At 49.4% G+C, this 70,837-nt stretch overlaps 1 protein-coding gene across 2 annotated transcripts; it reads right to left on the bottom strand.

Moving 5' to 3' along the window:
- Positions 1-12,377: 12,377 nt before the first annotated feature.
- LOC132584251 (uncharacterized) lies at positions 12,378-33,606 on the bottom strand. Of its 2 annotated transcripts, XM_060256080.1 has the most exons (7): positions 33,599-33,606; positions 30,194-30,387; positions 24,553-24,752; positions 22,385-22,634; positions 19,374-19,666; positions 15,773-15,822; positions 12,378-12,565 (listed from the first exon to the last, which is right to left on the bottom strand). In XM_060256080.1, exons 2-7 carry the CDS (start codon positions 30,374-30,376, stop codon positions 12,453-12,455), a joined length of 1,089 nt encoding a protein of 362 aa, XP_060112063.1. In that variant the 5' UTR covers positions 30,377-30,387; positions 33,599-33,606; the 3' UTR covers positions 12,378-12,452. The 2 variants fall into 2 exon arrangements, with proteins under 2 accessions (XP_060112063.1, XP_060112064.1); XM_060256081.1 differs by lacking the exons at positions 30,194-30,387; positions 33,599-33,606 and adding an exon at positions 25,351-25,567.
- Between the last annotated feature and the right edge of the window lie 37,231 nt (positions 33,607-70,837).

The raw sequence follows: 70,837 nt of genomic DNA, 5'->3' as shown, positions 1-70,837 counted from the left end.
TCACGGGGGAAAGAGTGTGCTTCACCAGGGCATGAAGGGTCGGAGGGGTTTGCTACAATTGCCAACTCCGGATTGGGAAATTCCTTGAGATTGGAGGTGGAGCGGGGTTTGGAGAAGGTGGCAGAAAGCACTCAGTGGGGCATAATGCCATAGAATCCACATTCCAAAGCAGCCATTTTCTCTGGGGGAGCTGAGCTCTGAAGGCCAGTAGTAATTCCAGATCTCTAGGCCCCAGATTGTGGTGATGGTGACCCTAGACTTGGCCCAGGCTGCAGTTTCCATTATCATGAGGGGGAAATATTGAGGGCAAACTGTTACCCCTGTGAATATAGGAGCTTGGATGTACTCGGCTCTTGTCCAGCTGCCTTGTGAGATCTGCTGGAGCCAATGGGGAAGCAGTGTTAGAGCAGCCATCTCTCAGTATTCTGACCTGCTCAGCCTCTTGAGTCTATCATATGAAGAACCTCCGCTCTCAGAGTTCCTTTCTGAGGGTTCTCCCTCCTCCTCCCCACCTACTTTGTCCATAGGTGCAGCTGCATAACAATCCCTGGATTAGGAGAGCAGCCAGCCACCACTGGCTTTGCCACACACCAGCAGCCCTCATTAATCCCTGGAGAAGCCCATGCCACCCTTTCTTCACGTCTTATGCGATTTTGGGCAGCAGGTGACTTGCAGGCCTCACTTGCCCGGGACTCTCCTTTCTTGCATCGGGTTGCTTTTGGCTGGGGGGGGGAGGCATATGCTAATGAGTTATGCTTCTGAGCTCGACCACCTATTTTTCTACACCCCTGTGTGAGGCCCATTTTCTGTGTGTGTGTTTTTAAAGACTGCATCCCAAAGAGAGGGAATTTCTCTGGGGAGTTGCATTGACTCAATTTACCCACTAGATGGCAGCAAAGAATGTGCCCCAGGAGAGAATATACAGCTTCTGGGTTTACCCAGCAGGCGGCGACAGAACATTTTATATGGGCAGCCAGTGTCTTTAGGAAACCCAGAAAAAAAAACATAAGGTGCAATTGCAGAGTTTGTCCACTAGATGGCTGCCATAAATCACTGTATTGACTGGGGATTTGTCGCTCCTAAAGTAAGTTGATCGATTCAGGCAGGTAGCCATTCTGGTTTGAAGCAGCGATAGAACCAAGTTCGAGTCCAGCAGCGCCAGAAGTTTAATTCTGGGTATAAGTTTTAATGTGCATGCAGGTGCACAAAAACCTATGCCCAAAATTAAACTTCGTTGGTGTTATGTACTGAATGCATTGCTTCACAGGCTTACACTGGACAGCGGGAAACCGTGGATCACCTGGACGGATTTGAACTCTGCAAATGAGCCAATGAGTGGTCGGGGCGCGAAACTCCACCGCAGTGATTTGGTATGGAACTTAGGGGGCTGTTCTGGGGTGCATGCACAGACTGGAGCTGCAGGCGCCTCCAGGTCCAGGACAGCTGAATGCAGAGTTGCGGAACGCGGCTTTAAAGACTAAAGGGAAGTGTTTGCTCTGCCCTGCCTGGGTTCTGCGGTTATAGCTGTAGAGAAGACAGCAAGGTCTCTGCTGCGCATGTGGACTCGATAGAGGACTGAACGGGGTGTTCCTGCCTGGCTCATCGGAGCCATACGAACGGAGCTCGGGGACTTGGGAACAACGGGCAGTAGATCCGAATCCCTACTGCCCTACACCAATCACAAGCCCCCACCAGTTTGAATGACCCAATAACGTGCTGGCGCGGTGTAATGTACTGGGAGACGAGACGTGGTGAAGGCATAGGTCTTTATTGGCTAGTACATCACACGCAACTGAGAACACGCGGCCGGTTCCGCTAATATATACATGCCTCCCGGAACATCCCCTTCGCTGGCCAGCCCAATCCTGGCCAGTCAAACTTCCCGCCCTTGGTCAGGATTGGTAGTGGCTTTTCCCGCGCTGCGCACGGCGACCCGAGGGTGGCTCGGGTCGCGCGGCGCTTGCGCTGAGTCCGATACACTACACTCCTCCCCTCCTAGTTTAAACTACATAGTCCTGTAGGTACGCTGGCGTCCTGCGTTCCCGTGTTGATCTCCTCGGGGTTGCCGTTGGTGTGGGGCCCGATCCCAACGTGGGTGGCGCCGTTTCTGGCTGTTGCCGGCCCGGGTCGGGTGCTGGCTCCGGTTCTGGTCCCGCGGCTGCCGGGGCCTCGTACGTGGGTAGCTCCTGTATTGGCGGGGCCCCTTCTGGCGGTTCCGTTGCTGGCGGTTCCCTACTCTCTGCCTCTTCTGCCTCCTCGGGTAGGGTGCGGCGGCGCAGCTGGTCGATGTGCCGCCTCAGCACCTGGCCTCCGGCGGTGGTTACCTCGTATGACCGGGAGCCTGTTACCCTCAGAACCCTTCCCGCCAACCACTCGGGGCCGCTTGCGAAGTTTTTCGCATACACTGGGTCGCCCGGAAAGAATCCTCTCACTGCTTCCCGGACCTCGGGGGACCCGCGGACATCCGGCGCCCGGTCCGGGTGTAGCCTATCAAGACGAGTGGTCAGTTTCCTCCCCATGAGCAGTTCTGCGGGGCTGAAACCGGTTACAGGGTTTGGGGTGATCCTGTTGTGGAACAGGAATGCTGAGAGGCGGTGGTCCCAATCCCCATGTACTATACGGCCAAGGGCCTCTTTGGTGGTCCGCACCATGCGCTCCGCCTGGCCGTTGGTGGCTGGATGGAATGGGGCGGACCTTATGTGCCTTATGAGGTACCGGTCGGTGAACTCCCGGAATTCCCGGGAGGTGAATGCCGTGCCGTTGTCCGTCACCAGGGTGTCAGGGATCCCGTGTGTGCAGAGGACCCTTCTGAGCGCCCTGACTGCTGCTGCGGTGGAGGTCGAGGCCACCGGGATTACCTCTAGCCATTTTGTATATGCGTCCACAAGTATAAAGAAGATCTGGCCCTGATACGGCCCCGCGAAATCCACATGGAGGCGGGACCACGGCCGCCCGTTCGACTCCCACCTGTGGACCGGGGCGGACGGCGGATTGGGTCTGGACTCCTGGCATGGTTGGCACCTTCTTACCCACCCCTCTATTTCCTCATCCATGCCCGGCCACCACACGTAGCTCCGGGCCAGGGCTTTCATTCTCACGATGCCCGGGTGGGTCTCGTGGAGATCCTCCAATACCTGTCTGCGCAGGGGGGGGGGCACCACCACCCGGCTCCCCCAGAGTATGCACCCCTTGTGTGTCGATAGCTCGTCCTTCCTGGACGCGAACGGCCGAAATGCTTCTTCCACCTTGCCCGAGGGCCACCCCCTTCCCACCCAGTCCCTGACCCGTGCGAGGATGCGGTCTCTCCCAGTCGCCCGAGCCACCTCGTCCGCGTGCAGTGGGCGCTCGGGGAGCGACTCAATGAGCATCACCCCGTGTGCCGGGGCGGGATCTGGGTCCGTTGTGGGTAGCGGCAGGCGGCTGAGGGCATCTGCGTGACCCATTGCTTTACCGGGGCGGTGTATCAGAGCGTAAGTGTATGAATTCAGGAACTGGTTCCACCTTAAAACCCTCTGAGACAGAATCTGGGGGGTCTGACGATCGGGGGCTAGGAGGCCGAGGAGCGGCTTGTGGTCAGTGGCGATGGTGAAACGCCTACCGTAGAGGTAGTCATTGAACTTTTGCACCCCCGCCACGATCGCCAGGGCCTCCTTATCGATCTGGGCGTAGTTCCGCTCGGCAGGGGACAGAGTCCGGGAGTAGTAAGCGATCGGCGCCTCTCTCCCGTCCGGGAGTTGGTGCCCTAAGACCGCTCCTACTCCGTAGGGGGAGGCGTCGCAAGCCAGGATCAGGGGTAGGTTTTCATCGTAGTGATGAAGTACCGCGTTAGAGACCAAGAGGTCTTTCACTGCCTGGAACGCCGCGGCTTGGCGTTTACCCCAGACCCACGGGGCCTGTTTATCTAACAAGCGGTGCAACGGTTCCGCCACGGCGGCTTTGTGTGGCAGGAATGCATGATAAAAGTTCAATAATCCTAAAAAACTCTGTAGTTCTGCCTTGCATTTGGGGGCAGGGGCCTGGACTATGGCCCTGGTCTTGTCCGCCGTCGGGTGAATTCCAGCCGCGTCCACGGCGAACCCCAGGAACTCCACTCGCGGAACACCCAACAAACATTGCTCCTTTTTGACTCGCAACCCCGCCGCTTGGAACCGTCTGAGGACCTCTCGCAGGCGGCAGCTGAACTCTCCTTCGGTGGGGGCGGCGATTAAAACGTCGTCAAAGAAGGGTTGAACTCCGGGGATCCCTTTCAAGAGAGAGTCCATTATGCTCTGGAATATCCCCGGAGCTACACTGACCCCGAACTGCAGCCGTTTAACCCTGAACGCGCCCCTGTGGGTCACGATCGTCTGCGCCTCCGCTGTCTTAGCGTCGACCGGCAGTTGCTGGTATGCTTGTGCTAAGTCCAGCTTTCCAAAAACCCTCGCCCCGGCTAGTGCTGCTAGGACGTGGCTAACCACCGGGACTGGGTAGGGGTTGTCTTGCAGCGCCTTATTGATCGTGCACTTGTAGTCGGCGCAGATCCTAACCTCCCCGTTGGGTTTGACTGGCGTTACTATGGGGGTCTCCCATTCCGCATACGTTACAGGTTCTAGGACGCCCTGGGCTGTTAGGCGGTCCAGTTCTGCCTCTATTTTAGGCTTAAGGGCGAACGGGACGCGCCTCGCTTTAAGCCTTATGGGCCTGACCATTGGGTCTATCGGTAAGGTGATGGGCGGACCCTTGTAGCTCCCCAAGGACCCGTCGAAGACCTCGGGGAACTCCCGGCAGACCCCGTCGAAATTGCTGGCCTGCAATTGGTCCACCCCCACCAGCTGGATCCCCAGTGGATTGAACCACGCTAACCCGAGAAGTGTGGTCAGTTGGCGCTTGACCACTAGGATGTCTAGGGGCCCCCTAAAACCCCCTCTTTCTACATGCACCCGGGCCCACCCCACGATGTGTACTGGGTTCTTCTGAAAGTCCCTCAGTACGAAGTCCGCTGGCCTCGTTTGGATGCGGCGGCGGGGACATAGTTTCTTGAGGGTTTCCTCCGAAATGATAGAGATGGAGGAACCCGAGTCTACTTCCATGATGCAGGGGGCACCCTCGATTAGGACCGACATTTTGACCTTGTCTGGGGCCGAGAGGGGCAAGTTCAATACCTGCAGACTGGTGGATGCCGTCGTGTGTGTGTCCAGGGAGTCGTGATGCGCTGACGGTTGGCGGCGGCTGTTCTTGGCCCGGCAAGCCCGGGCGATGTGGCCTGTCTTTCCGCAGCTGCGGCAGTCCAGGTTGCGGTACGGGCAGTCCCGTCGCTCGTGGGGGTCGCCGCAGCTGGCGCACCTGGAACCGGTGGTGGCGGTGGCCCTCTCCGTCGCTCGTTGTCTCGCGGGGGCCGGTGTGTCCGTTCTCTGAGGCCTCCGGAGCTGAAACGCTTCTTCCTCTGCTCGGTCTTCCAGCTCTGTTTCCCCTTGGTGGACTGCTTCGCCGCGTGGCTGGCCGAACGCCTTGGTGGCCCTCTCGAACGCCGTCGCCTCGTTGAAGGCTTGTTGTAGCGTGAGCTCCTCCTTAGCGAAGAGCTTCTGCTGCAGTCGTTCGTCTCGGAGGCCCCAGACGAAACGGTCCCTCAGGGCTTCGTCCCTTTTGTCAAAATTGCAGTTCCCGGCGATCTGTCGCAGGGCCGCCAGGTAGACCGCCGCTGTCTCCCCCGACTTTTGGTCCCTCTTGTGGAAGAGGAATCGGCGGGCGACGATGGACGGTTGGGGCGAAAAGTGGCCCGTGAGGAGTCTCACGACTTCCCGGTAGGTCCTCTCGGTCAGCTTAGCTGGAGCGGAGAGGCCTCTTGCGATCTCGAAAGTTTCTTCTCCACAGACGCTCAGCAGGACGTCTCTCTTCCTGTCGTCATCTTCGATCAGGTTCGCCCGCAGGTAGCACTCGACCCTTTCTGTGTAGGTCTCCCATCTCTCGGGGTGCTCCGGGTTGAATTCTGCAAGATGGCCCGTCGTTACTGTAGAGTTCGCCATGGTGGCGGCGGGCTGTGCGATCCTGCGGTCTCACGCCTTCCTCGTCTCCGGCCCGGTCAGGTTCCCCTCGGGGCGGCCGGACCTATCTAGATCCCACCTTCGTCGCCAGTGTAATGTACTGGGAGACGAGACGTGGTGAAGGCATAGGTCTTTATTGGCTAGTACATCACACGCAACTGAGAACACGCGGCCGGTTCCGCTAATATATACATGCCTCCCGGAACATCCCCTTCGCTGGCCAGCCCAATCCTGGCCAGTCAAACTTCCCGCCCTTGGTCAGGATTGGTAGTGGCTTTTCCCGCGCTGCGCACGGCGACCCGAGGGTGGCTCGGGTCGCGCGGCGCTTGCGCTGAGTCCGATACACTACACGCGGGAACCCTGAGTTGTATATAGTTGGCCCTGTAGGGCAGTAGGGATTTGGATCTACTGCCCATTCCCCAGTGAAGCCACTAACAATGCCGTACCCAATAAAGAGCTGTTCTTCACTACCACCTCGCCTCTTCAATGCTTTAAAAAAAGAGTAGTCCCCTGTGCAAGCATCAGTAATTTCCGACTCTGGGGTGACGTCGTATCACGATGTTTTTACGGCAGACTTTTTACGGGGTGGTTTGCCATGGCCTTCCCCAGTCATCTACTTCCCTTTAGCAAGCTGGGAACTCACTTTACTGACCTGGGAAGGATGGAAGGCTGAGTCAACCCTTGAGCCGGCTACCTAAACCCAGCTTCCACCGAGATCAAACTGGTTGTGAGCAGAGAGCTTCGACTGCAGTACTGTAGCTTTACCACTCTGCACCACGGGGCTCTTTTTCAATGCTTAGAACTCACTCTATTATAGTTTCCATGCTCTGCCCTCCTCTGGTCCCGCTTGGCATGCAGAAGATCCCAGGATCGATCCCCAGCTTTTCCAGTTCAAAAAGGCAGGAGGTGATGGGAAAGACCTCAGCCTGAGGCCCTGGAGGGCCACTGCCAGCCTGAGTAGACAATACTGACCTTGATGGACCAGGGGTCTGCTTGTGGAGTGGCCATGGCTCAGTGGCAGAGCAGCTGCTTGGCATGCAGAAGGCCCCAGCTTCAATCCTTGGCTTCTCAGATTAAAGGGTCTGGCAGCAGGTGGTGTGAAAAATCTCAGCCTGAGATCCTGGAGAGCCGCTGCCAGTTCAAATAGACCATGCTGCCTTTGAGGGACCAAGGGTCTGATTCAGTAGAAGGCAGCTTTGGGTGTGCATGCAGTCCCCCAGTGGGATGATGCCCAGACCAGGCAAACCATGTGTGGGGCTGATTAGCTGGCAAGCCACTCCCTCGCTCCTTTGGAAGAAGAAGATATTGGATTTATATCCCGCCCTCCACTCTGAATCTCAGAGTCTCTGAGCAGCTCACAATCTCTTTTACCTTCCCACCACCAACAACACCCTGTGAGGTGGGTGGAGCTGAGAGGGCTCTCCCAGAAGCTGCCCTTTCGAGGACAACCTCTGCCAGAGCTATGGCTGACCCCAAGGCCATTCCAGCAGGTGCAAGTGGGGAATCAAACCCAGTTCTCTCAGATAAGAGTCTGCACACTTAACCACTACAGGGGAAGAAGGTCTATGAGAGCTATGGCTGACCCAAGGCCATGCTAGCAGGTGCAAGTGGAGGAGTGGGGAATCAAACCCAGTTCTCTCAGATAAGAGTCTGCACACTCAGCCACTACACCAAACTGGCTCTTGTGAGATACTACTGAGTCTGACGTCCTGAGGAAACAGCCATCCGTCTTCCAGAGAACAGCAGCCATTATTAAGGTCTAGTCTCTATATAGCAACAAGTGGTATCTCACAAGCAGGGCAGGGGTGATGGGTGCTACTCCTCTCCAGGGCTGTTTTCCCCCCCTCACCTAGTCCACCCCTGAGCATGTCCCCACATTACAACACAGTTACGGGGTTTCCCCACTGCAACTGGACCAAAGAAAAACCTCTTTTGCCCTGATTTAAAAGAGAAATGCAGTGTTGCTGTGGTTAAAGCTTTTGTGTGGGTGACCATTATAGGGAAGAGGGCACAGGTTTCAAAATGGGGGAAGTGCTATATCCCCCCCCCTTTTTAGCCTTTTTACTTGCTTTTTTATTTTTTGCTTTCCCTGTTGAGAAAGTGGAAAGGAGGTGCTGCCAGGTGTGTGTGTGGGGGCTGTGCAGCTGCAGCTGTTTTGGCACTTCTAGGGGGGTGCAACTGTCTAAAAGGTGGAGAAGTGGAAGCGTGTCAGGAGCACATGGGGTGGGGATAGGGAGTGCAGAGGCCCTATCCACTTCCACTCAAGTCAGTCACTTCTGCAGCAGAGATTGTTGTTTTGCTTTCCCTGAACAGCCTTTGTGCTTCTCTGTTGAGGATGCTTGTGGGAGGCGTTTGGGTGGCAGCTGCAGGCATGCAAATACGCACAACGTTCAGCCGGTTCTCGCAGTGAAACCGTGTTTATCTGTCCATCACAGAATTGTGCAACAGTGCCTAGGGAATGGGGGCTTGCGTGAATGGATCCCCGTGCTTAGGGGGATGCGGGGTGGGGGAGGGAGTACTTGAAAGTTCTCAAAATGACACCAGAGCCTACTCCCTGTGGTGAAAATGTCATTGCTACGCCTCAGTACCAGAGGAAATGAGAAGGAGCTTGGAAAAATGGTTCTTTAATTCACCTGTGAAGAGTACGCAGGGTATGCCTTTAACTGGTAGGTTATGAGCCATTGTGGGTGAGGAGAAAATAAACAGAGGTGTGCTGAGGGATAAAGTTCCTAATGGCTTCTAGCCTGTCTTTGTAGACAGCAAAAGCTGTATTGCGGACATGGCAAACTTCCGTTTTATTGTGATTTTCTTGTGTAATGTGTTTTCTAGTGTATGGCCTACAGGGCTGTTAAACTTGACTGGAAGTGTAGAGGATGTTGCTACATAGAAACTAGACCTCAATCATTTCTGCTGTTCTCTAGAAGACGGATGGTTGTTTCCTCAGGATGTCAGACTCAGTAGTATCTCACAAGTAACTGAGGGTGTTGACAACACAGACGTAAATATATTGTCTGTGTAACTGGACATCCCTATGGTGACAGATTCAGGTGGGCGGCCATGTTGGGCTGAAGCAACACAACAAAATTTGAGTCTAGTGCAAGACCGGATCTATACGTTTTTTGAGGGAGGGCAAAGTTAAAAATTGATGCCCCCTTATGGGCCATTCTATCTTATGGTCCCATAGAATACAATGGACTCCATACCCAGTTGGCGCCCCCCCCCCTCTGTTGGCACCCGGGGCAATCACCCCCCTCTGCCCCCCCCCCCCAGATCCGGCCCCGGTCTGGTGGCACTTTTAAGACCAGCAGAGTTTAATTGGGGAGCGACGGTGGCTCAGTGGTAGAGCATCTGCTTGGGAAGCAGAAGGTCCCAGGTTCAATCCCCGGCATCTCCAACTAAAAGGGTCCAGGCAAATAGGTGTGAAAAACCTCAGCTTGAGACCCTGGAGAGAGCCGCTGCCAGTCTCAGTAGACAATACTGACTTTGATGGACCGAGGGTCTGATTCAGTATAAGGCAGCTTCATATGTTCAAATATGTTCAAAATTCTGGGTATCAGCTTTTGTTTCTATGCATACTTCATCAGATACGGTGAATCAGAAGTCAGCAGCCATTACATATAGGTAGAGAGAGAGAGAGAGGGCAGGAGTTAGTTGCCTGGAAGGGCTAATTGGAGCCAAAAGCCTAAGTAACTGAGCGATAAGTATAGCTAAGATTGGATTAAAGCAGTTGGTAATCAATGTTCCCTCTAAGCTGAGTTACTGTGAGCTAGCTCACAGATTTTTAGCCTCCAGCTCACACATTTTTGTTTTAGCTCAGGAAGGATGATCCCAGAGCACACATTTATGCAGCAGCTCACAACTTTAATGCCAGGAGCTCACAAAGTAGAATTTTTGTTCAGAAGACTCTGCATCTTAGAGGGAACATTGTTGGTAAGACCTACAGCAAATTAGCAAACAGATAATAAATGGGTTAACAAACAGATGCGGGGTTGGAGCATAGATGGTGATTCTTGTTGGGATCTCTGTGAAATAGCTCTGTGTGTGTGTGTGGGTTTTAAATTTGGGGGAAATAATGTTCATCTGGAGCCGCTCGTTTTTGAGACTAAACCTGAATCAAAGCTTCCAAGTGTAGCTTTGTCATTTCGCTGACTTAAATGGAATAGAAAAGTTGAAAGAACTGTTTTAATTACTTTCTCCTACACCAGGGAAATATAATTTTTTGAACTTTGAAATTATGCTTTAGACATGGTAAGAATGGCATTTAAAAGCGATTCTTCAGCACAATTCACACATCTATCAGACCCTTTGCACACCGTCACTTAACCCTCTCCCTTCTGGGGTACAAAATGTCCTTTTGTCCCCTCTTTCCTGCCTCCCCTGCCCCCCTTTCCAAGAACAATCTCATCCGAGTGATAATTTTCTGACCAGCCAGGAGTTCACAAGCCACTATCTCCACATGGCCTGAGGTAATTAGCAGTCCCCATGGCGGAGAGTCGCAAACCCTGTCAGGCAGGCTTAGAGAATTAAACCGGTCGAAGGTTAATGTTCTCAGCGTCCCCCTGGGAACTTTAATGAATCCCCCCCCCAAAGTGCAGAAAATGAAGGGCCTCCTCTCGCCATTGGCTTGGTGCCTCTGGACGCATTAAGCACAAGACGATCCAAAGGTGTGAAGACTGACTGATTGTCAATGGAGGATTTTCACCTTGGGGTTCAAGTGGAAGAACAGCCTGTCCGAAAGCCAACAGCTTACTTGGCCACAGTGCTGAGGTAGGCACAACTGGAAATGGATTCCCGCCCCAAGTTCAATACTTCCAGAAGAAGAGTTGGTTTTTATACCTTTCCCCGGAACAGGCACCTTGGGAGGCAGGAGGGGCTGAGAGAGCTCTGAGAGAACCCATGACTGGCCCAAGGTCACCCAGGAGGCTTTGTGTGCAGGAGTGGGGAATCAAACCAGATTAGAGTCTGACACTCTTAACCGCTATACCAAAGTGGGTCTCAAAGAGATGTGCTTCTCCCTCCACCCCCCAAGTCTGACTATCTGGTGGGCTGACAGATATATTATGGAGTATACAGATTGGCTCTAGAGTCACTCAGACCATCTCAGAGTCAGACATGAGTTACATGTTTTCCTCAGTTCCCCCACACACAGTTCTTAATTTGAACTGGGATGAAGGCCTATGTGGAAATGGGGCTTCCACTTCTCCTCTCATGCCCTTTTCCTGACCTGAAACACCCCAAAGAGCTGTTTTTGGACCACTGGGGAAACCCATGTGGTTTCCCCAACAGGCCAAAGAGTGCCCGCAAGACCACTTCAGTTCACAAAAACAGTTCGGGGCTGGAGGGAGGCAGAAGCCCTTCTCCACATGCTCCATGGTCTAATCTGAATTGGGCCCTGCCTGTGGGTGAGTTGAGGAGAAACTTTTCCCACAGATCACTCAAACGTGCCACACACCTCACTTGTTGCTTCAGTCGGTACAGCTCTGGAAGGGTTTTGTTCTGATTCTCTCACTTGGGCTTCTGAAATTCTTGTTTGCATACCTTTGTGTGTGTGTGTGTGGGGGGGGGGGACACTGAGATTCAAGTTTTATGGCTCCATAACTGCTAGTGCCCCTGAATGTTGACGTCCCACCCCAGTTCACATGCCACTCTTTGAATACATGCAGGAAAACAGGAAGTTGAAGACTGAAAGTATGCTGCAGTAGCCATTTTGTGGCTGTGCCCACCATGCTGTTGTCAGTTTTAAAGGTGGCCTCAGGCTCAAAATGGTTGGGGACCCTTGCTCTGCCACTAAGCCATGACCTCCAACTAGGGTTGCCAATCCTCAGTTGGGGGCAGGGGATTCCCTGGTTTGGAGGCTCTCCCTCCACTTCAGGGTCATCAGAAAGCAAGGGGGGGAATGTCTGCTGGACACTCCATTATTCCCTATGGAGACAGATTTCCATAGGGTATAATGGATAATTGATCTGCTGGTATCTGGGACTCGGGGGGGGAGGGCTGTTTTTTAGGTAGAGGCACCAAAATTTCAGCATAGCATCCGGTGCCTCTCCTCAAAACACCCTACATGTTTCAAAAGGATTTGACCAGGGAATCCGATTCTATGAGCCTCAAAAGAAGGTGCCCCTATCCATTATTTGAAATGGAGGAAAGGCATTTAAAAGGTGTGCGATCCCTTGAAATGTGGTGGCCAGAACTTACTCTGGAGGTCAATTATGCTTGTCACAACCTTACTCCTAGCTCTACCCCCAAAATCTCCTGGCTCCACCCCCAAAGTCCCCAGATATTTCTTGAATTGGACCTGGCAACCTTATCCCCCCCCCCCACCATCCTTGTCCAGGTGTTTTGACCCCCAAAGCTAGATTTGTTTTTTTATAACCAGTCTCGTTTATTATAGTTATGAGGATATGAGGGTTCTCTCCTCTGTTGAGTCTTCCTTTAGACTTTCTTCTCTTTGGCTTTGCCCTTGGTCTCCCGACTTCTACTCCTCTGGCTGCCCCAGGAGCAAGACGCAATGAGAGAGAGAATTTTGCTGGGCTTCCGGTGAGAAGCTGCAGAGAAACCAAAAGATGAAGAGAAAGGGGGCTCAGGGCTCAGAGACGAGATCAATCGGCCAGTCCTATACTATTTTACTTGAAAAGATGCCCCGCTGAGTCCAATGGGACTTGCTGTCAAGACAGACATATAATAGAAGAAACATCAGGGTGAAACTAAACTGTCAAAATATTTACATGTAATAGGAAAAACATGTTGGCCTCAACTTCTGAGTAGACTCTACTTCTAAATAATCTAAGATGAACAATATAAATGTGCACAAAGGCACTTTAATATTCCAAAGCTTCTACCTTTAAACAGACTGCAATATGAAACACAAGAGTGCACGCAGGCACTTAGACATAACCCCTTTTCCCAAGCAGGCTGCACTAAAATGATTTCAAAGTGTATGCAGAAAAATAAATCAAAGTGCACACAGGCACTTTTAAAGTGCACGCAGGCACTTTTTAAGGGTTAAGAGTCTGCTTTTGACTCATAAACCAAAATCATGGGAAAACAGTCTGTAATGAATCCTTTCATCCAGATTGCACACAGGTACTTTGAGAAACAAATTATCCCACTTCACAGTCTTGCGTTTTCCGTCCACTATTGTTTCAGTGAGGTGTAGGATAAAGAATAAGTTCATCCACATAAAGCCAGTCCACGTTAGCCGGTGTCAAACATTTCGTTGCCTTTTCCAAGACTGATGGCTTTTAAGTGGAACCCAAAAATCCTGTCTCTTCCCCGCAAGGCTCTAGCTTATTCTTTGTTTCTAGCTCATTTCTCCGACTTTACAAAACTATTACACATAAATGTTTTGATTAGTTTCACCGTGACGTTTCTTCTATTATAGGTTTGCTTAAACTCAGGGAGACCCCTTTTTTCTGTAGTAGTCAAGACAGACATAACACATTGGTGGCAGAGAGTACCATCAGATTGCAGCCAACTTATGGAAACCCCTCATGGAGTTTTCAAGACTAGAGAGGTGATTTGTCATTGCCTTCCTCTGCATAAGACATTAGCCCTGCATAAGCGGTATGTCAATAGGGCGAGTGCATCATGAGGGAAGGGACGGAGGTGAGCGGCTCTCATAGGAACCCTAAAATGAATTTTGAGAGAGAGGGGGAGGATGGAGAAAGAGGGAAATGGATGAGTGAAAGGCAGGGGGAAAAAGAGGATATAGCTGCACCACAGGTTTCAGCTGGTTCCATACTCAATTGACTGTTCCTCAAGGACTCCTGGGAACTGTAGATCTTAAGGGAAGAGGGGTGACAGAAAATTCTCAGCGGCCTCGCCAAACTATAATGAATTGTAAAAAATGGATATAAGCCCATAATGGAAGCCATGTCTAGAGACAGGAGGAAGGGAAAGAAAAAACCCTGGATCAATAGCTGGGGGTAGAGTTAAGGGGGCAGGGGGAAGAGGAAGATGAAGGAGGAGAGAGAGGTTTGAGGAAGGAGGGGAAAGATTACATGTATGGCCAGATAAGAGAAATGAAGCAAAGAATGGATCACTTTTGTTCTCATATAATGAGAAATGTGGGATGGAGCAAGGGGGCTGACGTGACTTTGGAAGCCAGGCCTTTCAGTCTGAAAATCTCTCTCGACCAAGCTCAGAGAGGCGATTCTCAGTAACGTGAGAAGAAGGCTTTTTGCTCAAGATAATATACATTCTCCTCTTAATGGAGGCTGCGCAAATCCCTGGGCAGAGCACTGGTGCTGAAAAACAGGTTCTGAGACAGAATCTTGGGTAGCTTTGCCAACCTTCAGATGGGGCTTGGAGATCTCGTGGGATTACAGCTGGTTTCCAGATGAGAGAGGGCTTAGTTTTCTGGGGGGGAAAGGGATGCTTTGGAGAGTAAACTTTGCACCCACTGAGGCCTTTCCAGGCCCCACCCCCAAATTCTCCTGGGATTTCCCAATCTTGTGTTGGCAGCCATAGTCTTGGATGAGTCCTGATGTTGGGCCAAACAAAGGTTGGAGAATATTATGTAAAGTGCTGCACTTGGGTAGGCTGAAGGGTAGGTCCCTTTGAGAATGTCTAGAGTCTTTGGGTCGGGGTGGAGGGCAGTGAACCCCTTAAGTCTGCTTTGGATGAAACTTCACGGGGGGGGGGTCATGACTGCTCTCTTAATGTATGTAATGCTGCCACTAGGAATTTAATTCCAAATACTTTATTCAACATTCCCCACAGAATTGTGCGCAAGGTCTAAGGCTTCTTCATTGGACGATGTGGCCCTGAGGTTGAGACTCTTTATGTTTGACTAATATATTGGATCCAGGCTTTAATAAAACAGAATAAAACTTTATTTGTATGTGAAGCGCATTGGTTTCAGGATGTTTAACTACTTGTAATTTCAGTGGATGAAACAGGGGGAATTAATAAGTACTAACTGAGGTGTCAGACTCATTCGCTTCACTAACATTCTTCACTGTGAGGACTAATCTGTCCTGTTAGTATTATCAATCTCTTCTTTAGAAGCTACAGTGCCTTTCACAGCACTAGATGGGTTTCTAACCAAAAGACTGTGGATTTAGACTCTATAGGCCGCTGTTTGACCATGGCTGACATTCAAAATTGCTGATGCTCTGCTGAGTTTGCTGCTGACCTCTCTCTCACACACACACACACACACACACATACGCACACATCTTAGCTCTGCCCACTCTCTCTCAGTCACCAACTGCTCACCTCACTCCCTTGTTCCCTCTCCCCCACCTTTCACTTCCTGTAACTTAACCAACAGGAATACACATATACAAGTTCAAAATCAGTACAGGGGGGATAATAGTCTAGAATAGGGATGGCCAAACTACAGCTTGGGAGCCATGTGTGGCTCTTTCACACATATTGTGTGGCTCCCAAAGCCCCCACCACCACATCAGCCAAGCCAAGCCAGCAGGTGGCTTGAAGAATGCATGTAAAGTTAAAGTTGTTTTCTTTCCCCCTTCCCTTCCTTCCTTCCTTCCTTCCTTCCTTCCTTCCTTCCTTCCTTCCTTCCTTCCTTCCTTCCTTCCTTCCTTCCTTCCTTCCTTCCTTCCTTCCTTCCAACATCTGACGTTCACATCTTGTGGCTCTCAAACATCTGACGTTCATTCTATGTGGCTCTTACATTAAGCAAATTTGGCTGTCTCTGGTCTAGAAGTATTGGGCTGGGCCTGGTGACTGACTGTAGGAATCAACAACTTGGTGGTGCTTAGGGGACAATATGCAGCATCACTTACCTCCCCGGGGAGATTTGCTTCGGCTCTTTCTTCTGCTTTTTCTGCTCCTTCTGAAAGAACAGCCCTCATCAGACATCTCTCCTCTTTGGTCCCAGTGAACCTTACATTCTCCCCCCCTCCCCCCGCCCTTGACCCCAGAATGAATTCAAGGCCAAAACGACACATGATTATGGGAGATCCATGAATGGATCCACCACTTTTTTTAAAAAAAAAAACACATTCATAGGGGCTTCCAGGGCTTCTTTTGTAGCAGGAACTCCTTTGCATATTAGGCCACACACCCCTGATGTAGTCAATCCTCCAAGAGCTTACAGGGCTCTTAGTACAGGGCCTGCTGCAAGCTCCAGGATTGGCTACATCAGGGGTGTGTGGCCTAATATGCAAAGGAGTTCCTGCTACAAAAAAAGCCGTGGGGGGCTTCCGAATCAGACTGGGTCAGTGGTGGGAGGAGAGCAGGGTTATCTTACCCCCAATGCTGGGTTTTGTACTTCCCCCACCCCTTGTAACTTACGTTTTGATAGAAACCATACAGATTCCCTTCCCCAAGGTCACCTTACCAAACCCACCCCTTGGTATTCTGCTTAAAAACCTCCAGGCTCCATTCCCATGGACAGGAACTGAAATGCAAATGAAAACGTCATGCGAATTTGAAACACATTTTCAAATGTTTAGATGTAGGATTTTTTTTTTTGACAGCCACTCCAAAACAAGCAGACAAAAAGGCCTATGGCTAATAAAAAGGTAGCGTCATCATGCTTTTTTGTTAAATACAGTGCTTTGTGCTTGCATTTCATTACAACGCCAACAGTCGCTATGATTCATGGGTCCTACATTAACTTTTCTCCCTCCCTCCTCCTGCTGAACAGACAGTTGGTAGGAGAAGGAGGGGGGGGGGAGCAACTATTCCTAGGGTTGCCAACCTCCAGGTGGGGCCTGGAGACCTCCCGGAATAAACTGATCCCGCCGATTACAGAGATCGCTTCTCTTAGAGAAAATGGCCGTTGTAGCAGGTGGACTCCGCTCCATAGCATTTAGGGCTGCCAAGCCCCTGGGTCGGGTGGGGATTCTCCCACCTGGGAGGTTTCCAACCCGCCGGCCCACATTGGGCTGGTGGGGGGAACCTCCCCCGACGTCGCTGGTGCGATGACATCACCTGCAATTAACATCATCACTCAGGCAACATCATGCACTGGCCACTCTAGGTGTTTCTGGGGAAACTATGGTTTTTCCGGACGCTCTAGCAATTTGGGAGGGGAAAATCTATGGTACCATAAGCAAAGCGCATGCAAAAAAAGTCCCCCACCAGAGGCCGCGGGGGACTTGGCAACTGTAATAGCATTATACCCTGCTGAGATATCTCTTTTTCCCAAGCCCTGCTCTTCCCAGGTTCCCTCCAGAGGAGGGAACTCTAGCTGTGCCCCTCCCCCCCCCATGTTTCCCCACCTCAGTGCTGGGAGCATAATTGGGAATAGGGTTGCCAGGTCCGACTCAAGAAATATCTGGGGACTATGGGGGTGGAGCCAGGAGACTTTGGGGGAGGAGCCAGGAGCAAGAGTGTGACAAGCATGATTGAACTCCAAAGGGAGTTCTGGCTGTCATATTTAAAGGGTTTGTGCTCCTTTTCAAGGCCTACCTTCCGTAGGAAATAATGGAGGATAGGGGCACTTTTGAGGGCTCATAGAATTAGACCCGCTTGTCCAATCCTTTTGAAACTTGGAAAGTGTTTTGAGAAGAGGAGTCAGATGCTATGCTAAATTTTTGGTGCCCCTACCTCAACAAACAGCCCCTCCAGAGCCCCAGATACCCATGGATCAATTCTCCATTATACCTATGGAAAGTGATTTCCATAGGGTATAACAGAGGGTCCAACAGACATTTCCCTCCCCGCCCCTGCTTTCTGATAACCCTGAAGCAGGGAGGGCATCCAGACCAGGGGATCCCCTACCCCTCACTGGGGGTTACAAAAACCAAAAGAGTAACTTGGAAAGGAGAAGCAGGAACAAAGCCCAAAGGCATCCACGAAAAACCAGCCTCAAATGTGAAAAAAATAGTCAAATTTATCAAAATATAAGTGCAATCAAAATTTCAAGATTTCACGCAAACCAAAGTCCTTTCTTTTATCACAGAAGTTCATATTCTTTGAAGTAGAGGTCCGGGAGAGAAATTGGCCAAGCCGTGAATACAGAGTCCATACAGCTGTTTGTAATCTGCAGAATTGGTGAGGCTTTTGCCATGTATGAATGATTTAATGGCTTGTTGAAGCTTGCAAAAGCCTCCTGTGAAACAGTGCAATATGTGCCTCCATATTGCGATCTAGTGCTGTGCTGCTATTTGTTCCTACACCGGCATTTGCTGAAGAAGTTTTGAAGCGTTGGACTCTTTATTCACGGCTTGGCCAGTTTCTCTCCCGGACTTCTCCTTCAAAGAATACGCCCTTAGAAGGTCGATGAGTGCTTGTATGTGCTTTTGAATGTTTCTTTACTGTGAAAGTTTTGGAAGAACTTCTCGCTCCCCTCTTTGACAAAGGAATTTGAAATGGCACAGCAAGTGTCAGCCGGCTTTGGGCTCTGCCAGAGGTGGACCTGTGGAGTCTTCAGAAAATGGACTTTTGATACTTAGTATGCAAGCACTTTTTGCACTCAGCACTTTATCGTGAGAATCAGATTCTCTTGAAGTATTATATTACCCATCCCTATTATATTACCCATCCCTCAGGGGAGGGATGGTGGCTCAGTGGTAGAGCATCTGCTTGGTAAGCAGAAGGTCCCAGGTTCAATCCCTGGCATCTCCAAAAAAGGGTCCAGGCAAATAGGTGTGAAAAACCTCAGCTTGAGACCCTGGAGAGCCGCTGCCAGTCTGAGTAGACAATACTGACTTTGATGGACCAAGGGTCTGACTCAGTAGAAGGCAGCTTCATATGTCCATATATGTGCTCAGTTATTATGAGTGGCTTTATATGGCTTTGTATGAATTACCGACTTTGTTGTGAGAATGTTTGAAAAATTGTGACGATATCATTATCATTATAAGAATTCTTGATAAATTGCTGCTATTGATATTAATGGTTTTCGTAATTGCATCACGGTATTTTGCTTGGTTTCTTAACTGGGGATTGGCAACCCTAACTGGGAAGGAGAGAAAGGGTAAGTAGCAGGATTATTTCACGCTAATGATATCTTTGGCCTTAGCCAAGAGTGTTCATTGGTCCTTCCCCTTGCCAAAGACCTTACCCAAAGCTCTACTCCCAGAGTTCCAGGAATTTCCCAGTCCAGATCTGGCAAACCTCAGACTTTTTGGGGGGTGGGGGTGGTATTGTGTGTGTGCATCTGGAGGTCATGTTGACCTTTGGTGACTGACCCCTACTGGAGTCATGGAGGATATTCAGAGAGGTGTCTGAATAGAGCCTGCCGCTGCCTTCCGACTGGGTATTTCCAGGAAGTCTCCCATTCGGGTACTTGCCAGAGTCGATCCTGATGAGATTGGGTTGCCTGGGCTATCCAGGTTAGGGGCAAACCTTATATTATTAAGGCTCAGGGACATGCAAGATAAATCCAAGTCCCTTCCAACCCCAAGCTCCTCTACCCCTTGCTTCTCCAGGTACCTGCTTGGTGGAGGGCTGCTCTTGTGTCTCCCCTCTTCATCGGGGCTGGGGAGCATCTCCAAAGGCTCTTCTTGCACCGTGTCATCCGAGGGAGGGGAGCTATCAGGCTCCAAAGTCTTTTCTTGAATGATGATGGGTAACAAGACGGGGCCCTGGGTGCTGTGCTGACTTCTCAGGGACAGGCACAGGCTCTGCGTGCTCTGGGCATCCTCTTGCGTGAGGCTGGGTGGTTTGGTGAAGGAGTAGACTGTCTGGATGCTCACCGTGTCCGCCAGGTTAAAGAGACTGGGGCTCTGCAGGGAGACAGATCAGAAGAAGATATTGGATTTATATCCCACCCTCCACTCCGAAGAGTCTCAGAGCGGCTCACAATCTCCTTTCCCTTCCTCCCCCACAACAGACACCCTGTGAGGTAGATGAAGATATTGGATTTATATCCCGCCCTCCACTCCGAAGAGTCTCAGAGCGGCTCACAATCTCCTTTACCTTCCACCCCCACAACAGACACCCTGTGAGGTAGATGAAGATATTGGATTTATATCCCGCCCTCCACTCCAAAGAGTCTCAGAGCGGCTCACAATCTCCTTTCCCTTCCTCCCCCACAACAGACACCCTGTGAGGTAGATGAAGATATTGGATTTATATCCCGCCCTCCACTCCGAAGAGTCTCAGAGGGGCTCACAATCTCCTTTACCTTCCTCCCCCACAACAGACACCCTGTGAGGTGGGTGGGGCTGGAGAGGGCTCTCACAGTAGCTGCCCTTTCAAGGACAACCTCTGCCAGGGCTATGGCTGACCCAAGGCCATTCCAGCAGGTGCAAGTGGAGGAGTGGGGAATCAAACCCGGTTCTCCCAGATAAGAGTCCGCACACTTAACCACTACACCAAACTGGCTCTCTTCTTCAGGGGAGAAGAAGTCCTAGGAACGGTTTTCAGTAGCAAGGGTCTGGGTAGCACCAAAGTGTGCATTACCAGGGCCAACCTTGCCACTAGGCAAACTAGGTGATTGCCTAGGGTGCCAGCCTTCTGGGGGCACCAATTGGGCACCTCCCCCATGTGACTCGGTGATGTTATCAGTATTGGGGGGGGGGACGTCAGAAGTTAGTCTGGCTTAGGATGCCAGGCAGTCTAGCGCTGGCCCTGTACATTACCTCAGCCCTGCAAGGTAGGCCTTTCTTTCTTCTCCATATGCCCAGGAGATCTGCTACTTCGCCCTGTCCCAAAGACCCATCCCATCCCCTTGCATTAAAGCGGTTTCAAAAAAAGAAAAGATGCACCAGAATTCTTGGAAGCCACTGAGCGAATTCTTATGGGAGGAAAAAGACTGGGGGGAAACTTATGGCTTCTCCTTCCCGCCCTGCCTCGTGTGTGACTAGAAAATGGAACACTTTTGTAGTCAACTGCGGTTTGCAGTTTTATCTCGATCACCAGGGCTTTTTTTGGTAGCAGGAACTCCTTTGCCTATTAAGCCACACACCCAGATGCAGCCAATCCGCCTGGAGGTGACAGTAGGCCCTGTACGAAGAGCCCTGTAAGCTCTTGAAGGACTGGCTACATCAGGGGCGCGTGGCCTCACATGCAAAGGAGTTCCTGCTACAAAAAAAGCCCTGCCAATCACTACCTATGATGGTCTATCCTTCAAAACGGTGGGTTTATTCAAATAACAGTTTCAATCCTGGTTGGAATTCTGGTTGGGAGAGCGGAAAATACTGAGACTGGTTCACTGAGATGTTTATACCCTGCTTTTTTTTCTCAATAGGGATGCAAAGACGGCTTACAGCCAAGGCTGGCCCTGCCGCTGAGCAAACTAGGCGATTGCCTTCTGGGGGTGCTTACAGCACCGTTCTTCCCACCTCCCTTTTATCCTCCCCGCTTTGCTGAGATAAAGAAAGCAAAACCGTTCAAATTTCTTAGCAAGGGAAGGAGGTGGCATGATGGTTGAAATGCGAAAGATTCTCTAGGTTTGTTCCGGAGAAGGCGAAGTGTGGTTTGGAACTGCAGGCGAATCAAGGTACCTCAGAAGTCCTCATCAGTAGCCCCAGGTGCCTGAGGCCCTTTCAGAAGAAGAAGACTGCAGATTTATAACCCGCCCTTCTCTCTGAATCAGAGTCTCAGAGCGGCTCACAATCTCCCATATCTTCTCCCCCACAACAGACACCCTGTGAGGTGGGTGGGTGAGTTTCTGGCTGAGAGAGCTCTCCCAGGAGCTCCCCTTTCAAGGACAACCTCTTGCCAGAGCTATGGCTGACCCAAGGCCATTCCAGTAGCTGCAAGTGGAGGAGTGGGAAATCAAACCCGGTTCTCCCAGATAAGAGTCCGCACACTTAACCACTACACCAAACTGGCTCTCTTGCTCATGAGTAAATGGAAGTGAAAGGATGTACTTCAAGTGGCCCCTTCCACCCGAGACAAGCGGCAGCTACTGGGGTAGAGACTGTGGAAGACAAATCTGATTTATGGAGAATGACCACCTCCCCAGGGTTGCCAAGTCCAATTCAAGAAATATCTGGGGACTTTGGGGGTGGAGCCAGGAGACATTGGGGGCAGAGCCAGGAGCAAGGGTGTGACAAGCATAATTGAACTCCAAGGGAGTTCTGGCCATCACATTGAAAGGGACAGCACACCTTTTTAAATGCCTTCCTTCCATAGGAAATAATGAAGGATGGGGCACCTTCTTTGGGGGCTCATAGAATTGGACTCCCTGGTCCAATAGTTTTGAAACTTGGGAGGTACTTTGAGAAGAGGCACTAGATGCTATACTGAAAATTTGGTGCCTCTACCTCAAAACACAGCCCCCCTAGAGCCTCTGATATCCGCGGATCAATTCCCTAAAACTGCCGGAGATCTAGAGCTGTGGGGGCTGGGGCTTCCCCCGCCGGCTAGCTGGCTGGGGGGTGGGGGGAACCTTGTAAAACCAGGTGATCCCCCACTGGGACCTGGGGATTGGGAAGCCTACCCCCCCGCCCCGCTATTGGACATTGATATACACATTATCAATAAGAAGCGCAAACCTCTGGTCTTTGAGCCGGGGCCTCCTCGTGTCTTCCAGGGTCTTCAGTCTTGACCTGCGTCTCCACCGTTTGCTCTGGGGGAGGACGCAGCAAGTTCACCACCTTGACCCACAAGTCGAAGAGGTCCTCTTGTCGGTCGGCCTCAGCGCTGAGCTGCAAGTAGAAGGCCCGTCCGCTCGCCAGCTTGAATCGCAGCTGCTTCTTCCTCTGGTTGTGAACCATGATCTTCACAAAACGCAAAGGAAGGAGTCTGGGTTGGAGAAGGGAAGAGCAGGTGGTCAGGACACGATCGAAGAAACCTTCACAGATAACTTATTTACTGGACTTGAGGTGGGTTACTTCAAGCACACAGAGTCCAGTAGTACCTTAGCGACCAACAAAATTTGTGGTCGCTGTTTATGTGTGTCACAGCTCACTTCTTCAGAAAGCTCACACCCAAGCAGTGTTTCCTCTTAGCTGAGCTAGCGTGAGCTAGCTCACAGATTTGCAGCCTCCAGCTCACACATTTTTGTCTTCGCTCAGGAAGGATGACCCCAGAGCACGCTGATTTATGCAGGAGCTCACAACTTTAATGCCAGGAGCTCACAAAGTAGAATTTTTTGCTTACAATACTCTGCAGCTTAGAGGAAACTTGCACCCAACCACAAATTTTGTTAGTCTTTAAGGAGCTCCTGGAGTCTTTTCTGCTATCACAGACAGACTAACAAGGTGCCAATCTTGATTTAATTCTGCTTAATACTTAATACAGTGCTTTGAGGGTCTAAATCCCCCTGACATATATTAGCAATCCATAACATATGGGGCTTTTTTTGTAGCAGGAACTCCTTTGCATATTAGGCCACAGACCCCTGATGTAGCCAATCCTCCAAGAGCTTACAGTAGGCCCTGTACTAAGAGCCCTGTAAACTCTTGGAGGACTGGCTACATCAAGGGTGTGTGGCCTCATATGCAAAGGAGCTCCTGCTACAAAAAAAGCCCTGATGACATATGTCATCTCAGAAGTGATGCCGGCCTCCAGGTTGGACCTGGGGATCCCTGAAATTACAGCTCATCCATTGCAGACCAGTCCCCCTGGAGAAAATGGCTTCTTTGAAGGACGGACTCTATGGCACCACTGTATCCCAATGAGATCCGTGCCCTCCCCAGGCTCCATCTTCAAATCTCTAGGAGTTTCTTGACCTGGAGCTGGGAACCCTACCACCCCATGCCCCACCAGTGGCCAGGAGGGACCCGAAAACCCTGCATCTCAGCCATCCTTACAGCAGCCTTACAAGCCGCTGCCAGTTAGGGCTTTTTTTGGTAGCAGGAACTCCTTTGCATATTAGGCCACACCTCCCTGATGTAGCCAGTCCTCCTGGAGTTTACAGTAGCCCTGCACTAAAAGCCCTGTAAGCTCTCGGAGGATTGGTAACGTCAGGGGTGTGTGGCCTAATATGCAAAGGAGTTCCTGCTACAAAAGAAGCCTTTGCTTGCCAGTGATATCAGATGAAGCATCAGTGCTAAGAAAAAGTGGCTTTCCTTATACCCTCTGATGAAAGCTTAGCTCAAGCGAGGTTTAAATAGATGATTCCCTGGGTCCCAATTGCTCAGACAGGATGCTACATTCGCCTTTCCAACTTGGAACAATTAAACCTTTCATGGCAAATGATGCTAAATGAATCCTGCTGTTTCGTAACAAACAAACAAAAAATGAGCAGTTGTTTTGCGGCAAGCTCTCCAGCTTATTTTTGCTGGAACGGATTAACCCAGGGACTCTTCTGCAGCTGTTCTTCTGAGTTCTCCCCACTTCCCCTAGTAGTAGGACATCTCGGGGCACCTTTGACAGAGGCTCACCTCTCCTGGATTGTCAACGAACCTGAACCTCTGTTGATGCAGAGGTGGCACCTCTGCCCATTAAACAGGGTGGGTGACACGTTTATTTCTGTTAGGCAGGGGTGGAATTCTAGCAGGAGAGTATTAGGCCACACACCCCTGTTGTTGCCAATCCTCCAAGAGCTTACAAAAAAGAGCCTTGTAAGCTCTCGGAGGATTGGCTACATCAGGGTGTGTGTGGCCTAATACGCAAAGGAGCTGCTGCTAGAATTCCACCCCTGCTGTTAGGAGACCTGGGAGGCAGGTACATTATTTTCTTTTCTTTTCTGCCCATAAGGAGAGGAGGCCAGGCCCACCTGGTGAGTTCAAACATCTTCGGCGGAGGGTACTGGCAGAGCAGAGTTTTAAGTGGGGCCAGATTTTCTTCCGAGGGGTGGACGGAGCGGGCCAAAAGCAACACATCTGGCGTCTCCGGCAGGAGCTTCGTGCAGACGACTGCTACTGTCATCGGCTCGACTTGGTTATGGACGTCGATCACCTCTCCTCGCTTGCTCACCTGCAGAGGACAGGGAAGAGTTTTAGTGCATAGGTAGCCATATTATTAGGCTGTTGTAGTGCCAGGGTTAAGTAGGGTTGCCAATCCCCAGGTGGGGGCAGGGGATCCCCCGGTTTGGAGGCCCTCCCCCTGCTTCAGGGTCATCAGAAAGCGGCGGAGGGAGAGGGAAATGTCTGCTGGACACTCCATTGCTCTCTATGGAGACCTATTCTCATAGGGTATAATGGAGAATTGATCCACGGGTTTCTGGGGCTCGGGGGGGTGGGTGCGGCTGTGTTTTGAGGTAGAGGCACCAAATTTTCAGCATAGCGTTCAGGGCCTCTCCCCAAAATACCCTCCAAGTTTCAAAAGGATTGGACTAGGGCAGGTGTGGCCAAACTTGCTTAATGTAAGAGCCACACAGAACAAATGTCAGATTTTGAGAGCCACAATACATGAACGTCAGATGTTTGAGAGCCACAATACAGGAAGGAAAGTAGGTAGGTGGAAAGAAAGCCAGCAGATGGGGGGAGGTGGGAGGAAGAGAGAGGTGGAAAGAAAGCAACATTTAACTTTAAATGCATTTATTTAACTTTAAATGATTTAAAGAGAGAAATACCTTCTCTAAGTGGTCCCATGGAGTGGTGGGGGCTTCAAGAGCCACACAACATGTGTGAAAGAGCCACATGTGGCTCTCGGGCCACAGTTTGGCCGCCCCTGTACTAGGGGGTCAAATTCTATGAACTCCCAAAGAAGGTGCCCCTATCCTTCATTGTTTCCAACAGAGGGAAGGCATTTAAAAGGTGTGCGGTCCTTTGAAAGATGATGCCAGAACTACCTTTGGAGTTCAATTACGCTTGTCACAAACCTGCCCCTGGTTCCACCCCCAAAGTCTCCTGGCTCCACCCCCAAAGTCCCCAGATATTTCTTGAACGGGACTTGGCAACCCTAGGGTTAAGTTCTACAGGATTTCTCACCTTCTGTTGTAAGCCGCAGGGTGGAGCCACCAGCTGCAAGGCATCAGGCCTTGATCGCCCAATAGAGGCTGGTGGGCCAGTAAAAGGAGATTTTCCCTCCAAGTTTTAGTCTTCTGGGCTGCTTGCTGAGGCAAGGAGCTGTGGTGACCTGAGGGTCAGTAAGAGTAATATTGGGAATGCTGGCGGATGGGGTCGAACCGTCCCAGAAGAGAGTGCCTGCGGAACTCTGAACCTTTTTAGCTCTCTACAATTGGCCTGAGGGTCAAGGTAACGAGACAGCTTTTAAAGCTTTTTGTTAGTTTGCTACATGGTGTTGGGAAAATACCTGTTCTGTTAGAATAAAATTTTGCTTAGCCTTTTGTTCGGTGTCAGTGGCTTGCAAAGGGACTGGTGCCTTTTGGCCCTACTCAGAAGAAGGTGTGAATGCCATAAGCATCTCTTTGGTTATCTGGAGATTCTGGATCCCTCACGGAAAACAGGGAGGATTGGGTCCTGCAAAACATACCAGTCTGGGGGCAGCAACCTGGGGGGAAGGTGGAAGAGCTTTGCCTCCCCCTTGATACTAGACTTAAAGTGCCCTGGTAGTAAGTTCCTACACTTACAGGGAGATGAGAGGTGGCTAGAGGGGCTTAGGGTTGCCAAGTCCAATTCAAGAAATATCTGGGGACTTTGGGGGTGGAGCCAGGAGACTTTGGGGTGGAGCCAGGAGCAAGGGTGTGACAAGCATAATTAAACTCCAAAGGGAATTCTGGCCATCACATTTAAAGGGACTGTGCACCTTTTAAATGCCTTCCCCCCCACTGGAAATAATGAAAGATGGGGGCACCTTCTTTTGGGGTTCATAGAATTGGGCCCCTTGGGCCAATCCTTCTGAAACTTGGAGGGTAATCTGGGGAGAGGCGCTGGATGCTATGCTGTGATTTATGGTGCCTCTGCCTCAAACCACAGCCCTCCCAGAGCCCCAGATACCCGCATATCAGTTCTCCATTATTCCCTATGGGAATCATTCTCCTTAGGGAATAATAGTGCCCAGCAGATATTTCCCTCCCCCCCCTGCTTTCTGAGGACCCTGAAGTGGGGGGAGGGTCTCCAAAGCGGGGGATCCCCTGCCCCCACCTGGAGATTGGCAACCCTAGAGGGGCTACTGGGCACCAAAGTCGTGAGCTTACTCCCTCAGGTTATGGACGAGGGGCACCTCTCAGGGCCACAGTGCAGGCGCCGTGCCCACAAAGCTCAGTGCAGTTCTCTGGTTCAAGTACCATTGACCTGAATTTGGAGGTTCTTGGATTCATTTACGAGAGCTGTGTAGGATGGCAGTCTAGCATCTTGTTGTCCCCCCTGCTGATTTTATGTGCATTGAAATTCTTTTATGGAATCCGGCTCTCATTTCAGCCCACTCGCGTAATTTTCTTGTAGAAGGGGAATGGAATAGGTTTGAAACTTTGTAGATTGCTAGCAAAATAATGTCTCAATAACAGTTTGGTATAATGGTTAAGTGTATGGACTCTTATCTGGGAGAACTGGGTTTGATTCTCCACTCCTCCACTTGCAGCTGCTGGAATGGCCTTGGGTTAGCTATAGCTCTCGTAGGAGTTGTCCTTGAAAGGGCAGCTGTTGTAAGAGCTCTCTCAGCCCCACCCACCTCACAGGGTGTCTGATGGGGGCGAGGGGGAGGTTGTTAGGCAAACTGGGGAATTTAGAGTAGAGGGCAATCAGCCTTTCAGCGAGATCTAAAACCTATTTATACAGACGGCGTCTGCTTTGGAAGTTACCCAATAACGAGGCAATATAATAGAATAATTAAAAGGTTTTATTATAGAATAAAGGCAAACATACGAGGGTATAAAGTCACACAACACACATACAGTCCTAATAAAGATAGGGTTGAAATAGACAGGGGTAAACAGAAGGATTGACAAACAAGGTAATAATTACCTATCGTAGTCTTCGAGGAAGGCTCCAATGGCGACAAAAAAAGAAGATGGGGGCAAACCCTCAACTGATCAGGTATCGGGGGCATATCTAACAGTCAGATGCACACGTGTGGGATGTAGGGTCAGAGCTTATAAGGTCTTCCTTAAGCCCATAGGGGGTAGGAGGGCAAAAGGATTATGACGCTAGGTCAGATGGGGCATGATGCGGTGTCTCATGGTGTATTACCTCAGGAAAAGGGGAGGCTCCAGAATGACAGTTGGGGCATGGCATGGGTGGAGGTATGGGCGGAGATAAGGGCGGAGGTGATTAAACAAGCTATCCAAACTTATCTAAAGGTAACAATAGAGGGCCAAATTGGTACCTAAGGTGACACCCGATTTATACCAAGAACTCTGGTTCTAGGTGAAGCTGGTCTTCCTCTTCTGCTCTTCTGGCTAGCACCGTCCATTGTCTAAAGTTCCGTTTGACAAAGACTTGGGCAGCCTGGCAGGGTCCACGCCTAAGCTGAGCTTGATTGCCTTATGTAGATGTAACAGCTGTTGAGTACGTGGGCCTCTCGCTTCTCTGTCGTGGAGTCTGGCACTGCAGGAAGATGGTTGCTGATGATGTTAGCCTACCAACATGGCTTTCATGGTCAAGGCTGGAAACCGCTTGTGCAGACAGTTCCTGGCGGCGCAACTTCTTCCACTGCAACGGCCGAGACGGTGCACACACGGAGCAACTGGAAACCCATCTGTACTTCTGGCTAGCACTCTTCCAGAGGTATAGCGTGCTGTTGTAACTCTGAGGCTGTTAGTATTCACATAAGTCTCGTAGAAAATGGTAGCTAAAACCCACGTCTGACAGCAGATATGTGTGAGTTGAATCTCCAGGCACCCTGGCAAGCAAACGGGTGATTACGATGTCCGTATACAACTGAAATTAGGGGTCTCTTGCTCACAAGGTAAAGAAGATTGTGACAGCTCTGAGACTCTGAGATTCAGGGTATAGGGCGGGATATAAATCCAATATCTTCTTCAATGGTGGAATGTGCCGTCAAGTCTCAAGTGACTTACAGCAACACCATAGGTTTTTCAAGACGAGAGATTTCAGAAGTGTCTCGATACAGCCTGCCTCTGCCTCCCAACTCCTGGTATTCTCTGAAGGTCTCCCTTCCAAACACTCACCAGGGTTGGCCCTGCTTAGCTTCTGGTTAGACTGGGCTTGCCTGAGCTATCCAGCTCAGGGCAAAATATGGGTAGCATGTCAATTTTAATGGAGAACATTGTTAAACTTGGTCTTTCCCCCCTCTATATGTTTCATTAGAAAAGGTTTGTTTGGATTCTTGATTACTTAATAACGTAGGTGGTTTTCTTGGTGTGAGATTAAATACAGGCTTTTAAAAAATACCCAGATGTTGGGAATTTGTTTGTTTTTGTTTTTATCAAGTTTAAATCCCGCCCGCCCCTCAGGGTGGCTAACCACAGTTAAAAACCACATCGAATATTAAAAACAATATAGTATCTCGCTTCTATGACTAGGCGGAACTGTGCTGGATTAACCCAATCTCCCAACAGTAGCATCATCTGGTATTGATTGCAGATTAAAGGGACTGCTAAACGGGACAGGTTAAGAGTAGGCAACTCTACCAGCAGTTCTGCTCCACCTGCTGTATATACAGTTCTTGTTTGCTTCGCAACAGCATGCTCCTCCGTGTATGTTAAGTACCGTCAAGTGGCTTTCGATTTATGGCAGCCCTGTGAATTAACATCCTCCAAAATGTCCTAGCAAGTCCTGTACTAGCTCCTCGTTGTAAGCCGCCCTGAGCCACTTGGTGGGAAGGGCGGGATATAAGTCATAAAATAAATAAATAAATAAACTGGGGGTCAAGCTATATGAGTATCCCAGCATCTTTTAAAGAACAGTTTTTGCTGAGTGTGAATGCAGTTTGGATCAGAACCAGGCAGACGGGGGCTTTCAGCCCTTGTTTTCCCCTTTCCAGTTTCCCTATGGTGTCAGGCACCAGTAGGGACAATGCCACACAGCCCGCCCCCCCCCTAGGCACCCCTCATCGTCAAGCCCAGAATCCACTAGGACCAGTGGGACAAAAGACATACCCAGGGCTTTTTTTTTTGCAGCGGGAACTCCTAGGCATGTTAGCCCACACACCCCCTGATGTAGGCAATATTCGAAGAGCTTACTGGGCTCATAGTACAGGGCCCTGGAGAAAATGGCTGCTTTGGAGGATAGATTCTATGGCATTATATCCTGATGAGGTCCCTCCCCTCAACAAACTCCACCCTCTCCAGGCTCCACCCCCCAAAATTTCCAGACGTTCCTCAACCCAGAGCTGGCTGGCAACCTACAAGAAGGGTGACCAAAGCTATTCAGCAATCCAGTTATTTAGCCTGTGGCGGGGTGTGGGGATTGTGAAAGAAAGCCAGCGCAGTCTGACATGAAGCATTGGTAAGAAATGGATCAAGGTGGCACCTCCCATCTTCTTGCTTCGAGTCCTTTAAGAGACAGCATGAGTTTTTTTAAAAAAAATAAATTCAACCTGTATTGAGTTACCTGCAGAAATTCACTTTCCAGCATGGGGGCAAGCTTGAATAAGTCATATTCCCCATTCTGAAGCTGGCGCTGCAGGGGTCCCATATTCCTGTTGAAAAGTCCTTTGCCTTCGTTACCTTTTGCCAAGAAACCGGGCAGCTCAAAGTGGGACTGGGATCGAGTTTTAGACTGGGAGACTGACATCCTCCTGGGCCCTGAACAAACACGGTGAGCAATTAGAGAAGAAGGTCGTTAGAGAAGACTTTTGGAGGCCAGACTTTTGTGTGCTTAGGCAAAATCCTGCACAGCCCAAGGATTAGACCAGGGCTGTCCAGCCCATGGGCCAGAATCAGCCCACCCGGGGCTTTAATCAGGCCCATGGGGCTCTTTTCTTTCCCCCTCCCTCCGTCCTCACCCTTTGAAGCTCCAAGGCTGACAAAGTTCCCTGTTCTTTCTGCCTTGTCTTTGCCAGCTGCAGCAGGAAGCAAAGCTGCAAGGAAAACGTGGAATGGATTTTCCATTAAGGCAGGGCTTTTTTTGAGCAGGAACACAGTTCTGGCTGGCTTGGCGTCAGGGGTGTGGCCTAATATGCAAATGAGTTCCATCTGGGCTTTTTCTACAAAAAAAGCTCTGCGTTAAGGTCTCTGTGCCCAGATAGATAGGGTCCAGACCAGTGTTCCCTCTAAACTGAGTTCACAGTTTTTTAGTCTCCAGCTCACGCATTTTTGTCTCAGCTCAGGAAAAATGGCCCCCGAGAAACTAATTTTTGCGGTAGCTCACAACTTTAATGCCAGTAGCTCACAAAGTGGAATTTTTGCTCACAAGCCTCCATGACTTAGAGGGAGTATTGATCCAGAGACCTTAATGGAAAATGCATTCCACGTTTTTCTTGCAACTCTGTCTGTGCTGCAATGTGTTTCAATGGGAGCGGAGATCAGTTTCACTTTCAGCGTTCCTATACAGACAACTGAAGCTCATGCTTCCTGGAGTTGTGTTCCATTAGAAAAAGTTGGTAGGTTTCAAAAAACAGTGGCAGTCTCCTACTCCGATGGAGACAGGCGTTTTCAAATGGATGCTCCCTTTACTCGTTAAGATGTTGCCTCCAGGGCTGTGTTTATTCCCATGAACTAGAGGGAAACCTCTGCTTTGGGGAAGAAGCAAGTGAGTGTTAAGAAATAGATCAAGGGGTGCCATGACCCATGTACGGTTGCCGAGTCCAATTCAAGAAATATCTGGGGACTTTGGGGGTGGAGCCAGGAGACATTGGGGGCGGAGCCAGGAACAAGGGTGTGACAAGCATAATTGAACTCCAAGGAAGTTCGGGCCATCACATTTAAAGGGACAGCACACTTTTAAAAATGTCTTGCTTCCATAGGAAATAATGAAGGATAGGGGCACCTTCTTTTGGGGGTCATAGAATTGGACCCCCTGGTCCAATCGTTTTGAAACATGGGGGGTACTTTGGGGAGAGGCACTAAATACTATACTAAAAATTTGGTGCCTCTACCTCAAAAACAGGTCCCCCAGAGCCCCCGAAACCTCCAGATCAATTCCCCATTATACCCTATGAGAATCGATGTCCATATAAGGAATAATGAAGTGCCCAGCAGACGTTTCCCTCCCCCCTCCCCCCCATTTCTGGTGACTCTGAAGCGAGGGATTGGCTTCTCTACTCATGAGTTGCTGCCAACTTCTTCAAAGTAACACAGACACACCATCCCAAGAGGAAGCCTTTCCAATCAGGGGCTGAAGCCTCCGGAAGTGCAAAGGCACATGGTGGCTGTGGGGGCGGGGCTTCTCCCAGCCAACCAGCTGACTGGGGGCGGGAAGGAGCCTGGGAGAGCGGAAGAACCCCCACTGGGACCTGGGGATTGGCAAGCCTAGACCCATGATGTCCATGGACTACCATGTTGTGAATTACTAGTTCACTGTCATGACTAGAAATACTTTTATCTGGCCCTTCTGGCTTCCTCCTGCATTCCACCCACCTACTGTTTGTAGCTCTGGGATAAATCCCTCTCTGCCAATGGAATGTCACACTTCATACAGTCCAATGAAGCGGATCCTGGCTCGCAAAAGCTTATGTCACGATGCATTTCTAAGTGTCTAAGATGCCCCAAGAACTGTTGTCAGTCTGTATTCGTCATCCCTTGCCTTTAGGCATGTTGTGACGTGAGTGAAGCATCACAGAGCAGATACCTCCAGATGCTGCCGTACTGCTTCTAACAACGTCAAGGGTGATGCCCTTCACTCGGATGCCACACAAATTATTTGGGGTGGGTGAGTGAGGTCACTTAGAGATAACTCTAGACCTCTTGCTGATTGGTTGGAAATGGGTATGTGGGAGGGTACTTGGAAAAAAAAATCAGTACATTTAGGATTTGGGGGAGGTGTTCCTTATGTTGAGTAATCAGATGATATATAAGCATGTATGAAACTGCACCTATGAACATACATGTGAACATATCCATGTATGGCATCTCCATCTAAAAAGGATCCAGGCAAGTAGGCATGAAAAACCTCAGCTTGACACCCTGGAGAGCTGCTGCCAATCTGAGTAGACAAGACTGACTTTGATGGACCGAGGGTCTGATTCAGTATAAGGCAGCTTCATGTGTAGTCATGTGAGAGCCAGTTTGGTGTAGTGGTTAAGTGTGCGGACTCTTATCTGGGAGAACCGGATTTGATTCCTCACTCCTCCGCTTGCAGCTGCTGGATTGGCCTTGGGTCAGCCATAGCTCTCGCAGGAGTTGTCCTTGAAAGGGCAGCTTCTGGGAGAGCTCTCAGCCCCACCCACCTCACAGGGTGTCTGTTGTGGGGGGATAAGACATAGGAGATTGTAAACTGCTCTGAGACGCTGATTCAGAGAGAAGAGCGGGGTATAAATCTGCAATCGTCTTCTTCAGTGCTTCTGAGCTGTGCCGGAAGTGACATCATCGTGGGGCAATGATTATTACTACCCCTCTTTTGGATGGCCTGTTTGCACCTAGGGTGAGCACTGACAGGCAGTAGCCAAAATTTGCTGGGCATTTGCTCACCATCAGCCGTTACCTGGCAAGCTTTCATCAAGTCCACCCTCCAAAGTGGCCGTTTACTCCTGGGGAACTGATCTCTGTAGTCTGGGGAGGAGCTGTAATTCTGCAGGATTTCCTGAGCCCTCCTGGAGGTTGGCACCTCTCCTTCTGGGCTGAGGTCTGGGTTTAGAAGAACCTTGGAGTTTGAGGGTTCGGTTCCCCTGGGGGCTGCCCCTCTTTTGTCTGAGACTGATGGGGAAGAAAAGTTGTAATTCATATCAATATTTTTCTCTAGAAAACAGCCGGCATTGAGGTGACTTTCACAGCCTCAAATTAGAATCTGGGTAGTCTGGCTACCAAAATATCCAGTCCCTGCTCCCTCCCTCCGCAAAGTGGCAGCTTTGAGACTCACAGAAAGTCTTTTTGTAGGTTGTAGGATCTTGGTCTTCACTGCCCACAACAAATGGGCCTGGGGCTGAATCTCCTCAGTGTACGATTTTGCACTTTTGTGATGTCACCATTTGTCTCTATGACCTGTTTGTGCTGAGCAGCAAAGGGTGACTTAGGGGGCCAGGAGGAAAGGGGCACCCTTCTTTGGATAAGTGGGACCTGGTCTCTATTTCTGGGACACTTGATAAGAGCTGGCTTGGGTTAGCGGTGGGCTAAGCTGTGAGAGACTCAGGTTCGAATGGAGGTGAGAATGTTGTTGTAGGTGACTTTGGGTTCCCCCTCGGAGTAGAAATGTAAATATAGAACTGCCAGACTCCAAGTGGGGCCTGGAGATCTCCCACTTTAACAACTGATCTCCTGTTGGCAGAGATTAACTCGCCTGGAGAAAATGGCTGCTTTGATGGGTGGGCTTTAGGGCATTGTGCCATGCTGAGGCCCCTCCCCCTCTCCCAGATCCACCTCCAAAGTATCCAGGTATTTTCTAACACAGACATGGCAACCCTATGTAAATAAGATATTTAAATAATCCAACATAGATACAGATGTGAGCAGCTCTCCTTTGGTTGTGAACTCTGGGGCTGAGAGATTTCTGACAACCGAAGGGGGGACTTTTCTAGAGGGGACAGGCTTGGAAAGGAGAAGGCCCTCAGGCAGAGTAGAGCTCCTTAAAGTCCACCCTCCAAAGCAGCCATTTTCTCCCTTTGTAGTCTGTAAATAATTGTAATTCTGGGGGACTTCCAGCCCCACTTGAAAGCTAAATGCAATATATAAGGAACATTCGGTATAGAGATATCAAACACGATAAGTAAGTATTCCATGGAGAATAGGGTTGCCAGGTCTGATTCAGGAAATATCTGGGGACTTTGGGGTGGAGCCAGGAGATTTTGGGGGTGGAGCCAGGAGCCAGGTTGTGACAAGCATGGCTGAACTCCAAACATTTAAAGGGACTGCACTCCTTTTAAATGCTTTCCTCCCATTGAAAATAATGGAGGATGGGAGCACCATCTTTTGGGTCTTATAGAATTGGACCTCCTGGACAGGTCGTCGACTTCTGCCCCACCTTCACTTATGGCAATTGCTCAAAAATTTGAGCAATTGCCATAAGTGAAGGTTTTGTGGAGACTATGGTCCCTATTGGTGTTATGCAAGAATCTTATATTTGTTATTAAAATTTGTGGAATATCCCCTGTTGAAAAAGAATTGGAAGCAGGTGGGGCAGAAGTCGACGACCTGTCCAGGGATTTTCAAGCAACATTTGGAAATTCATATTTCATTGATGGAAATTTCACTGAAGAAATCACTACGTGAAGAAGATGTTCTCATGTTGGACTTTTTCCATATGTATCTACTCTAAGGACTTTATTAGGGAGATATGTTTCTTTGTGTTTATGGTTAATAATACCATTGTTAGTTAATTGTCACTATGTGGTTGTGTTTTTGATTACCTCCACAGTGACTTCTCTCTTAGTTCTAAATCCCCAGGTGGGGGCAGGGGATTCTCCAGTTGGGAGACCCTCCCCCTGCTTCAGGGTCATCAGAAAGTGGGGGGAGGGGATGGAAATGTCTGCTGGGCATTATTCCCTATGGAGAACGATTCCCATAGGGTATAATGAATTGATCCCTGGGTATCTGGGGCTCTGGAGGGAGGCTGTTTTCTGAGTTAGAATTACCAGCCTTTCAGCATAGCATCCAGTGCCTCTCCTCAAAACACCCTCCAAGTTTCGAAAGGATTGGACCAGGGGCCCCAATTCTATGAGTCCCAAAAGAAGGTACCGCTATCCTTCATTATTTCCAGTGCAAGGAAGGCATTGAAAAGGTGTGTGGTCCCTTTAAATGTGATGGCCAGAACTCTCGTTGGAGTTCAATTGTGCTTGTCACAACCATGCTCCTGGCTCCATCCCCAAAGTCTCCTGGCTCCACCCCCAAAGTCCCCAGATATTTCTTGCATTGGACTTGGCAACCCTAGTTCCAGGATTTGATGAAATTGTGCTACACTGGGCTATCCCTCCCCCCCAAATCCATGGTGCTTCACGTTCAGATGCTACTGGTTACCTAGGGAGCAGGACCATACCCGCATCTGCTCACCATGTTCTTTAATTATGCTTATTTCCTGGGCAACAGCACTCTTCCAACCAACTGCATCCTGGCAAGAACATTGCCCTACCAGCCAATCATCTTTTCAGAGAAGCTACAGAAAGGTAATGCACTGTGCATGCGCACCATGTGTGGGCAACTCATGGAGAAGTTAAATGGCAAACTGGCGGTCCACCATATCCGCCTATGGAGAGGTGAGAGCGCATGGAAATTAACTCCTTTGAGGGGCCCAGTGAAACAGTGCCACTTTTCTGCCTGTGGCTGAGATGGGGGAGGGGGTCTGCAGATGAGAGGGATGACTGTGTTCCATGCAATTTTGGTGACGGTGTGTGCCATGGTTGCTGCACAGGAGACCCTCAAATTGGCTGTGCAATGACCAGAACGGTAATAATAATTATTATCATATGACATTGTGTGTCAAATAGCGAAGTGATTGTAAGATTGTTTGGCAGCCAGAAGTTCTAGCTCTTTTATGCACTCCAAGGTCGTTTTCGCACTCACCTTAATCAGCATCGACGACCCTCTTCACCGCGCAGGATCTGCGCGGATTTCGCACTAATTGCCGCGGAGCACCCGGAAGAGCCGGAAAGTCCCGCCGCTTTTGCGGCGCAAACGCAAAACTGCTTTTTGGCGATTTACGTTTGCGCGGCAAAAGCGCCGGGACTTTCCGGCTCTTCCAGGTGCTCCATGGCAATTAGTGCGAAATCCGTGCAGATCCTGCGCGGTGAAGCGGGTCGTCGATGCTGATTAAGGTGAGTGCGAAAACGACCCAAGATGGAGAGCTAGAATTGTTTTTAAGGGAAGAGACGTTTCAGAGGTGGTTTGCTTTTTGATTTGATTGGTTGATTTTATAAACTGCCCTCCCCTGGATGGCTCAGGGTGGTGTGCAACATATAACAGCACATCAATCAATAAAACAGTTTAAGGTGTTATATCGTGGCAAGTTGTGAATTTCGTGATGTTCCTTATCGAACGGTTTAGTTACGCCCCCCCCCCCTAATTCCTGAGGGCTGTTTCACTTCCTGTTTGGTTTCACTTCCTGTTCTGGTTTTTGGCTGATATTCTGTTCAAGCAGAGGCTGGGGAAGGCCCTTTGGTTGCTCCAATAAAACTTTCAGTCCTTTTGGCACGGTGTGCTTGTGGAATTATCAGGGCTTTTTTTGAGCAGGACTGCACAGAAACACAGCTCCGGTTGGTTTGGCATCCAGGAAAGAAAAGGAAACGCCCCCTGTGCAAGCACCAGTTGTTTACGACTCTGGGGTGACATCGCATCACGACGTTTTCACGGCAGACTTTTTACGGGGTGGTTTGCCATTGCTTTCCCCCAGTCATCTACACTTTCCCCCTAGCAAGCTGGGTACTTATTTTACTGACCTCGGAAGGATGGACTAATATGCAAATAAGTTCCTGCTGGGCTTTTTCTAGGAAAACAAGCCCTGGGAATTATTACAAAACAAATTTTAAAAATCATGAAAACAATACAGAGCAACAATATGGCCGTTCAAAGGGGCCCCATGGTGGGGGGAGGGCAAGAGATGGAGGCTAGGCTTGGTGGGGAGCTGTGCTTGTCCTCAACTGTAGGCCTCGTGGAACATTTCCTGCCTCTGTCGCAGCCCTGATATTCCTTGGAGGTTGCCCTTTCAAATAATAGCCAAAAGAAGGCTGATGCTGCTTAGCTTCTGAGATCTGATGAGATTGGAGTAGGGCTGCCAGGTTCCCTGGCCAGGCTGGGGTTCTCCCACCCTGGAGGTTCCCAACGTACTGGTCCACATTGAGCTGGTGGGGGGAACCTCCCCCGATGTTGCCAGCACGATGATGTCGCTTGGAAGTGATGTCGTCATGCTAGCAACATCACATGCCGGCCGCTCTAGGAGCAACTGGAAAAACTCTATGGTTTTCCTGGACGCTTTAACAATTTGGGAGGGAAAACTAGAGTTTTCTCTCCCAAATTGCTACCATTTCCGGGAAAACCATAGAGTTTTCCTGGGCACTCCTAGAGCGGCCGGTGTGTAATCTTATTGGTGCGATGATATCACTTCCGAGTGACATCACCACACCCCGCATGCTTCGTGTGAACAAAGACAGCCCCCCGCCGGGGGTTTTCAGAGGGGTCCGTAGATTGGAGTAGCTTGGACTATCTGGGTCAGGGCGAACAGAACGGTGTCTGTAGTGCTTATGCACAGATCCCGAAAATTTAGAACACAAAAACGCAGCACAGATTTTAAATCTGAACTGGTGGTGCCCTACCTGAAACTTAGCAATCATGGTAAAAACAATTTTTTTTTTTTGCATACTAAAGCCTGGATTCAAATCTGTAACACATTTCTTGGTGCAGACATCTCATTGCTCTGCACAGGAAGACAATTGCAAACCACCTCTGCTCAACTCTTGCCTTCAGTATTCCTTGAGGGGTTGCCATAAGTCTGTCTGTTACTCACAGGACTGGTGCAAGATCAAAAATCAAAATGGAAAGTACCCACCATAAGTAAAAACTGAATGTCACCGTCAATTTGCTGGTCTTGAACATAATTGCAAAACGTGACCAGCCGTTTCCTCACCTTGCCTCATAATGTAGCCCTCCCCGTTCAGCGTTCCTGCCCATGAGAGGGTTGCAGGCCCTTAATGCAGTCAGAAATGTCCTTCACAATAAATTTCCCCACTTTCCAGTTCTGTGACTTTGCAAATAAATAAATCATCAAGCAAGCAAGGAGTTTAAGAACAGAACAACAAATTTGCTGGATCGGGAACAAAGATCCCACCTCCTGTTTTCTAAAGCAGCCAACCGACCGCCCTCAAAAGCTCAGGGGAACAACGATGGGCAAGGATTGTAAAAGGAACTTGACACTCGTTCTGCTCCCATTCTTCTGCTTTGTCACCTCTGGCCAAATAGTTCTTGCACATTTCTTTTAAAAATACAGATGCAGAACCAGCCAGATGAGTTTGCCAGAAGGAATCGCGGGATTAGGGCACCCATCGTGAACAGTGATGCTTCTTTTCAAATTGTCCTCGCCTCGGGGGGTGGGGGGAAATCTTCTGTCTCCTGCTTCAACGTGAAGACTTTGGTATCATTCAGAACTGATGGACAGCTTTCGTCCAGGAAGGAGGGAAGCAGCTGTAGCAGAATAGAAAATGCCATGTAAGAAATGGCTTTAGGACGCTCTGCTGACGTGGTCCGAGGCAGAACGGCAGATTTAAGGTTTTCTCTTGGTTATAAATTGTAGATGAGGCAATGGCCTCATAGCTTCAGGATTTTGTTAGAAGCTCAAGCTAAATAAAGTATAGCTCATAAACTTTATACTCTTGGAAACCACTTGATTCAGAGAAGCTTGGCTTCGCCTAGAAGATCTTAGGCTAACTATTTATTTAGAAATTTCTGCCCCACTTTCTGCCTCGTTTGAGGCAGGAACCACAGAAATCAGTATGGATTTGCTGTGAAAAAAAGAACAAAACAGCCATAAGTGTACACTAAATTGCTTTGCACTGAAATACTTCTGAATATTATTATTTTATCGTATGTTACAATAGTTTTACTACAATTGTATATATAATTGTATTATATGTACAATTATAGTAAATTGCCTTTCTCTTCCTGCTTTTCAAGCAGTTTGTCTCCTCGCCTCTGTTTTATCTTCACAACAACCCTGTGAGGTAGGTTGGGCTGAGAATGTGTGACTGGCCCCAGGCCACCAAGTGCTAAGTGGGGATCCAAAAATGGGCCTCCCAGATCCTATTCCAGCATTCTAAACCAGTATACCACACTGTTGCTCAATATTATTGCCTTCCTCCCCACACACGTATACAAAGCAGGAGTCAAGTCGCACCTTTAAGACCAACCAATTTTATTAATTGGTCTTAAAGGTGCCACTTGACTCCTGCTTTGTTCAACCGTTTCAGACCAACATGGCTGCCCGCTTGAATCTATACACGTGTATACAAAGTTCTTTCAAAAGGTTTCTTAGCTCAATGACGAAAGAGCGAATTTGATGGTCATAAAATGCCAGTCTTAAGCTGGATGCTTTGAATTGTTTCCTAAATAATGGATGGTGAACTGGGGGGCATTTGCCAAGTTCAGCAAAGGGTACGCTCCCTCAACAGCACCACCATTTTGAAGTCCCATCGCCTCCTGCAACTGACATGAAGGGAATTGGTAGCAAATTTCCAATAATGAATTATAAATACAACACAGTAAGGCATGAGAAATGATACATAACGAAGAGTAACAATTGAATGTCGGCACTACTTACCTATTACATTTATTATTTGAGAAGACAGTTCCTGGAAGAAAGGCTATTTGGCCCGAAACGATTTTTGGACCAGTTCTTCAGTCAGGACTTTTCATAAACACCTTTAGGGGCCCTGGGCCGGCTTCCCCCCCTGGTTTCCCCCCTGCTTGCAGCCCTCCTGAGCTGCTCTTTGCCTGACTTGCCTGGTGCTGCTGCTGCTGGCTTTGTTGCCACACATTTGCCTCTCTCGGCCTCTCCCCTGCAGCTTAGTCAAAGGGGCTTTTAAGAAGGTGCCTGCAGGCTGCAGCGGGGGCCGTTGTGGCAGTGGGGTGGGTGCTCAGACTCTGAGATAATTTGCAAGGGGGACGCCGAGATTTTGACTGCCTTGGAGCCTCCGCAGGGTTTAATCCGGCACTGGTTTTGGGCGAGTTTTATGAATTTGTAGCAAAAAATAAATAAAAAATCATTGAGTTTTTGCAGAAAACTCCCGGACTGAGTTCAGGATTCCCCTGCTGGCAGTGAGGCAGGACCTGGGAACTCCAGAGGGACTTCAGTAGGGTATGAAGTCCAGCAGTCCACCTTCCAAACCAGGTATTTTCTCCAGGAGCAATGGAATAAATGTTTTCAACAAATAAATAGTAAGTAAATGAGTGATTATGGAGACTGGAGATCGACTGTAATTCTAGGAAAGAGGCTGTGGCTCAGTGGAAGAACATCTGCTTGGCATGTAGAAAGTCCCAGGTTCAAGCTACTGCCAGTCTGAATAGACAACACGGGCTTTGATGGACCAAGGGTCTGATTTAGTTTAAGGCAGCTTGTGAGATCTCCACACACAAACACGCCCGCCTGGAGATTGTCACCCCTAGCAGAGCCTTAAAATCCAGATTCTGCGGTGCCAAGCCATATTTCATTACTGCTGGGTATAGCTATGGCCAGGGCTTTTTTTTTGTAGAAAAAGCCCAGCAGGAACTCACCTGCACATTAGGCCACACCCTAATCTCCACACACACACACACACACCCTGTCAGCACCATTGTATCACACGGGGGTTTTTTTTGTAGAAAAAGCCCAGCAGGGACTTATTTGCATATTAGGCCACACACCCCTGACCACCATTGTATCACACGGGGGTGTTTTTGTAGAAAAAGCCCAGCAGGAACTCACTTGCACATTAGGCCACACCCCCTGACAGCACCATTGTTTCACATGGGGGGAGTGTAGAAAAAGCCCAGCAGGAACTCATTTGCATATTAGGCCACACACCCCTGACCACCACTGTATCACACGGGGGTGTTTTTGTAGAAAAAGCCCAGCAGGAACTCACTTGCACATTAGGCCACACCCCCTGACAGCACCATTGTTTCACACGGGGGGGGGAGTGTAGAAAAAGCCTAGCAGGAACTCATTTGAACTCATTGCCACCCCCCAGCCCCGACGCCAAGCCAACCAGAACTGCGTCCCTGCTCAGAAAAAGCCCTGTCTACGGCCACTCTCAGTATTTCCAAGTTCCCCCTCCCTATCACGTCCGTCTTGATTGGCGCCCTGGGTTCCCCTTCTTGAGCAGAGTATCTCATTCTCGATAGCTAATGAAGAAATAAAATGTGTCAACAGGAAAATAGAAGCTGGGGAGATTGGCAGGCAGGGATCTCGGGCAGAGATGTAATTGACCTGGGATTGGAAAAAGACGTGCGGTGTGAGGCTGGCCAGGGGAAGACGCAGACGTGGCTGAGCTGCTAAGTACTGTGATGATGGGGAGGGCGACTGCGCTTTCTGTAAAGCGCTGCCAACTCTACTTGCAGCAGTTGATTGGGGGGGGGGGATTTGCATGCCCCTGAAGAAAGCTTGCTCCCCCACTATTTTAAAGATGGCTGTTTGTTTATACCCAACTTTTCCTCCCCAAAGCAGCTTGTAGCATCATTCTTCCTCCATTTTTATGCTCACAACAGCCTTGTGAGGTAGGCTATGCTGAGAGGGTGCGCGTGGCCCACAGTCACCCAGTGAGCTTCCATGGCAGAGTGGAGATTTGAACCTGGGTCTCCCAGATCCTCCTGTAACCATCATACCACCCTGGCTCTCAGCATGGCGCCGTGCAGTGAATAGCTGCACAGTAGAAAAGGGTTCAACTGGTGGACACTGGAAAGCACTCAATGAATGAATGAATGAATGATAAAATAAAATAGTAAAATTAGCTAATCACTTGCAGAGCGCTGTGAATCAGAGCAGCTGCCCCGATGCCATCTTGTCGCTTCTGAATGAATGAATGATTTTATTATTGTTAGTAGATGGATTAAAAGGGCCAGATTTGCATCCTGCATATAGTGTTGCCATATTCCAGGAGGGGCCTGGAATCCTCCTGGAATTACAGTTGATCTCCAGCAGTCCTCCTGAAGACGATGGCAGCTTTGGCTGATGGTCTCCAGGACTTTTTTTCTAGCAGGAACTCCTTTGCCTATTAGGCCACAAACCTCTGATGTAGCCAGTCCTCCAAGAACTTATAGTAGGCCCTGTAAGAAGAGCCCTGTAAACTCTTGGAGGATTGGCTACATCGCAGGGGGTGTGTGGCCTAATATGCAAAAGAGTTCCTACCACAAAAAAAGCCCTGGCCCAGACCCTTGCGTCTATCAAGGGCAGATGTCTACTCTGGTTGGCTGTGGCCTTCCAGGATCTTACCTACTACCTGGTCCTTTTAACCAGAGGTACCAGGGATTGAGCATAGTAGATTCTCCACCACTGAGCAATGGCCCCTTATTTTAAGCTGTATGGTCCACAACCAGTGTCTAATATGTGATATAGACAGGGCTTTTTTGTAGCAGGAACTCCTTTGCATATTAGGCCACACCTCTCTTATGTAGCGAATCCTTCAAGAGCTTACAGGGCTCTTCGTACAGGGCCTATTGTAAGCTCCAGGAGGATTGGCTACATCAGGGGTGTGTGGCCTAATATGCAAAGAAGGTCCTGCTAGAATTCCTTACAGGGCTCTTAGTAACAGGGCCTACTGTAAGCTCCAGGAGGACTGGCTACATCAGGGGTGTGTGGCCCAATATGCAAATGAGTTCTTCCTACAAAAAAAGCCCTGATGTGTCTATATCTGCTGAAGTCTTTCTCCTGCCCAGAATGTAACTTCCAAAGCTCTGCCCCAAATCTCCAGGCGTTTCCCAACTCAGGAGTTGGCAACTCTAATTCCTGCATCAGAGGTGCTGAAGGAAGAAAGCCATCCTGGCGGTAAGGACAATCCATTCGCCATCAAGGAATTCCTTCGCTGCTTCCTCTTTAGATTTTGGTCTGAAGCTTGTACCCAGAATAAAACGTTGGCCGTTTTCCCACTGAGCTTACCTCGGAGCGACGACCCTCTTCACCGTGCAGCATCTGCGCGGATTTCCCACCAACTGCTCCGAGGCTGCTCTGAGGAACCAGGAAGTTCCCGACCTTTTGCGTCGCAAATGGAATCCGCTAAAAACCAGTTTACGTTAGCCGCGACTCTACTTGGTTACTTGGAGCAGTTGGTGGGAAATCCGCGCAGACGCTGCGCGGTGAAGAGGGACGTCGCTCCGAGGTAAGCTCAGTGGGAAAACGGCCGTTGCTGGTCTTAAAGGTGCCAGCAGACTCAAACTTTGTCCTGAGGCTTCCACTTTAGACTTCCTTTTGCGGGTTTCACTTGTATTTTGTATTCAAGGCATGCTGCTGGTTTCTTTACCCATCTAGGGAATTTAGGAAATTTCTCACATTTATTAGCATTCACAGAGTTGCTGTTCTAATCTCTTCTCTGTGTTCTGTTGCTCTTCCTCATTCTCCCAGAAACAACCTTCTGGTTCAGCTCTCTCTGCTGTAAGCTTCCTTGTTTCAGGCTAATGAGAATTTCTTAAGCTTTTCCCAGACTGATTTCGCATTAGGCTTGTTCTGGGTGGAGAGCCCTTTTGCTACTGAGGCTTCTCTCCATTTTTGCACAAGTTGCCTCAGAGCTGCGAGTTGGCGCGCTACTATTCTGCAGCAAGCAAGATCCACTGACAAGTGATTTCTGCTTGCTGCGAAATAGTGGCATGCCAGTTCGCAGCTCCGGGGCAACTTGTGCAAAGATGGAGAGAAACCCTGATAACAAAAGGGCTCTCCACCCGGAACAAGCCTAATGCGAAATTGGTCGCAATGATTTAAATCTTTATGTTGAGAGGCTTTCCCTCCATGCTTTTCCCAAACACTTCCACACACTTTCTTTGAGTATTCTCTGACTCTTTTGGTTTCCAGAAGTCTGATACGTTATTTCCAGTCCTCACCTCCATTCTCTTGAAGCACCAATATTCATCTTGAGGTTTTTTAAAGTCTCCAAAGGCAGCTTCCAACCACACCAGACCAGGGATCTCTGCACTCCTCAGAGCTAACTCCCTGTTCAACTGGGTAGGGGGGAATTTTCTTCTTTCTCTAGAAGATCTATCCCCGAATGGGAGTCTTTGCCTACTTCCCAAACTTCCTTGCCAACTGTCCCCCAGTTCTCTGTCTGTGTTAAACTGCTCTCAGTTAAGGCTGAAATCCAAAAGTGTCATTACTCAACTGTTCTCAATTAGGGCTGAAATCAGACTGAATCCTCTTCAGTATTCTGTTCAGAAGTCTTCCTCTGCTCAGCTGATGCAAACCAATCCGATCTCTTGGAGCAGCTTGAAAGACTTTCTGGCTGTATGAATAATTAACATTCCACAGTCCTTTATCTGTTACACAGACCTCTGAGCTTCGAAAAGTGCAGTCCATCACAGATGGGATTTAGGCAGGGTGAAATGTAGCACAGGGTTGTCAGTTCAAGGCAGGGAAATGGGTATATTGCCACAGAGTCCATTCTGAAAAGGCATTTCTTCCAGGGGGACTGATCTCTGCAATCTGGAGATGAGCTGTGCTTCCAGATCCTGCCTGGAGGTTGGTAACCCTAACTTATGGCAGGTTCGCCTTTCTTGCATTGGGTATTCTTACTGTCATTGCAAAAATGGTAGCCAAAACAGAGGTTGCATTAGGCCAACATCGCAATAGGGATTTTAAGTGTTAAGGAACTGCATTGAATGGTTAAATATTCTAGTACAGGGGTGGCCAAACTGTGGCTCGGGTGCCACATGTGGTGCTTTCACATGTATTGTATGGCTCTTGAAGCCCCCAGCACCAGCTTGGAGAAGGCATTAGTCTCTTTAAATCACTTCTCCAAGCCAAGCAAGCTGGCAGCTTGGGGAATGCATTTAAAGTTGCTTTCTTTCTGCCAGTTTGGTGTAGTGGTTAAGTGTGCGGACTCTTATCTGGGAGAACCGGGTTTGATTCCCCACTCCTCCACTTGCACCTGCTGGAATGGCCTTGGGTCAGCCATAGCTCTCGTAGGAGTTGTCCTTGAAAGGGCAGCTGCTGTGAGAGCCCTCTCCAGCCCCACCCACCTCACAGGGTGTCTGTTGTGGGGGAGGAAGGTAAAGGAGATTGTGAGCCGCTCTGAGACTCTTCGGAGTGGAGGGCGGGATATAAATCCAATATCTTCATCTACCTCACAGGGTGTCTGTTGTGGGGGAGGAAGGGAAAGGAGATTGTGAGCCGCTCTGAGACTCTTCGGAGTGGAGGGCGGGATATAAATCCAATATCTTCTTCTTTTTCTTACAGCCTCTATAATATTCACGACTCAGTGGTGCATACTTCCTGCTGGGCCAGTAGATCGAAATTCCGTTGAGAACATATTTTATGCACAGTTGGAGAATATATCACCTTTGAGTGTTATACAAGTCTTTACATATTTCTTGGAAGCCTTGGACTGTAATAGAATTTGGTAGTTTTGGCTTAGAGAAGTCATTTGTCTCTTTAAATCACATCTCCATGCCAAGCCAGCTGGTGCCTTGGAAAATGAATTTAAAGTTGCTTCCTTCCCACCTCTCTATTCCCTCCCCATCTTCCTTCCTTCCTTCCTTCCTTCCTTCCTTCCTTCCTTCCTTCCTTCCTTCCTTCCTTCCTTCCTTCCTTCCTTCCTTCCTTCCTTCCTTCCTTCCTCACAGCTCTCAAACATCTGACATTTATTCTGGGTGACTCTTACATTAAGCAAGTTTAGCCATCCCTATCCTAGACTCTATGATATTCCCTTCAAAGGAGATTCCAGGAGAACAGATCTCTATATTCTGGAGATTTAACTATGATTCCAGGAGATCTCCAGGCCCCACCAGGCAAGCACCAGTTGTTTCCGACTCTGGGGTGACGTTGCATCACAACGTTTTCATCAGAAAACACCAAATATCTCCCTCATAATTTTTACTCTTTTGGATTGTAAAACCCTCATATTCTTGTGTGAAAGAGAAAAGCGTGTCTCCAATTTCAGCTTGGTTGACAGCTTCCGCATAATTGCATATTGGTGCCAGAAGACAAATCCCGCTTAGAATCATAGCATCATAGAGTTGGAAGGGACCTCTAGTGTCATCTAGTCCAACCCCCTGCACAAGGCAGTAAACTCACAAACACTTCCCCCTAAATGCACAGGATCTTCATTGCTGTCAGATGGCCATCTAGCCTCTGTTTAAAAACCTTCAAGGAAGGAGAGCCCACCACCTCCCGAGGAAGCCTGTTCCACTGAGGAACCACTCTAACGGTCAGGAAGTTCTTCCTAATGTTGAGCTGGAAACTCTTCTGATTTAATTTCAACCCATTGGTTCTGGTCCTACCTTCTGAGGCCACAGAAACCAATTCCACACCATCCTCTATATGACAGCCCTTCAAGTACTTGAAGATGGTGATCCTATCACCTCTCAGCCGCCTCCTCTCCAGGCTAAACATCCCCAGCTCCTTCAACCTTTCCTCATAGGATTTGGTCTCCAGACCCCTTACCATCTTTGTTGCCCTCCTCTGGACCCATTCCAGCTTGTCTATATCCTTCTTAAAATGTGGTGCCCAAAACTGAACACAATACTCCAGGTGAGGTTTTACCAGAGCAGAGTAAAGCGATACCATCACATCACGCGATCTGGACACTAAGAGCGTTTTCGCACTGACCTTAATCGGGAGCGACGTCCCTCTTCACCGCGCAGCGTCTGCGCGGATTTTGTACTAATTGCTCCGCAGAACCCGGAAGAGCCACAAAGGCCCACGGCTTTTGCGTCGCAAATGTAAACTGGTTTTTGGCCAGTTTACATTTGTGACACAAAAGCCGCGGGACTTTGCGGCTCTTCCGGGTTCTGCGGAGCAATTAGTGCGAAATCCGCGCAGACGCTGCGCGGTGAAGACGGACGTCGCTCCTGATTAAGGTCAGTGCGAAAACGCCCTATACTTCTGTTGATGCAGCCCAAAATTGCATTTGCCTTTTTTAGCCACTGCATCACATTGTTGACTCATGTTCAGAGTATGATCCACTAAGACCCCTAGATCCTTTTCGCACATACTACTGCTAAGACAAGTCTCCCCTGTTCATTTCTTTCTCTTTTTGCTTTTTGCCTCCATGACACAGTTGTTAAAGGCACAGCAAGTCTGCTTGGAGACAAGGTGACAGTCCTAATCACCAGCATTGTTTCCCAAAGTAAAAACAATGGAAAGAAGCACTCAAATCACATCAAGGAAAAGTGAGTCAATTCCCAGGCGGCATGACTCGAGCTTTCTCTCCTCTAAAGCCGTAGCCAGTTTAAATCAAGTTGGTAAATGGGTGAGGTCATGAATCAGGGACACATTTCTTTCTTTTGTGGGACCACTTCTCATTCTGGCTCCGGCCCTGATTGGTGTCGAACAGGGAAACAAAAAGGAAGTCTTATTTATTTTTATTTTATTTATGTTATATTTATATCCCACCTATTCTATGCAGACTCAAGGCGGCTAACAACATAAAATACACAATAAACAATTAAGCAATACTAAAGCAATAAAACAATCAGGTGAATTGCAATGGTGTAACTCCAGGCGTATAATATTTGCTTTCTCAACGTGTTCAGATCCTAGGCAGTTAGTACTAAAGCACGATAGATCCAGATGTGGTGGCAGCCTTTTCTCATTAGATGTCAGATGCATCTGAAACAGTTCAGTCTTGCAGGCCCTGATGGCTTCTGGAAGGATGTTCCAGACATACAGGAATTCCTTGTACCCATACTTTAGCGATTCCCAGGGCTTTTTTTGTAGCAGGAACTCCTTTGCATATTAGGCCGCACACCGTAGCTTACAGGGCTCTTGGAACAGGAGTTCCTGCTATAAAAAAAAGCCGTGGTGATTCCAGCTTCCGGGGGGACCTGGGTATCCCCAGAATTATAGCTCATTTCCAGTCTACAGAGATCGGTTTCCCTGGAGAAAATGGATGCTTTGGAGGGGGGACTCCATGGCATTGCGCCCCACTGAGATCCCTATCCTCCATCCCCAAATCTCCGGGAGTTTCCCCCAACCTAGATCTGGCAGCACTATACCCCCCATCCCTGCTGGCAGCCTGCAGGGGAGGGGGGGGGTGGCTGTCAGCTCTACTGTACATGTGTGTGTGTAAAAGGCCATCAAGTCACAACTGATTTATGGTGACCTCAGCAAGGGGCTTTCAAGGTAAGCAAGAAGCAGACGTGGTTAGCCATTGCCGTCCTCTGCAGAGCCTTCCTTGGTGGTCTCCAATCCAAGTACCAACTGTTATCTGCTTCTGAGTTCTGACAAAGACTGGGCTATACCAGGGCTTTTTTTGTAGCAGGAACTCCTTTGCATATTAGGCCACACACCTCTGATGTAGCCAGTCCTCCTGGAGCTTACAGTAGGTCCTGTACAAAGAGCCCTGTAAGCTCTTAGAGGACTGGCTACATCAGGGGTGTGTGGCCTAATACGCAAAGGAGTTCCTGCTACAGAAAAAGCCCTAGCTTATACCACACTGCCTTCTCTTCATGTACAGATACACAGTAGTTTTTAAAGTGCAAGGTTTCTGTCACTTCCCTCACTATCTCAAACAGGCATCTGTCTCAAAGTTGTGCCAATATGCAAATCTATTTCAGTGTAATTATTAAAAGCAAATTAATAAACCTAAATATGTTCAGTTGAGTGACATTCTGGAGCCCACGAAAGCAGGGCTGTTGGCTTATTTTGTCGCAGAGTCCTTGTATCAGCGGGGGGGCCCCCCTCTCTCCCGAATCTTTGAGGCATGGGATGGAAGAGGAAAAAGGAGGCTTTGATTGATGGCAAAGAGGCGGGGGTGTTTCAAAACAGCGCTCCTCTGAGCCAGTTTGGTGTGGTTGCCTTCTCGGTGCAAAGCCGCCCTCTCCCCGCCGTGTCTTTGGAGCTGATCCATTTGACACTGTGTCAGGCAAAGCATTAGTCAAGGGAGACAGAGACGGGCTCAGGGAGACGCTGGCTGACAGGACGCAAGTGAGAGTTATTAAGAACCCCATCAAAAATGCTGGGGAACGAGGCGCAATATTGCCGAGAACCGATACATTCTTTTCACCTTCTAAGAGCTCCCATAAAAATCGCATTTTCTCAATCCCTATTTTTGCGGCACGTGTGCCGGTTGGTGAAGTATCACCTCCTGGATGTTCCCTGCTCATCCATTTAGATGTTGCTGCGTTGCCCGTCTTAACGGTCCCTTTGCATTAGATGAGTCTCCTTTGTGGAAATCGCTGTGGAGAATTGCATGGATTTTCCATGGATTGCATCAGATGCAATGAATGTACATCGGTCTGGGTCTATTATGGGAAACAATAATGCCACTGATTAGGGTTACAAGGACCCCCCCCCCCCAGCCACTGGCTGGGGATGGGGGGAGGGTGTGAGATACAGGTTGGCAGGGCTTTTTTGTAGAACTGGGTGACCTTGAGCCAGTCAGGGTTCTCTCAGAGCTGTTTTTGTCGGAGCGGGAGTAGCAGAGTGAGGGAGATGACTTGCCCGACACAGGGCTTCAGGAAAGAAAATCAGGCAGACACGTGCAACTAGTGCCAAAAGGTGTATTAACATATATACACAACAAGTGCTCTCTTGTGCAGTCTATACAATATCACCTCCACGGACAAAGTGCTTCGCCTAACCACCATCTCACAGGGAGAGAGCTGTGTGATGCACACACAGATCATTTATAGTCCAAGCAGCCAATCCTGGCCGTGCTGACTCAGCAGATTGCATCACTTGGCTTCTGCCGGCTCAAGCCGGTCTGCTGATCAGGTCACTGTGACCTAGCCTGGCAGCTAGATCACCAGCTGTCATACTGTAGCTGTCAGACTGGGTTTATGTAGATTCTTGCTCCAACACACCTCCTAATCTATTTAAACCCAGTGCACCAAAACACTTTACACAGTTTACATACATGTCCACCAGCAACATTACAGTTCATATTTACGTAGCTCGGAACCCTTTCCGGAATTCGTTCAGGAACTCATCATGATTGTAAAACACATCATCGTGTTCCTGTTCAGCCAGCTCTTTCAGACGCTTGGCTTCAGCCTCCTTCTCCCTTGCCTCGCACTCTGCCACCCAGGCTTTCCATTTCTTAGCCTTTTCTTTTAACATTTCCTCAAATCCGGGTGGGTCTGGATTGACAGTCAGAGTGACATAGGGACACTTGTACCTAGCGGGACGTTGGCCTTTGGTGGACCTGGCAGACACCCGTGGCCCTGTGCTTGGACCAGCTTTGTCTTCTTCGGGTTGCTCTGTTCCCACCTCCTGGGCTGGTTGCTCTGCCCCTGTAATTGGGTGTTGAACCTCCTGACTCTCACACTTTACCTCCAGTTCCTGCATTTGAGGCTCTGCCTCCTGACTCTGCTCGTCAGGCTCTGTGCCAGCATTCGGCTCACCTTCTCCAGCCCCACTGGGTGCCACCTCCTGGGCTGGAGTTCTGGGCTGCGCTCCAACATCGTTATCGCTACTTGGCAGCAGGACAAATTGTTTCTGCAAGGAGTGCAACCTTGGCCAGCTGCTTTCTTCATTGAACTGGGCACTCTTACTAAGTGTTATCTTGCTTTTGCTATTGCAGAAACGATAACACCTGGCCCTTGGCTTGTAGCCCAGAAAAATTAGGCTCTCTGCCCGGACATCCCCCTCCCCGCTACTCGTGGAGTGGATGCCAACCCGAGCCCGTGACCCAAAGACTTTTAAAGAACTCAAATCTGGGGTCTTGTTCAACAGTAACCTGTAAGGCACATTTTTCACAGTATTACACCAAACCCTATTTTGCAAAAAAACAGCTGCATGTATGGTTTCTGCCCAATAGGTCATTGGCAGTTGTGCATCCTCTAACATGCAATACATCACATTCTGCAATACAGCCCCATGCCCATTTTCTCGGGGCGTTGCCGGGTTCGTCAGACGGTGGGCGATGCCCTTGTTCTCCAGCCAACGTTTCATCTGGTTAGATAAGAATTCCCCCCCTCTGTCGGTTTGTACAGCTAGGAGATTAACCCCTAATTGTCTCTCCACTGTTTTGACCCACTTGGTGAATGTCTTATACACCTCAGACTTATGCACCATGGTGAAAACCCACGCGTACCTCGTGTGGTCGTCGGTGGCCACCAAGCAGTATCTCCTCCCCGACAGACTCTTTGGCAATGGGCCAATAACGTCTAAATGGACTAGTTCCAGGGCTCGTGTGCTTTCCCTTGAGCTTTCTTTAGCAACAGCACACGCCTTGCTTTTGGTCTTCTTGCAGACCTGGCAATCCAAGTAACATTTGCAAGGATTTACTTTCAAACTAGGCACAAGCTCCAGGGTTTTCTTTAACGCCCTAAATCCGCAGTGCCCAAGTCTCCTATGGAGCAAATGTATACAATTATTGTGCACAGGCTCATTCGACACCTGAGCCACCTGGGCACAATCACTCTGGACCACATACAGTTTACCTTCCCTCTTTCCTGTCACAAGCAACTTTCCCCCACCTCCCAGGATTTTGCAGCAGGTTTTCTCAAATCTCACCTGGTATCCCTGGTCAAACAGTGTGCTAACACTCAACAGGTTAGACTGCAGTGAGGGTACATACAACACATTTTGCAACATACATTTCAGTGCAGGAAATTCCACATTGCCTGAGCAAACAGAATTGGCAGTGGTCCCATCAGCCAATCTCACATACTTATGCTCAGGACTGTCAATGTTTTTCAACAACTCCTTCTCGCAGCAGAGATGGCTCGTTGCCCCGGAGTCTAAAATCCAAGCAGACCCTGTGCTCTCTACTGCAGACGTGACCAGCCGGGTTGCTTCCTCACACGGGCTGGCGGTCCTCCGCTCTCGCCGCACACGCCCCCGCCTCTTCTCCCTCTCAGGGCAAGCTCGGAGCAGGTGCTGCGACGACCCGCATCCATAGCAGCGACGGACTGCAAACGCAGTCGGCTCCACTTCCTCCACCTTCGGACGCCTGCCAGCAGCAAAAGCTGGCTCATTCTTGGCTGTCTTCCCGGACACACCGATAACAGCACGCTGCCCGGCCGACACCCCCGGACAGCTCACGGCCGCAATTCTCTCTTGGAAGTCAAGCAGGTGGGCACAGACGTATTCCATGGTCAGGGTCGCTACGTCCACCGTCTCCAGAGAAGTTATCAGGGGAGTGTACTCAGGTGGCAACGACGACAGCAAAACGTACACTCTGTCGTCTGGAGCTACAGTCTTGCCTCTTGCCTCCAGCTCAACGAAACAGTCCGTTAGCCGTTTGATGTGATCTTTCACACACCCTCCAGCCGGCATAACGGTGCGGAACATCCTCCTTGTCAAGGCCATGAGGGAGCCAGCAGTGGTGCTAACATGCACCGCACTCAACGCGTCCCAGGCAGCCTTGGGAGTGTCCTTCCCTCGCACATAAACCAGCTGGTCATCTCCTATAGACAGCACTATGTTGGCCAGTGCCTTATCCGATAACACAGTCTCGGCAGGAGATAAGTCAGCAGGGGGGTTACTCACGAACAGCCATTGCCCTTCACGCTTGAGGTAGTGTTGCATTCTCAGGCTCCACACCGCGTAGTTGGCTGAGGTGAGCTTCTCAACGGCTACTCCAAGCTGTTGCTGAGCCATCGTGCCGACTCCTCCTCACGGCTGGCTGCCGACGTCCCTCTGGCTCTCAAACAGAGAACGGTGGTGCTTCTGTGTCCTTCACCGGCGTTCCTCGCCTCCGGCTCTTTCCAAACTCACAGTCAGCTCAACTCTCAACTCTCTCCTCCGCGCAGCGGAAGCGCCCTGGGCCCATAACCCTGTCGGAGCGGGAGTAGCAGAGTGAGGGAGATGACTTGCCCGACACAGGGCTTCAGGAAAGAAAATCAGGCAGACACGTGCAACTAGTGCCAAAAGGTGTATTAACATATATACACAACAAGTGCTCTCTTGTGCAGTCTATACAATATCACCTCCACGGACAAAGTGCTTCGCCTAACCACCATCTCACAGGGAGAGAGCTGTGTGATGCACACACAGATCATTTATAGTCCAAGCAGCCAATCCTGGCCGTGCTGACTCAGCAGATTGCATCACTTGGCTTCTGCCGGCTCAAGCCGGTCTGCTGATCAGGTCACTGTGACCTAGCCTGGCAGCTAGATCACCAGCTGTCATACTGTAGCTGTCAGACTGGGTTTATGTAGATTCTTGCTCCAACAGTTTTCTCAAGAGCAATTCTCTCAGAGCTCCCTCAGCCGCAACTACCTCAAAGATGTCTTTGTGGGGAGAGGAAGGTAGGAGACTGTAAGCCGCTGAGACTCTTTTGGTAGTGAAGGTCAGGGTATAAAACCAATTCTTCTTCTTCCTCTTCCTCTTTTTCCTCCAAACCCTGCTCTAAACCTTGAATGTCTTCTTTCCCTGGTGGTAAAGCTGCAGTACTGCAATCTGAACTCTCTGCTCACAAGTCACGACCTGAGTTCGATCCCAGCAGAAGCTGGTTTCAGGTAGCCAGCTCAGGTTGACTCAGCCTTCCATCCTTCCGAGATCAGTAAAATGAGGACCCAGCTTGCTGGGGGGGAAGGTGTAGATGACTGGGGAAGGCAATGGCAAACCATCCCGTAAAAAGTCTGCCATGAAAATCCTGGCTCTTCATGTGATGCAACGTCACTCCAGAGTCAGAAACGACTGGTGCTTGCACAGGGGATGACCTTTACCTTTATCTTTTTATCCAAGCTAGTGCATGTGGGCCGTGGCATCTTCTCAAGTGGAACTGCGTGTCCCTTTTTGTTGCACCACAATGCAGCAGAAATCTTCCCAGCACATGGCTGCTTTAGCCGTCGCCTTAAGTTTATGATTTAATCCCTGGCTGCGATCTCCTTGGCAGTGCCAGGATTCAGCACTGGTACATGGAAAGCAACTAACTGAGTGCCCCTGAGCATGTGCCAAACGTCACTTGAGCCTCTCCCCCCCCCCCCCCCCCGAATTAGGGGGAAAGGCTTTCACATCAGGAGGTGCCTCTTTCCGAACGGCTGTAGACCGACTAAGCCTCCCGCACAGCTGTGGTGGCTGCCAGTCGCTGTGGGATAGCAGCCCAACCTCCCGAAGAAGTCTACTCCAAGGCAGTGAATATTCTGCTGTCACTGAGATTGCAGCCCAGTTCTTCTCAGACTACAAATCAGGGAGGAATTCACTCCCGGCTCTTGTCGGCAAGATTTAACGCCAGAGAGTCATTCTGTGTTTGCGGAAACAATAATCGGAGTATTTATAGGACAGGGTGCCGCCAAAACACTTGGCTTTATTTCTTCGCTTGGCAGGGTTGGAGGATTTGGTTCCTCTCTTCCTTCCCCCAGTTCCATCGTGGGCTGCTACAGTGGACAGAATTGATGACATTGGAGCAAAAGGGAGCTGCAAAGGGCTTTGTGGTTGACTGCAGCTGCTTCCTGGGCCTTTTCCTGGATAACTTCCAGGAGTGGAAGTCACCACTGAGCAGTGTTCCCTCTAAGCTGCAGAGTCTTGTGAGATAAAAATTCTACTCTGTGAGCTACTGGCATGGAAGTTGTGAGCAAGCAATTTGGCTACCGCATAAATTAGTGTGCTCCGGGGTCCTCCTTCCTGAACTAAGACAAAAATGTGCGAGATGGAGGCTAAAAATCTGTGAGCTAGCTCACGCTAACTCAGCTTAGAGGGAACACTGCCACTGAATTGAAGGAATTAAGGAAGCCTATCCAACCTTCTGGGCTTCTGAGCATGTGAAGAGTACTTTTTAGGAATGCCAGCCTCCAGGTGGGACCTTGGAATCCCCTGGAATTACAGCCGATGCTCCCTAAACTGTGGAGTCTTGTGAGCAAACATTCTACTTCATGAGCTACTGGCATTAAAGTTGTGAGCTACTGCATAAATCAGTGTGCTCTGGGGTCATCCTTCCTGAGCGAAGACCAAAATGTTTGAGCCAGAGGCTAAAAAACTGTGAGCTAGCTCACACTAACTCGGCTTAGAAAGAACACTGATTACAGCTCATCTCCAGACTGCAGGGATCAGTTCCTCTGGAGAAAAGAGATGCTTTGGAAGGTGGACTCCGGGGCCTTGTCCCCCACTGAGGTCCCTGTCCTCCCCAGGCTCCATCCCCAAATAATCTCTAGTTGTTTCCCAACAAGCGATTTGGCCACTGCATAAATTAGTTTGCTCTGGGGCCATCCTTCCTGAGCTGAGACAAAAATGTGTGAGCTGGAGGCCAAAAAACCTGTGAGCTAGCTGACACTAACTTGTCTCAGGGGGAACACTGGTGGTGAGTTGTCTGCAAGCAGAGGTTCAGGGGAGGGACGGTGGCTCAGTAGTAGAGCATCTGCTTGGGAAGCAGAAGGTCCCAGGTTCAATCCCCGGCATCTCCAAAAAAGGGTCCAGGCAAATAGGCATGAAAAACCTCAGCTGGAGACCCTGGAGAGCCGCTGCCAGTCTGAGAAGACAATACTGACTTCGATGGACCGAGGGTCTGATTCAGTATAAGGCAGCTTCATATGTTCCCAGATTAAGGCCTTATGCAGAGAGCATGACCACCCAGAAAAAGGATTAACCTTTTCCTTTTTTTTTTTAAAGAAAACCAATTTAGCGAAGGAAAGAATATCTCTCCCAAGCAGACTCGACCAAGAATCGCTGCTTGCTGCTTAAGCCCTCTTCAGCCCCAGACATGAGAGACATTTTGGGCCTGCAGTTGCTGGCAATTTTTCAGTGAGGAGGGGAGGGGTAGAAGGAGTTTAGCTGGCAACATAATCCTGAGGCTGCTTTGCCTGAGTTAATTAAAACTAAATATAGACTCTGCCGACGGGGGAAATTGCAAGGGGAGTTTCAAAAGTGGTGGGGAGTTTCTGCCACCCACTTTCACCTGGAGCCATGCTTTTTTGGATGTTGTGCAAAAATAAGAGGAAGACGGGCAAGAAGATGCTATTTAGAAGCACCTCAGCTCTAAAGCCAGGCTGCAAGCAGGTGGGAGGGGGTGGATGACTTTCTCCATTGAGTGTTAGCTAGAAATCCAAAAGGGAAGGCGGCTGACTCCACACAGTAGAGAGTACACAGGTTGGGCCCAGAGTCCCCTCCTGGTGTCTTGACAGTTCGGTGTAGTGGATGGACTCTCATCTGGAGAACCAGGTTTGATTCCCCACTCCTCCACATGCAGTTGTTGATCAGGCATAATAATAATAAGAATTGCAAATGTATACCCCGCCCTTCTCTCTGAATCAGAGACTCAGATCAGCTTACAGTCTCCTATATCTTCTCCCCCCACAACAGACACTCTGTGAGGTGGGTGGGGCTGAGAGGGCTCTCACAGCAGCTGCCCTTTCAAGGACAACTCCTACCAGAGCTACGGCTGACCCAAGGCCATCCCAGCAGCTGCACATGGAGGAGTGGGGAATCAAACCCAGTTCTCCCAGGTAAGAGTCCGCACACTTAACCACTACTCCAAACTAAACCCCATGCCCACAAGACTCCAGGTACAATCCTGCTCCACCAAGAACTTAATAGGTGGCTTTATGCATGTCATTCTCCTAGCTTCACACCTGCAATATAGAAACAACAATATAAGACAGGGCCTTTTTTGTAGAAAAAGTTCAGCAGGAACTCATTTGCATATTAGGCCACACCCCGTGGCATCACCAGAAGCGACGTCGCCCCTTCAATATGTTACTTTCCACATATTGACACAGAACAGTACACTGCCAACAGCTGCATTTCATGCACTCATAGAGCCCAATGAGAGACCTTGTTTAGCCCCCCCCCCCTCAAGACAGCCAGAGAGAGAGAGCCACATGCAGCAGAGCGGTCAGTGGCAGGCCCAGCTTCTCCCTGGAGGGAGCGCTTGTAGGCTTTCCAATCCCCAGGTCCCGGTGGGAGTTCTCCCGCTTTCCCAGGCTCCTTCCCACCCCCAGTCAGCTGGCCAGCGGTGAAAAGCTCTGCCCCCACAGCTGCCATGTGCCTTTCCCCTTCAGAATGCTAGGAGGAAGTATGCAAAGGCTTCCTTTTTGGATGGTGTGTCTGTGCCTTTAAGGCTGAATGGGGGCACGGTGAGCAGGCAAAACAACGTGACTGTGAAAGCAGCCCAGGAGCTGTGAAAGCAGCCCAGACCCTCTGTTTGTTGTACAAGCTTTTCAGAGGCCGTTTGTATAGTAAAGGGTAAACTTGAACTTTTGGTATCCCTGTGTTGTTGGAAGTTCAGCAACTCGTGAGTAAATTACCTCAGCAAGACCACAGGAGGGTGGGATTGCAAACTGTTTTATATTTGCTTCTGTGTGTGTGTGTGTGTGAGAGAGAAAGATGATTTGCAGCTGCTTGGGTGAAGAAATGAAGACTGTATTCAGGGGAACTGCACTGCTGTGTTTTTATTTATTGATTTTAGGGGAAGTCTCCTGGCCCCACCCCCAAAGTCCCCAGATATTATTTGAGTTATACTTGGCAACCCTAGGTACTTGTGGGTGTCTCTGTTGGTGGTTTCACACAGAGGATTTGCCCCAGCCTAGCCCTGCCTCCCTATCAGATTAAAAGTTCACGATCACAGGAGCACATCTGCCCTCCAAGCTGCACCCGTTCTCACCCTGTCTCCAGACGTCTCCTATCCGCATTAAAAAGCTACCTGGATTTTCCCAGTAGCATCCCCCTGAATCAAATGTAGGTCACATAATCAGCTGCTGTCTGAATGCCCGGAGGTGACTCAGAAGCGGTGATCCCCTCGGTGCTCCCCTCACCACTCTCTGAGGTGCACTTCTCCTATTGAGTGCACACACGGGGGCCTTTTTTAAAGAGACAACCCTTTCCGCAGCGGGTCCGTGCTTGAGTCAGGCTAGCAGTGTGAATGGGCAACCACTGACTGCTGCCGGGATCCTGCCGCTTCAGCAGCAGCTGACTGATTGCCCAGAAATGGTTCAAACTTTAGCGGATTTTTTCTGAACGGGATAAAATCGTGTCAATTTCACAGTGTGAAACCAGCCTGCATCTCTCACTCTCTTTGCAAACCCGTTGGAGGCTGAAGATAGCAGAGGGGATGGAGCGTGCAGTCTGGGAGCATGTGGCTGCCCAGTGCCTTCCCTCTGCTGGAGACCTTTTTTTGAACTGGAGCCCTGGCCAAGCCGACTGGAACTGAATTCCTGTGCGTTCCTGCTCAAAAAAAGCCAACGGAAGACATACATACCTATCTAATTTATTCCTACAGTCATTGACCAGATACATAAAAGAGGAACAAAAGATCTCATAGCCAGTACGTTATCGAAATTTGTACAGACCTTATCAGCAATATCAGACAGTAAAATATTAAAAGTGAAATACTATGAAATAATTAAAATAATGGTATAAGACAGCCTTAAAGGGTTGTTGTAAGGATTATTGAGGAAATATAAGAGAACGGTTTTGAGCTAGAGATGAGCAGCTGAAAATTTACTAACTCCAACTCAAACAACGCTCATTTTAAAATGTCATCATTGCTCTGAATTGGACTAGAATTGTTTTTCAATAATTGGAAGAAGCCATTTGTTCTGGTGCTTTGCTGTCAGTTTTCACTTTCCCAGGCAGTGGGAGACAGAAGCGGCAGCGATAAGAGAAAGCGACTGTGCAGAGGTGTGCTTAGCGTAGATGTCATCCACCCGGAACAATTAGCCTCTTTTCCTGCCAGAATCATCCTGATAGGCATTTTTGCTTTCACAGAAACGTGGGAAGGGGCAGAAGCCAGAGAATCCATCTCAAGCTACCTCCCTGCTAAGAATCCTAATTGAAAGAGAAAAATGCTTTCTTTTCATCCTATCCTAGGATAGCCAGTTTGGTGTAGTGGTTAAGTGTGTGGACTCTTATCTGGGAGAACCAGGTTTGATTCCCCACTTGCAGCTGCTGGAATGGCCTTGGGTCAGCCATAGCTCTCGTTGGAGTTGTCCTTGAAAGGGCTGCTGCTGTGAAAGCCCTCTCAGCCCCACCCACCTCACAGGGTGTCTTTTGTGCAGGGAGAAGATATAGGAGATTGTAAGCTGCTCTAAGTCTCTGATTCAGAGAGAAGGGCAGTGTATAAATCTGCAGTTCTTCTTCTATCCACCCCTGCTGGATCAGACCAGTGGTCCATCTAATTCAGCATCCTGTCTCACACAGTGGCCAGCCAGTTCCTCTGGAGGGCCAGCAACAGGAGGAAGAAGAAGACGAAGACATTGGATTTATATCCCGCCATATACTCTGAATCGCAGAGTCTCAGAACAGTCACAATCTCCTTTTACCTCCCCGCCCCCACAACAGACACCTGAGAGGTAGGTGGGGCTGAGAGAGCTCTTACAGCAGCTGCTCTTTCAAGGACAACTCCTACGAAAGCTATGGCTGATCCAAGGCCATTCCAGCAGCTGCAAGTGGAGGAGTGGGGAATCAAACCAGGTTCTCCCAGATAAGAGTCCACACACTTAACCATTACAGGGGAAGAAGGTCTATGAGAGCTATGGCTGACCCAAGGCCATTCCAGCAGGTGCAAGTGGAGGAGTGGGGAATCAAACCCGGTTCTCCCAGATAAGAGTCCATGCACTTAACCACTACACCAAACTGGCCCAGGCCTTGCTGTGATGTTGCGTCCAGGGTTTTTCTTGTAGCGGGAGCTCCTTTGCATATTAGGCCACACGCCCCTGTGATGTAGCCAATCCTCCAAGAGCTTGCAGGGCCTACTGTAAGCTCCAGGAGGATTGGCTACATCAGGGGTTTGTGGCCTAATATGCAAAGGAGCTCCTGCTACAAAAAAAAAGCCCTGCTGGCTCTGGATTCGGCTAGTAGCCATTGAGAGACTTATCTTCCATTAATCTATCGAATCCTCTTTTAAAGTTGTCTATTCCTGTGGCCATCCCGACGTCTTCTGGCAGTGAATTCCATATCTGAATCACTCTCTGTGTCAAGTAGTATTTCCTTTTGTCCATCATGAACCTGCTGCCCATCAGCTTCACTGGATGCTCTTGAGTTCCAGTATTTGGGGAGGGAGAAAAAGTTCTCTGTCAACTCTTTTTTTTCCTTCCCATTTTGCATTTCCTAACTTGGCCTGGGGAACTGCAGATTTCCCGCCTCTCCCTTCTGAGTGCACAGCCAGAGCGTTATACAGTTAAATCCCATCGCAATATTTCACCCCAACCCAGAGCATCCTCTTAACGGCCCCATCTGTATGCTAAACTGAGACATGAAGGAGATGCAGAGTTCTCCGGCAGCTGGGCCCAACTTGGGGTCTCTCTGTTGATTGTCTAAAAACCGCTTCTGTGCTTGCCGATGAATGTTCGCTGGAATAGACCGTTTGAGGCTGCCAGAAGAAGAAAGAGGAGGAGGCCCTTTCGAGCCACCCCCAATGCTGTGTTTGAAATGGTGGGACCTAGGGTTGCCAGCTCAAGGTTAGAGAATAGCTGGAGATCTGGGGATGGGACCCGAGAGAGGTGGGGTTTGGGGAGCAGAGGGACTTCAGTGGGGTAGAATGCCATAGAGTTCACCTTCCAATGCAGCCATGTTCTCCAGGTGAACTGATATCCAGGCCCAGGCAGACGCCGCCCGCTGCACCCCCCACTGATCAGCTGATTGGTGGTAAAACGCTGCTGCCGCGGCTGCTGCCCCCTCCCCTCCCTTCCCTTCTGCGGTGGTGCCATGGTCTGAGCATGGCTAGAATTGGCCCTACCCTTAGAATTGGCGTGGGCCAATTCTAAGATTAGGGGCAATTCTAGCCACGCTCAGCGTGCACGCGGGAGGTAGTGGAGCACAGTGCCACCGCAGAAGGGGAGGGGAGGGGGGCAGTAGCAGAGTTTTACCACTGATCAACTGATTGGCGGGGAGGGGGGCACTTCACTGCCCCTTTCCAGTGGCGCAGAAGGGAAACGGGGGAGGAAGGAAGAGGAGGAGGCGGCACAGTGAGGCGACGGCGGGATGTGTGTGTGTGTAAACTATGCATTTGCCTTGGGTACGGGGTGGGGGGAGGGCTCCCTCTTGGCGCCCTAGGCAGTTGCCTAATTTGCCTAGTGGGTGAGCTGGCCCTGCTGATATCTGGAGATCAGCTGAAATCCCGGGAGACTTCCAGCCATCTCTTGCAACCTCAGGAAATCTCCAGTCACCACCTGGAGGCTGGCCTGGCAACGCTATGTACATGCAGCCTAGCCTAACTCACAGGGTTGTAGTGAGGATAACATGGAGCAGAGAAGCATACTGTACACGGCTTCAGGTCAATATTGGGGAGAAAAAACGAGGCAAATAAAGCAAGTACCGAGGCTGGTAGGACTAGTGGTCAGGCTTTGAATAGGTTCACTTTGCAATGCAAAAGGGCCCCCTCTTGGAAATCCTGTCAAAGTGGGGGAAGGACAGCAAGTTTTGAACCCTTAGCCCCCTCTCTCTCTCTCTCTTGGCTTGACTTTGCGAACGAAGATTTAAGAAGGGTACAGTAGTCCACATCTGCTGCAGGCTCGCTGGTGGCTGACAAGACCAATGTGGGACAGGCAGATCCGGCCACAGTGGCTGCAGGGAAAAGTCTGATTTGGGGTTGGTGCTGTAGCAGTGCGATCCTTCCTCAATCTCCTTTTGTCCTCAAGACCAGCTATGCATGCGTTCTCAAAGGAAGAGACAGCCTGGTGGATGGTGTGCCTCCATGCTTTGCGATCTGAGGCTAGGTCAGACCACTGGTGATGGTTGATGCGACAGGTGCCAAGGGATTTCTTCAAGGAGTCCTTGTACCTCTTCCTTGGTGCCCCTCTATTTCGATGGCCGGTGGAGAGTTCGCCATACAGGGCAATCTTGGGAAGGCGGTGGTTTTCCATCCTGGAAATATGCCCTGCCCAGCGCAGCTGCGTCTTCAACAGCAGTGCCTCGATGCTTGTAACCTCTGCCCTCTTGAGGACTTCAGTGTTGGTCACAAAGTCACTCCAGTGGATGTTGAGGATGGTGCGAAGGCAGCGCTGATGAAAGCGCTCAAGGAGTCGCAGGTGATGACGGTATAAAACCCACGATTCGGAGCCTTAGCCTAATACTGAAGAACTCAGCTAGGCTACAATCACAGTCCAAGTCATCGACTGATTTCCCACTAGCCTTATGCCAGCGTCACGCTTCTCTTCTCCGTGGGGCTTCCGTTGGGGTTGCAACTAGCTTTGCCTTTTTCGCACGGCATGCAGAAACTGGCACGGATTTCCCACTAGCCTTACGCTGCTCTCACTCTCCTCTTCTCAGCAGGAACTTCCATTGGATTTCATACTATCTGCCCCAAGGCTGCAACTCGCTCCGCCTTTTTTGCGCGGCAAACAAGATCCTCTAAAAACCACTTTCTGCTTGTCGCATGAAAAAGGCAAAGCTAGTTTCAAGTTTATTTAAATTTATATCCCGCCCTTCCCACCGAAGTGGCTCAGGGCGGCTCACAACACATAAAAATCTAACGTAATTTTTGAATTTAAAACATCTTGCACAGTTGGGAGCACCTTTGGAAGAACTCGATGAAGATTTCAACTTGTCCGAGTATCAAAGAGAACTGTTTTAAGATGATGTATAGGTGGTATATGACTCCGAAAAAACTGGCTAGGATGAGTAAGAAAATGTCGGATAGATGTTGGAAAGGTAAAAAACATGAAGGTTCTTTTTTTCACATGTGGTGGACTTGTGAAAAAGCGAAAGAATTTTGGATGAGGATACAACGAGAAATCTCCAAAATTTTGGGTTATGACTTTAAAAAAACTGCAGAGACTTTTTTGCTTGGATTACAATTAGAAAAATTTCCAAAGGAAGACAGGACATTAATTTGGTACTTGCTCTCAGCTGCTAGGACATTGTATGCGCAGCTGTGGAAACAAGAAAAAATACCAGAGAAATGGGACTGGATTATGAAAGTTTTATCGTGGAGTGAGATGGACAAACTAACTAGAACTCTAAGAGACTATGATCTAGATATATTCAAAAAGGAGCGGAAGAAATTTAAAGGATATATGGAGAAAAAGTGGAATGTAAAAAGACATTGGACAATTTTTTAGTATTGATGAGGGGGAAAAAAATATTGAACTTTGATTAGTTACTGGTACCTTTAGTATTGAACTTAAATATATAACTTCGGGGAAGTCAAACAAGGGAGGGAGGGGGGATTGAAATATCATATGGGTTAGTACAGGAAATTTATAATTAAGTTTTGTAACCATTTGTTATCAATAAATTGTTAAAACACAAACATCTTACACAGTTAAAACAGTAAAATAATAAAACAATAAAACATAATAAAACAATAAAGCCAGTTGCAGCCCCGGGGCAGACAGTGTGAACTCCAATGGAAGCCCCTGTGGAGAAGAGGGGCATGTGGGAAACTGGTCTGGTTTTTAGAGGATCTTGTTTGCTGCACAAAAGAGGTGGAGCAAGTTGCAGCCCCGGGGCAGTTTGTGCGAAATCCAACAGAAGCCCTGCTGAGAAGAGAAGAGTGAGAGCGGCATAAGGATAGTGGGAAATTGGTGACCTTGTCTGTTTCTCTAATGTCTCCTCCTAGAGCCCTGCAAACCTCTCCTGAGCCTGCTGCCGGGTGGCTTTAGCTCAAGGTCAGTCCCGCGCAGGGTGCCTCTTGAGTTCACAGCTTGGCTGAGACAGAGCATCCATCCAGCCTCCCTGCTTTTCTTTCTCTCTGCGCTTTTTTGGATGTGCTCTTCTCTTGTGCAGTTTTGGCGGGGCACCTGGGCCAAGAGCAGCAGATGTGCTTCTAGTCGGGGTTCTAGCTTGCTGCATCAGCTCCTTGCGATGTGAACTGGCAGAGGTGAGGGAAGGGGAGGAAGTGCAGTGCACTTCAGTTAAAGAGGAATCAGTATCCATAGAAGTGAGACCTAAGTGTTGGGAATTGAACTTTGGGACTTTAACTCATTTGCGTTTTGCTTATAAGTTCTATCTATGGTACATATTAGACACCGGTTGTGGACTGCACCACATTTGAGGAAGTCATAGAAGAGTTTTATATGCATAGCATTGCTTACATATATTTTATTTCTTTGAATAGACTGGGTAGTGGCCTTGAGCACCATTTTGTTTTCTTGTTCTCTTCTCTGCACTGTTCCTCCCCCCACTTTTTTTGTCTCTTGCTGCTCCCAGACAGTCAGGGTAAGATATACCCACCTTGACAGACCGTGGATCTAACTGCAGTCTGGCAGCTTAAAATAAGAGGCCATTGCTCAGTGGTGGAGAATCGACTTTTGCACGTTTCAGGTCCTAGGTTCAATCCCTGGTACCTCTGGTTAAAAGGACCAGGTAGTAGGTAAGATCCTGAAGGGCCATGGCTAACCAGAGTAGACATCTGCCCTTGATAGATGCAAGGATCTAGGCCATGGCTTTTTTTTGTAGCAGGAACTCCTTTGCCTATTAGGCCTCTTTTGCCTATTAGGCCACACACCCCTGATGTGGCCAATCTTCCAAGAGCTTACAGGGCTCTTCTTACAGGGCCTACTCTAAGCTCTTGGAGGACTGGCTACATCAAGGGTGTATGGCTTAATATGCAAAGGAGTTCCTGCTACAAAAAAAAAAAAGCCCTGAGTCTAGCTCAGAATAAGGTAGCTGGTCCAGGAGAGCTGGCACTAGAACAAAAACATGATAAGCTTCAGGATGCAGCAAGATTTCGGTTTGCTGCAACAGATTTGGCTACTGCTCTAGAGAAGGAGGAAGAGGAGACTGGATTTATCCCTTGCCCTTCATTTGGAGTCCTAGAGCAGCTTACAATCTCCTTTCCCTTCCCCACCCCGCAAAAGGCACCCTGTGTGAGGTAGGTGTGGCTGAGAGAGCTCTGACAGAAACTGCTCTTGAGAGGAACAGCTCTGAGAGAGTTATGACGGACCCAAGGTCATGTGGAGGAATACTGTTGCATGTGGAGGAATACTGGGGAATCAAATCTGGTTCTCCCAGATAAGAGTCTGCACACTTAACCACTACACCAAACTGGCACCAAGGATACTACACTAGAGAGTCTCAAGAATTCGGTGTCTCCCCACTCCAGCACGGACTCATATCCCAGTTCTCCACCCCCCCTTCAATATTCTGGAGCTCTGAGACACTGCTGTAGCATTCTGAGCCTCCTTTGGCAGGAAGGGCGGGATGTAAATCAAATCAAATAAACTGGCTCGAGTATAAACCACCCCCAGCGAATTGTTCCCATTTGCTTGTGGGAACTGGCTCAGGGAGCAGGGGAAAAGTGACCTTGGGCCCGCCATTCTCTCTCAGCTTAAGCTTTGCAGGGTTGTTGTGAGGATAAAATGGAGGAGAAGAGAAGGTTGTTACCTGCCTTGGGTCCCCAAAGGGGAGAACAGCAGTGGGGTACAAATGAAGTAAATAAATTGATTGAAAGAACTGCATTCCACCAAAGGTTCTAAAAGATCGGCTGTCTCCAATCGCATACAGGGACAAACGAGATCTAGTGTAACGGGGTGTTGGCTCCCACACTAGCGTTGCCAACCTCCAGGGGAGGGCTGGAGGTCTCCCAGAATCACAAGAGATCTCCAGACCTCCGAAAACATTTATTTATTTATTACTTAACTATTTTTTATAAAATTATTCAACTTCTCTGGGAGAGAATGGCTGCTTTGGAAGGTAAACTAATGCATGGCATAATACTCTTCTGTGTTCCCTCCCCTTCCTAAAGCCTGCCCATTTCAGGCTCCACACCCGAATCTCCAGATATTTCCAAACCCAGAGTCAGCAGCCTTATAACTCAAAATTAGGGTTGCCAAGTCCAGTTCAAGAAATATCTGGGGACTTTGGGGATGGAGCCAGGAGACTTTGGGGTGGAGCCAGGAGACTTTGGGGGGTGGAGCCAGGAGACATTGGGGTGGAGCCAGGAGCAAGGTTGTGACCAGCATAAATGAACTCCAAAGGGAGTTATGGCCATCACATTTAAAGGGACTGCGCGCCTTTTACATGCCTTCCCTCCACTGGAAATAATGAAGGATAGGAGCACCTTCTTTTGGGACTCATAGAATTGGACCCCTTGGTCCAATCCTTTTGAAACTTGGATGGTGTTTTGAGGAGAGGCACTGGATGCTATGCTGCAAATGTGGTGCCTCTACCTAAAAAAAAAACAGCCCCCTAAGAGCCCCAGATACCTAAGGATCAATTCTCCATTATACCCTATAGGAATTGGTCTTCAATCAATAGGGAATAATGGAGTGCCCAGCAGACATTTCCTTCCCCCCTGAAGCGGGGGAAGGGCCTCCAAACTGGAGGATCCCCTGGCCTCACCTGGGGATTGGAAACCCTATGTCCTGGAGAAAATGACTGCTTTGGAAGGTGGACTAATACATGGCATTATACCCTTCTGAGGTCCCACCCCTTCCTAAACCCTGCCCACTTCAGGCTCCACCCCCAAATCTCCAGGTATTTCCAAACATGGAGTTGGCAGTCCCTCTTTTTTCCCTCTGAGTTGCAGATTTCACACCTGGCAAACGACAGTAGTCTCCACTTGTCTTTTAATATTATGATCCATTCAAATTGCAGTCCTAATTGCCCTCTCAGCAAAATGCCTTTAAAAAAAAAATGTGTTACTTTTGAAAGGCAGGCCCATGCGATGCTACTAAAACTGCCGCAAATGGTAAAATAGAAAATGTCATTGTTCTGTTCTGTGGATGGAATTAATTTGCGTCCCCGGCCTCCTCTACTGCCGGAGAAGGAACAAAGGGCTTGCCTGCCCGGAGCCCTGCTTAGTCAAGCTTAATTTAATCTATTAGTAAAAGTGTGAAGGTCTTGTGATCAGAACAAAGTCAGGACAGCTGCGTGTCAGGCTTTGGGGGAGGCAAATGGGAGTCAGAGCCGCCTGAAAATAATCTGTCATCTCCCCCCCCCCCCATACACATACACAAACACATGTTGGAAGATCCATAGCCGAGGGTGCTGCCATGGGGGCAGATCCATAGGCCGCCGTGATGGATACAGACATCCATTCTCCCCCCAGAAGCATAAGGCAGACTTTCCCCCATGAGGGGATGCCTCTGTAATTAGCAGTGAATCGTGAGCACATTTAATTAAACAAGGGAGCTCTCTGAACCATCTGCTTGTACGGTGCAATTTGCTCATGAGTCAAGTTGCTAGTAACGGGAGGAATTTGTATTTAAAAAAAAAATGGCAGCTACAAGCAGAGACAGCTGCAAGAGGGGATTGGATAAATATTTGGAGCAGAGGTTCATCAGTGGCTATTAGCCACAAGCTATAGATGGAACTCTCTGTCTGGGGCAGTGATGCTCTGTACTGGTGCTTGGGGGGGGGGGGACAGTGGGAGGGTTTCTAGTGTCCTGGCGCCACTGATGGACCTTCTGATGGCACCTGGGTTTTTTGGCCACTGTATGACACAGGTTGTTGGACTGGACGGGCCATTGGCCTGATCTAACATGGCTTCTCTTATGTTCTTATGTGACACAGAGTGTTGGACTGGACGGGCCATTGGCCTGATCCAACATGGCTTCTCTTATGTTCTTATGTGACACAGAGTGTTGGACCGGATGGGCCATTGGCCTGATCCAACATGGCTTTTCTTATGTTCTTATGTGACACAGAGTGTTGGACTGGATGGGCCATTTGCCTGATCCAACATGGCTTCTCTTATGTTCTTATGTGACACAGAGTGTTGGACTGGATGGGCCATTTGCCTGATCCAACATGGCTTCTCTTATGTTCTTATGTGACACAGAGTGTTGGACTGGATGGGCCATTGGCCTGATCCAACATGGCTTCTCTTATGTTCTTATGTGACACAGAGTGTTGGACTGGATGGGCCATTGGCCTGATCTAACATGGCTTCTCTTATGTTATTATGTGACACAGAGTGTTGGACTGGATGGGCCATTTGCCTGATCCAACATGGCTTCTCTTATGTTCTTATGTGACACAGAGTGTTGGCCTGGACGGGCCATTGGCCTGATCCAACATGGCTTCTCTTATGTTCCTTAGGCACCAGCAGGGCTTTTTTGAACAGGAACACAGTTCTGGCCAGCTTGGTGTCAGGGATGTGGCCTAATATGCAAATGAGTCCCTGCTGGGCTTTTTCTACCAGAAAAAAAGCCCTGTTTTGAAGGTGGAACTTGGGGGAGGGACCGCAGCAGGATAGAAGAAGAATTGCAGATATATACCCCACCCTTCTCTCTCAATCAGAGAGCGGCTTACAATCTCCTATATCTTCTCCCCCCACAACAGACACCCTGTGAGGTGGGTGGGGATGAGAGAGCTCTCACAGCAGCTGCCCTTTCAAGGACAACTTCTGCGATAGCTATGTCTGACCCAAGGCCATTCCAGCAGCTGCAAGTGGAGGAGTGGGGAATCAAGCCCGGTTCTCCCAGATAAGAGTCTACACACTTAACCACTACACCAAACTGGTACAATGCCCTAGAGTCCATCCTTCAAAGCGTCCGTCCATATATATATCTATCTATCAATGCAACAGTAGGCCCAGAGATGGAATAATAGATTAAGATAGGATTAAAATAAGATAGTGTCTTGACAGGTAAGGGAGGCCAAGCAGATAGAAATAAGGACATCAGCTACCTCAACCGAAGGCCTGGTGGAATAGCTCTGTCTTGCAGGCTCTACAAAATGGCATTAATTCAGGTAGGGCCTGAATCTCCACAGGGAGCTGATTGAACCAGGCTGGGGCCGAAAAGACCCTGGCTCTGGTCAAGGCAAGTTGAACGTCCTTCTCCAGGGGAGCTGGCATCTAGAGATCAGATTTAATGCCGAAAGATCCTCAACCCCACCTGGAGGTTGGTAACCCTGATGTAAGGCTGCCAGCTCTGAGCTGGAAAATTCCTGGAGATTTGGTGATAGGGTTTGGTTGCTGAGCCTTAAGAGTTCACCTTCCATTTGCTCCCGGGGAGCTGATTTCTGCAGTCTGGAGATCAGTTGTAATTTTGGGAGATCACCAGGCCCCCACCTGGAGGCTGGCAACTTGGTGAGCTAGGTCTGCTCTGGCAAGGATGTTTCTAATCATCTGAGAAACATTTGCATTTCTCTCCTCCCTCCCCCAGCGCTTTTACTCACAGGCAGAGTTGCTGCTGCTGTCTAAGTCTCCAAATACTATTTCTCTGTAGAGACTACAGACGTGATAAAGACCCTGTCTGAAGAGGCTGCTATCTACACTGGACAGACTGTGAAGAGGCACTCATGAACCCTCTGCTGTTAAAAGCTACCCACAAAACGTGCCAGGAATATCTCAAAATATACAACTATAGAAACTGTACATAACCATAGTGTATAGCTACAAGCAGGGGCAGAATTCTAGCAGGAGCTCCTTTGCATATTAGGCCACACACCCCTGATGTAGCCAATCCTCCAAGAGCTTACAAAAAAGAGCCTTGTAAGCTCTTGGAGGATTGACTACATCAGGCCGAATAAGCAAAGGAGCTCCTGCTAGAATTCCACCCCTGGCTATAAGTACCCTAGAAAACATGTTCATATGAACATATGAAGCTGCCTTATACTGAGTCAGACTCTCAGTCCATCAAAGTCAGTATTGTCTACTCAGACTGGCAGCAACTCTCCAGGGTCTCAAGCTGAGGTTCTTCACGCCTACTTGCCTGGACCCTTTTTAGTTGGAGATGCCGGGGAACTGAACCTGAGACCTTCTGCTTACCAAGCAGATGCTCTACCACTGAGCCACCGTCCCTCCCCAAATTAGGGCTGTGATCCTTAGGCAAAGGAAATCCTAGAGACCCTGGGGGTAAAGCCTGGGGAGGGGTGGGGTTTGGGGAGGGGAGAGGCCTCAGCAAGATACAAAGCCCTCGAGCCCACTCTCCAAAGCTGCCATTTTCTCCAGGGGAACTGATCTCTGTTAACTGGAGACCAGTCGTAAATCTGGGGGATCCTGGAGGTCGGCAACCCTGGGTGTCCCTTTTGAGACTTAAACTGGTATTTGGAGGTATGTCCAGTCTAGCTGGGAAGCCTCAACTGTGTCATCTCCTCTTTCTGTTTGCACACAGAAGGGCTACAGTCTGCACTGCATGGCAGGAGAAGGAGCTTGGATTTATACTCTGCCCTTCACTCAGAGTCTCAGAGCAGCTTACAATCTCCTTTCCCTCCCCCTCCCCACAACCGACACCCTGTAAGGCAGGTGGGACTGAGAGAGCTCTGACAGAAACTGCTCTTCAGAGGACAGCTCTGAGAGAACTGTGACTGACCCAATGTCACTCCAGCAGCCGCATGTAGAGAATGAGTGGGGAAATCAAACCCGGTTCTCCCAGATTAGAGTCAGTGCTCTTAACCACGACACCAAACTGGCTCTCTAGAATCTCTGTAGGGCTCCTTGCATGGGATCCAGACTCTTCCATGTGATTTCTTAGGCCAGGCCACACATCTCACTCAAAGTGTGACCACGACTGAGATGAGTGGTCCTGCATCTCCTCCTCTTCCTCTCCTGGTCACATTTGGTAAGATTTATCTATCAACACCCACTTTTTTCCCCCAGTGCGGATGCAGAGCAGTCTGCAGCACTCATCTCCTCCTCTGTTTTCTCCTCACAACAACCTTGTGAGGTACGTTTGGCTGAGAGAGGGTGACTGGGCCTCACAGAGGGCTTTTGTGGTGGTGTTGGGATTCAAACCAAGGTCTACCTAGTCCAGTGCTCTAACCACCAGGCTTCGGATTCAGTGAGAGCTCACA

Source organism: Heteronotia binoei, chromosome 15, assembly GCF_032191835.1.
Source record: "Heteronotia binoei isolate CCM8104 ecotype False Entrance Well chromosome 15, APGP_CSIRO_Hbin_v1, whole genome shotgun sequence".
Classification (NCBI taxonomy): domain Eukaryota; kingdom Metazoa; phylum Chordata; class Lepidosauria; order Squamata; family Gekkonidae; genus Heteronotia; species Heteronotia binoei.
The sequence above is the reverse complement of the archived record's forward strand: the minus strand, read 5'-3'. Positions and strand labels throughout refer to the sequence as shown.

Excerpts from the sequence above, each read along its gene's own strand:
- LOC132584251 (XM_060256080.1), bottom strand. The coding sequence starts at position 30,376 with ATGTCAGTCTCCCAGTCTAAAACTCGATCCCAGTCCCACTTTGAGCTG. Across the intron at positions 19,667-22,384 it reads CCCCGGCTCAAAGACCAGAG|AGCCCCAGTCTCTTTAACCT; the intron begins GTTTGCGCTTCT and ends GTCTCCCTGCAG. Across the intron at positions 12,566-15,772 it reads AAGCAAATCTCCCCGGGGAG|CTTCTCACCGGAAGCCCAGC; the intron begins GTAAGTGATGCT and ends GTTTCTCTGCAG.